We start from the raw sequence: 72089 nt of genomic DNA, 5'->3' as shown, positions 1-72089 counted from the left end.
TGTACCTACACTGGGCACATTTACCACACTTGAACATACCCTTCACAGCCAAATTTCCAGTGCGCATTTTCCTATGCCACTTCTCAATTTTTTTTTCAATTTGGTACCAGTTTTGTGAATAAATAATAGTCATTCACCAATAACAGATTCAATACCATGGGGTTCAATGATGTACTTCCAATTTTTCTCCAAAATAGCCTTGACATTCTTAGTCAGTCCTTTAAATTCACAGACTATACCTCCGAGGAACAAATCACTACTGTTCACACTTGACTGCCCCTGAATGATGTTACAAATTTTGGTGCTGACAGTCCCTTTGTAAAAACTTTCCTTAAGCACAAGTTCATAATGTGAAGCCCTATCTCTGATAACTTCCCCTTTAAATTGTTAATGATATCATTTGAGTAACCCCTGTTGAAAAAAATATTACTTAATATTTCAACTTCTCTATAAAAGACCTCCTTGTCAGTACAACATTTCTCTTTTGCCAGAGTGGATGTTGACTATTAAAATGCAATAAACAGTTTGTATATGTAGCCTTACTGAAAAGGGTGGCGGAAAAACAAAAAGCCTCAGTATTTTTACTAATCATGACATCCAAAAAATTAATTTCATTGTGATTATACTGGCCCTTAAAACATAGAAAAGAAGTAGCACTATTGATGTCATTCAAAAACTCATCAATCTCCTTACCTTCCACTGACTATAAAATAAAAATGTCATCCAAAAATTGCATATATGACTTAATATGACTGGCAAACAGTGCTGAAAAAATACACAGTCTTCCTACCTCCATAACACTACATTTGTAAAACACAGAGCTGCCAAAGCTGCCATGGCCACTACTGAAATTTGTTTAAGAAAATCATATTCAAAAAAGAAAAAAATTGTTGGTCAAGACAATTTCCATACTTTGCACCAATGGATTAATGGGTCTATATTATAATAGCAAAAATCCCTTTAAGCCAACACAAAAACACCAACACGTATTGCGAACCATGAATATGCCAAATGTACTAAACCGCGAAATAGAAAAAGTCGAATCCCCATAGTCGGCCAACTCCATCTCCCACTGCATACTGCCTACCTAAACAAAATAAATAAACCTAAATAAACATACATACACTAACCAAAACCCTACTTCTAACCCTAAAGTAAAGCACCAAAACCCTACTTCTAACCTACACTAAACCTTACATACATTACTATCTATGCACTTATCTTAACCCGCACCCTAACCCTAAGGTCAGTAACTATCGCACACTTACCCTACAGTGATATACCAAAACAAATAATCCACACACATACAATTAACAAGACCCTAATTCTAACCCTACACTAAACCTTGCATACATTACCTATCTATGCACTTACCTTAACCAGCACCCTAACCCTAAGGTCCGTAACTATCGCACACTTACCCTACAGTGATATACCAAAACAAAACAAATCATCCACACACATACATTTAACAAAACCCTAATTCTAACCCTACACTAAACCTTACATACATTACCTATCTATGCACTTACCTTAACCCGCACCCTAACCCTAAGGTCCATAACTATCGCACACTTACCTTACGGAGCTGTACTGCAGACGGGCCAACCATGACACTTTGACTTTTTGGATTTCGTGGTTTAGTATGTTCGAAATAATCACATTTCGCACAATACGTGTCAGTGTTTTCGCGTTCGCTTAAAAGGATTTTTGGTATTATAATATAGACCCTGGATTAATTACATTCTAAGTTAAAGTAGAATCCTGTATTAGGGCTTCACTAAACCATTGCATTCCCACAGAGTGAGGGATGACCAAAATAAATGTTTAACATCAATAACCATTTAACACTTATCATCCACCTGGGCAAAAGACAAATGTTGTCAAGAGGCAATTCATTAGGATCTTATGTCTTATTACTGATGATGAGGTTTTTAAAAAGGAGTTGAAATATTAACCAACATGTTTTTCAATAAGGGTCACCCGAATGATACGGCTAACAATTTAAAGGAGGAAGTTATTAGACACAGGCCTTCATGTTATCAACCAGTGCTTAATGAGGGTTTTTACAAATGGTCCCTCCTCAGTCAACTGTGAACAATAGTGATTTGTTCCTCAGAAGTATGGTCTATGACTGTAAAGGACTGACAAAGAATGTCAAGGATATTTTGGAGAAAAATTGGACTTTTTTAAGAAGAGGCATAGGAAAATGCACAGTGGAAATTTTGCTGTAAAGGGTATGTTCAAGTGTGGTAATTGAGCCCAGTGTAGGTACATTTATGAAGGAGTTAATTTACCATTAGAGACTCCCCTAAAACAATTTATCCTAAAAACAATTTATCCTAATGGTTAATGGTACATTTAGCACAATGTTCCTCCTGTCCATCTTTTTATGTTGACAAGATAGAAAAAGCTTTGAAAAGGAGAATGTATCAACACATTTATGCATCAAACAGGGTGACAACAGGAGTGCTTTATTTAAACATTTGGAGAAATGCCAAGATTTAAAAAAAATATTTTTTATTTTAGAGAAAGTATCTTTTTTGATAGATGGGGTAACTGGTCTGCATTTTTAGAAAAGCATGAATTATATTGGTCATTGTTAGATGCCACTAGGTTTCCGGGTATAAATGATAAAGTATCTATTAAGTGTATTATTGTTAAGAAGGACCCAAATATGAGTTAAGATTTTATTTTTATAAATATTTCACATTTTATATGCATTTGGTGTAATTGGATTGATTGTTCAATAGATGATGCTATTTCCTAGCTTATAATATGCATTTTGGAGGGACCGTTCTTATCTGAAGTTCACATTACTTGTGTATGTGAAAGTGCTTATGCGTTTTAATTAAAATGTGTGGACTGTTCTCCTGTGTCTTCATTTTTGTTTTGGTTTACTTATAAGTTGTGCAATGTAGAATGATTTCCTCACCACAGTATTCATGTGGTGATCAAAGGTTAGGTTACCATCAACATGTGTTCCCAGTTCCCTGACCACTGTGTCTACTTTTATGGGTGTATTATCAATGTGATAATTACCAGGGGTGTCTGTCTGTACAAAAATAATATGTATACTATGGAGCTACTGAAGTTAATCAAAAGTTCAGTAGGTAGAAATCCAAAACATAAGCAAAAAAGATGAAAAAATTTCAACAAAATAGTGGGCATACTCCAAGACAATCTCAAGGGAATTAAAATTAAAGCCAACGTTGTTTTTTGCTGGACTCAAGCAACCCATCCACACTATTACTTAAATACACCAGCTCTGAGACCACACAATACCAGGGAAGTGGTATATTCAGTAACACTGGTATCACACACACACACACACACACACACACACACACACACACACACACACACACACACACACACACACACACAAGTACCCGTGCACATAAACGCACATAGACATATATCTGAATTTGTTTATATGCATGTTTATATTATACATATTTATTTATATATAAGACAGATGCTCACACATGCCTTCTCAGTTTCAGATGTGCTTTAAAACATTAACAATAGATGTTTGTTATTTGTTATCTCCTGTGTTAACTCACTTCAGCACTTTCAGCTACATAACCCTGTTAAGAAATGCTTTACAACTGCACTACATGCATTTCAACTTGTCACTGCAACTACTTTCCTTCAAGCAGTAAAGATCAGTGAATAAAAAGATTACAGCTAAGGGATGTTAATGAACTAGCTTTGATCTATACTCCTGGGTTTGATTCCTTCATTATCAGTTTGTCTGCTTAATCACTGCTAGTGAGAAAGCAAGAAAATGCAAACCAGTCCTGACAGCTGTCCAGAGAAGGGGCAAAATGCAAACCACTCCTGATGGCTGTCTAGAGAAGGGGCAAAATGAAAACCACTCCTGATGGCTGTCTAGAGGATGGGAGAAATGCAAACCACTCCCGATGGCTGTAAAGAGGAAGGGCAAAATGCAAACCACTCCTGCTGGCTGTCTAGAGGATGGGTCCCCCTAGTCAACCCTCACCTAGATTATATGGAAATAATAGATTCAAGGGCCGATAGGGAACTGACAGTGGACAGACAGCTACAGCAAAGTGCAGGGTAAATACAAACTCTTATTCCCCAACCAGCTCTAATGTAAATTTTGACAGGCAAAGGTAGGAAAAAGGGGTCCCTCTAATTCCAGTGATTACATTTGAACTCTGGATACTCAGATTCATATATGGTTGTTGTATGGTTACTTGTTAACCATGCTGGATATGATTCCTCTCCAATACACTAGCATTTACACAAACACATCCTTAACTATCTCATCTCAGACATCAATCCAGGTCAAGTCATAGCAGTGTGTAACACTGTTTTCCATATAAGAACTTTATTTATGTCAGCCTGATGAGATGATTCTAAAAGAAATGGTGCAAGTTTGTTCCAGTGCAAAATTAAGATCCCAAGGAAGAGTTGCCAGTTTTCTAGGTGGACAAATGTACAAAATACCCTTCAAAAATGGTTTTACCTGAGATAAGAAAGAAAGAGGGATCCGAAGGCAGAAATATAAATCGTAACAGATGAGTAAGAAAGGCCAGTTTTAAGCAAGTCCCATAGGTATTGATAAACCAAAGGAGCATCTGCCTTAAAAAGGGTATAGACTCTTCTTTATTGCACCAGTCAGAAAGCCACTTCCATTTGGACAAATAAAATATTCTTGTAGTATGTTTCTTAGCCTCCTTTAATACCTCCTACACATCCTCTGAAAATAGGTGTCTGAGAGGGATTCATATTTTATTATCCAGGCTGTTAGATGAAGGATTTACAAGTTTGGGTGAATTATGGATCCTTTGTCCTGTGTGAGGAAGTCCATCATGTGGGGAAGCTTGTGGTAACTGACCTTGGTCATTTTCAAGAGAAGGAATGACCACTGTTGCCTGGGCCAATAGGGAGTTAACAAAGTAATTATTGGAGAGTTCTTTTGGATCTTTAAAATATCTCTTGGTTATCTGTTGAAAGGGAGACACATAAAATAACATTGCCATCCATGTGAATGTAAAGGCATCTCTCCTCCAGGCCTTTCATCCAGAAGTCCTTGAGCAGAATTTTTTAAAACTTTCTGTTGTGAATAGAGATAAACGGACCTACTTGTCTGTCTTGCTCATGCTTATCATATTTGCATAGTACTGTAGCCTGAAGGGACAGATTGCACTAATTTGCCATTTCCCATGGTACCATGGCTAGTCTGCATAGAGAGTTTGACTTGATCCCTCCCCCTACTTATTTATGTACCACATGACCACAGCACTGTCTGTGATTACCAGAAGAGGTCCTGCAGTCCATAGATGATTTAAGGCTATCAGATCATTCACTAATGCCATCACCTTTTTGATGTTCATGTGCTTCCTTTTGAAACTGTGATCACACAGACCCTGCACCCTGAATACAGCCCCCAAGCAAAGTCTGAGGCATCCATAGTTATAGATGGGCTAGGGGCTAGAAGATACATTGAAAGATCAAGATTCAGAGTCATTTGGTCTATCTACCAGTGAAGTTCCTTCTTGACAAAGTTGAGAAAAGGTAATTCAAAAGACAGAGGGTACTGGTGCTGAGTCCAAGGTGATATGAGAAACCACTGCATTTTCTCATGTGCAGTCTGGCCTCAGGGACCATCAAAATTGTGGAAGCCATGTAATTTAAAATTCTAAAGAAGTCCCTTGTTTTTGGCAGTGGTTGTAGAGAAAGATGAAGAATTTTGTTGTTTTGTTTTGTTTCCTTGAATGGTTACTTTTCTATTGGAAGAAATGCCAATTATTAAGATATGTCTATCAGACATCCTAGATATTTATTTATTTTAACATTTTTATCGGATGAAGCCAATTTTCAGTGGAGGCCTGGAAAGAAATGCTCCAGATGCATGTCTTTCTAATGATTACATTATATCAGATATCAGAAGATATATTATTTTGTGAGAAATATTTCCAAATTGACCTGTAAACCTAGATTCAGAAACAGCTTTTTGAGAAAGAAGAAAGATGTTTAGCTATTATAAACAGAGTCATCAAAAATAAGGAAATCATCCAATTAAAGAACAATTTGGACATCTTGTAACCTAGAGAAGGAAACCACTGTTGATAGACACTTTTCAAAGATCCCGGACCAGTACTGAAAATATGAACCAGAAACAGAAATTCTTAAAAAGTGTCTGAAGTTTCTGTGAATGGGTACATCGTTTTTTTTTTTTTTTCTATAAACATCTTTATTAAATTATCACGTATGACACAGGCAATCTTACATTTATATAAATGAAAAACAATCAACATCGACACCACTTCAGTTGCAAACATTATACATCACACACACCATGGAAATAACTGTAGTTGCAAACATTATACATCACTTATATCTATCCAGTTATTGTCAGTTAAGCAGTAATCCTTAAGATCCAAAGTCACTAAGAAACTGACAGGCTGGAACAAGAGAAAGAGACTGCAGAATAAGTTTTTTCAATTTTGGAAGCCAGACATGGAGATTTAGATGTGACAGGTCCAAAAACTGGTCTCCAGGTTCCCTCCTTTTTGAGTACCAGAAATAGTCTAAAATATTTCTACATTTTGATTTTCTAGTACAAAAACTATAAATCCATGATAACGCATATGAGAAATTATTGGAGGAAGTGGGTGGGTTTGAATTTGAGAATGGCCAGGAATTCTTAGATTTAGGGAACTAGAATAAGAACACCATTTGTACCTGTTCTGAATAGTTTCTAGTACCCAAGAATATTTGTAGTAACATAATGCCAAAGAGGCAGACTTTCTGAAACATTCAGAAATCTGCCTGGATGAGGAGGGGACATGAAGTGAAAATTTTATTTATTGGTTATTTTTCTTTGACTGAGATTTAACTTGAGGAGCTCTTCCTCTTTTCTTGGAGATGCCCTGTCACTGTTTTTCAAAGGGTAGCGTTCCTGAATTTTGTTGTGTATCTTTACTTGTTTTCTATAGAAAGGTCTTGGACTGAAAGGAAAAAATTCTACTGTGCTTGGTTGACAGAAAAATCTACTTTATACCTTGAATTACCTACCCTCAAACCTCTTCAGAGCATCTGCAGATGAACAGTCCTGAGGAACATGAATGCACCCCAGATTTTACATATTCTGGCAAATTCCGGAAATCTGGAAATCTAACAAGGAAAACCTGTGCATGACTAATCTAGTAGCTTCAGCCCTAAATACTGCATCGGCAGCCTCATAAGAGCACTTCAAGGGGTGTTTAGTCACTTGAGTGACTGTGGAAAGCAAAGAAAGTTGGCAATATAGCCTCTGAATTACATAACTCAGCCGTAGCCCTTTTCATATCTACAAAGGATGTCAAAAAGAATTTAGACATATGATACTGACACTTGATAGTTCTGAAAGGTAGACAATGTGTAAGCTTTCCTCCTACATCTGTCAAAGGCTCTGCCATCCTTATCCAAGGGAAAAGTATTAGAAGCCACCAGGTGTTTTGAGTCAGTGTTCTTAGATAAAGGAATAACTGAGGGGGTCTGCTTTGGGGTTTTGGAAAAGGTACTTATATGAATGAGGAACCTTTTTTAATTTCTCCAAGTCTTTTGGGTTTCAAATACCATGATGGGAATGGACCCCATTCCTAAGTCAAAGTAGCATTAAAGTTCATGAAATTTGTATTGTTTCAATCTTTGATGTGAGCCAAAAGTGCTCCTTGCACCACCCACAATGTGTGCAGTACTGACCCCTTCTGCATTTCATATGGAGTTACATGTATCGGTAACATATCTAGGTACGATTGTAAATGCGTTTTATAAGACCCATTACTCCTACTACTATTGGAACTGTTTGGTTATTCTTCTTCCACATTCCGTCATTTTTGCCTGCAAATCCTGGTATTTTGTGACTTTGTGTCTCTCTACATATAAGACACTATAGTCACTGGCTATAGCAATTTCAGTGATCAATGCTACTTTTGTCTTCTTTTCATGGATTACTATATCTGGTTTTCTTGTATTTATTTTTGAAGTGTTGGTAATGGGTGATCCCAGGTGATATAAACTTCATCATTGTCTGTAATGCTTTGTGGCTCATGTTTCCAATTTTTTTTATCTACTTCAGTATTATAATGTTTGCACAATCTCCAATGCAACAGTCTTGCCACATTATTATGCCTTTCAGTATACAGTCCTTCTGCCATTACTGTATCACACCCAGCAGCAAGATGTGCGACTGTTTCCAATTTTGTTTTATAAAACCTACATTTGTCTGTTTCTCCCACATGTTCAGTAGACTTTGTAAACCAATGCATATGTAGTCCACTGTCTTGGGCTGCCAGTATTAACCTTTCACCTTTTGGTTTAAATTCACCTCTCCTTAACCATTCCTGTATTCAATCCTGATCAACATGAGGTTGTTCCAAGAGTTTCCTATACTTGCAACTATATTTATGCATCTTCCACATTTCTCGCCTTCTCATCTGATCCTTCACCTTAAATTCATTCTTTTATTTTTTGGCACATTCAGTCGCTGTCTGATTTTTATCTACTTCTGGTTTGGTTTCTATTCCTGCTTAACACAGATATGCTTCTGCTAAACTAACCAGGGAAGTCATCTTAGACTTATTCTCCTCATGTTTTAAAACACTCACTACATTTGGTCTTGCGAAAATCAACAGCTATGTATGCAGTCCCACAACTGCAGATCTATACATATAATCAATTTCGAAGAGGCCCATACCTCCTTCAGAATGGGGAATATACAGTCTTGGTATACACTGATTTTTATAAATCATTTGATAAGCATGAAGCATCCTTCTTGTTTTCCTGTCCAACTGATTCAATACCTTTTGGGGCCAGTCAATCACTCCAAAACTGTAAGTTAGGACAGGAAGATCAATTTGGTTAATAGCTTGGACTTTGTTCCTAGATGTCAGCACTGCTTTCAGTATTAATTTTATTCATCTAAAATATTCCTAAGTTTTATTCACAGTTGTTCATGTTTTATTGTTGATCCTTCATCAGTGTCCAAATATTTATACACTCCCTCTTGCTCATGTTCTTTTATATTACATTCCTGTCCTGGGCTGCTGTTTTCTTGGTGCTGCAGCATTCCTGCTTTAAAGGTTGCTTTTGCACATTTATCAAGACCAAATGACATTCTTATATAATCTGAAAAAGTTTTGACCACTTGCAGTTGTGCTTTCAGTTCCTCATCTGATGAACTATACAGTTTTAAATTATCCACAAAAAGATGTCTTTGCACTTTGTTGTTTTCTGAGAGCCAAATTGTAACCATGACCTAATCTGTTAAGTAGACAACTTAATAGGTTAAGTCCAAGACAAAAGAGCAGCGGTGACAAAGAGTCTCCCTGGAATATCCCCCTTTGAAGTTTTATCCCTGGAATAATAATTTGTCCTTTATCATGTGGTTTGCCACTGTTTTATGGTCACTGTAACGTAATCGATCAGTGTAGGGTGTATCTTATACATTGAATGGAAAAAGCATAGAATGGCATGTCTCATCAAGCATGCTGTTCATCGAGCCATTCGAGTAAGATCACATTACAGTAGGAATCAGGAAATTTGCCCTTTCCCCACTGTAGTGCAATCTCAGATTTGGTATATATAATTAGCAGGGGACGTGCGGGGCATAGCTTCCAACATGAGGAGTTTCACTGAATGGCATTTTCGATGTAATGCCATTCAGCAACTTTTCCGTTTGATGGCTGAAGATAGACCCTACACATTTTTAAGCACTCTTTTATCCACAAATGCGGGATATTGTCAAATGCTTTTTTGCAGTTTATCCATGCCATACTTAGATTCTTCCCCTTTTTACAGTTCTCCATTATGACTTTAACAACAAATGATCCATTGCTCCATATGACTTTCTTTTGTTACCCTTTTGTTCTATTGCCATGATTGAGTTTTCTTCTAAATGACTATAAGCCCTGTCGGCATCTGTTCCAATGTATAGTTTATACATCATTGGAAGGCAAGTTATTGGTCTATAGATTTTAGGATAGCTTGCAGGTTAACTCTTAAGTAGGAGTATTGTTTTTCCTGTTGATAACCAGACTGGTGTCTGTTTGTGGTGCACATGTAAATAGTTCTTACTCCTGGCTAAATCTTCATGTAAAGATGTTAATATTTTTAGACAGAAATTAGGTACTGCATTTGGGCCTGGGATTTTCCACTTGGGAGCTTTTGTTAACTTTATTTCAATCACTCTGGCTGTTACTTCATCCCATTTCATATCCTATACATTTGAACTTCTTATTCTTTCTTTTACTTCTTCTATCCATTTAGCATCTTTATTATGTTCCACAGGATCTTCATTGATATTTCTCAAAATGTATCTATTTCTTCTTTTTTGGTGGTGTTTCAGTTCCTTTTACCTTGTTTCCCAATTCTCTATAAAACCTTTTTGGGTCATCAATAAATTGCTTATGTTGTACTTTTCCTTTACATTTATTTGCATATCTTCTAAGTTTTTCTGCCTGTGCTGATATTTTCAGTTTATTATTTGCAATAGTGTATGGTAGATCCAGATCTGTTCTGATACTGCACATTGCTTTTATCATGTCTATCTTTCTGAGTATTTTTGTTGATCTGTTCTCTCTTCTATACCCTACTAACAATGACTTAACTAGCCTTAATTGCTTTATAGATTTCTCTAGTTGAAATTCCATGATGACTTTTGATTTCTCCACTTCCTTTCCCTTACTATCCTGTGTTTTTGTTGGAAGACTTTATCTGTTATTAATTTAGCTGCATAATAATAAATTATATTTACTTCTGTTACATCACATGGATTTCTATGAATAGTCCTAATTACTGTGTTCATTTGCTTTATCAAACTTCTTTTTGTTGTTTACTGAATTTCTGCAGTCTCTTTCTTTCATTGATCTTTATATGTCTGTCCATCTCTATTAAATCAAGCAACTCTTCTCTTAGATCATTTTCTTCAAAACTGAGGGCACATTCTTGGTTCTCCATTTGCTATAGGCATTCTACAGAAAGTTCCAGTGCATCTTCCTGGGCCACATTCTGTACAGTTTCATCCTGTGTCATCCATTGCTCTTTCATATGAGAACTTACTGGCCTGTCACTCCACAATATTGACTGTGTCAGAGTTGCCACAGTTTCCTGTGCAACCCCATCTGAACTTTTTTACTTGCTTCTTATGGAAAGCTCCAAAGTATCTTCATATGACAACTGATTACATATTTCCCATTCCATTGGTTTCTCCTTAATTTGGGGACACATTACCCTGTCCTGCTGTGATGTTATCAGAGTTAGATTTTCTGCACTAAATTCTTCACTTCACAGGTAATCTATAACCTCAGTTTCTATTTCTTTAACTTCCCCATTACTAATCCTCTTTTCTACTCTTCCTCTTTGTTTTCTTATTTTTGTATTGTAAATTTTTTTCATATCCGAATCCTTTGCCTGTATTTCTCCTCAAATATCATTTGTGCTGCTCTTTTTGTATTGATTAGTTTTGCTTTCTCCTTTGCATAAATATTGCACTATATTAAATCTTTTTCTTTCCCATGTCCATATTTCTTCTTCAGAGGTCTCATGCTCCTCCTGTTTCTCCTTACTTGGGGGACTTACTGTTCCATCATGCTGTGATATAACCTGTGTTATAGTTTCTAGACTAAATCATTCACTTTACAGGTATTCCATAACTTCAGCTTCTACTTTTTTTAACTTTTACTTTTCTGATCTTCTGTTCTACATTCCCACTTTGTGATCTTATTTTTTGTATTATGAAATTTTCCATATCTGGAAACCTTTGCCTGTTTTTCTCTTCGAATATCTTTAGGGCTGCTTTTTTTGTAATAGTTTCATAGTTTCATAGTTAAGTACTAGGCTATCTGCCCTGGGGCATTTGTAAGCCTAGCCATAGTGATATGGCATTCGCCACCCCATGTAGTGGTACCGAATAGAATTAGAATACTGTGCCTCTGTCTAGTAGTGACACAGTGAAAATCCCCTTACATAAATAAATTAGTTTACTGTGCCCCTGTCTAGTAGTGACACAGAGGTGACCCCCAGGGTAAACCTACGATCTCCCATCCACTCATCAAGGTTTCTCTTGAAGAGTGTCAGTGAGGGGCTCTGCCTAACATGAACTGGGATTCTGTTCCAGAGCATGGGAAGCCTCTGGGTTATGAATCTATCCCTCCAGCATGTTCTATTCATACTTGTGCCGAGGTTTAAGTCTTTGGCTCTTGTGGTTCTGATGGATTTGGATCTTTTGAGGTGGAGCATGTCCATTAGATCCTGATTGGACATTGCCTTGTACATCAGGCACAGATCACCTCTGAGCAGGCGGTATGCTACTGAATAGAGCTGGAGTTTCTTTAGTCTGGCAGAATAAGACATATGTTGGAGATGCTTGATCCTCTTGGTGAGGTACTTTTGTGGTCTCTCCAGCTGCTGCAGGTGCCGGGTGAGGTACATACCAAATGGGGCATTGTACTCAATTATGGGTCTGATAAGGGAGGAGTATAGGGGTACCATGACCTCCTTTGATCTGGATGTGAATCCCTTCATGATAAGGTGGGCAAGGTAGAATGTCTTTCTAACCACTTTGGCAACGTGGGTGTCAAATGAGAGGTCGCTGTCGACTTGAGTCCCCAGGTCTCTGATTACTTTTTCCGTACTCAGTGGGTTACTGTCTATGTGATAATTTGTGGGTACCTTGTTTTTCCCAAAGGGGATGACTATACATTTTTTGGCATTTAGTTTAAGGCCATGATTCCGGCACCAGTTGTCCGTTTCTGTGAGGCCATTCTGTAGGATGTATGTGTCAGCTGGTGTATTGACTATGGCGCATAGTTTGCAGTCATCTGCGAACTTCATCAGCCACAACCCTCCCATGTTTGCTTTAACATCTGAGAAATAAATGCCGAACAAGAGGGGTCCAGGACAGAGCCCTGTGGGACACCACTTGTGACTGGCTTTGAGTCTGACAAGGCTCCAGCGATTTTGACTTTATGGGTTCTGTCCTTTAGCCAGTTTGCAACCCATCTAGTGACATATGGGTTTACATTTAAGCTGCTGAGCTTATCTATGATGCCTGAGTGGGGTATTGTGTCAAAGGCCTTAGCTAAGTCCAGGTAGGCTGTATGGACTGCTTTGCCCTCATCAGTGGCTCTAGTGACTGTTTTGAAAAAATCAACCAGGTTCAAAAGGCAGGATCTGCCCTTTACAAAGCTGAACTGGGTGGGATCAAGTGTCTGTAGGTCCCCAATGTCTCTGTTTATGAGTTCCATAATGATTCTTTCCATAGCTTTGCAGACCAGGCTGGTTAAGCTTATGGGGCGGTAGTTTCCAGGGTCTGTAGAGATGCCTCCTTTGTTGAGTGGGACCACTGTTGCTGTACGCCAGTGTTCAGGTACATATCCTGTGGTAAGGTTAAGGTTAAATAGCATTTTTATGTGTGGGTTAAGCTCCTCTTGGAGTTCACGTAGCACGCAACCTGGGATGCCGTCAGGTCCCATTGATGCTATGTTTTTAGCTTTGCTGAGGGCTGCTCTCACCTGGACATCTGAGATGACAGGGAGATTACATTCAGCTGGGATAAGTATTTCATCTTTTGGGGGTGAGGGAGGGGAGAAATTTGCACTGAACCTGTCAGCCAGAATGTTGGCAATATCTGTGGGTTCAGGCCTTGCTGTATTTTGGGCTGTGGTGTAGTTCCTGTGTTGTCCATTACCTTACTTGGATAGAAGGAAGTTTCTTTGCTCACCAGTGGGAGTGGGGAGCCTTGAGCAGCCTACCTGTCCTTGAGGGAAGTGATTAATTTGGCTTTCTCCTTTACATAAATATTGCACCATATCAGATCTGTCTTTCTTTCCATGTCTGTATTTCTTTTTTATACCTTTAAAAATCTCTAGATTTTGCTTTTTATATTTTCACACTTCTTCAGTCACTTCTTTTTCCAAACAGCCCAAGGTTTCTTGGTCTATATAATGTTTTTCATAAATGTATTGTATTACTGAACACGCTTTTTTATTTGAAGCTTTTGACAGTTTTTCTTGTGGAAGTATTTTTCTTTCCTCTAATTTCTCTTTTAATCTTTTTGTATATCTTCTGTCTGCAAATTCTAGGCTTCTTGTGTAATAGTAACAATACATAATTTCTTTCTTATCCTCAATATTCCACTCCATAATCTCTAAGGCTTTTTTTGACCTATCATTTTTTTGTAATTTTTGTGGACTGCTACTTCCTACTGCAACAGGGATACCATCCTCCCTCTGAACCTGGCCTAGTCCCATTGTAGAAATGTTTCCATGTCTTGAGGATTCTACACTGTCATTTTTTTCCAGTCCTGGCACCAGTGCACCTACCATGATTGGGCATTTTTTTATACTGGGTCTTGTGCACCCAGCTATATTTTTTATTTTTTAACCTACTTCTGTCCATGATATATGCTATATAAAATACAGTCTATATATTATTGTTGTCTTGGTGAGATTTTGTGAAAAACAGTGTCCACCTAGTGAAGGTACTCAGCAAGATTTGAGGATGAATTCAATTCCAGCAATACTACTCTCCTTTGCTTGCTGATTTATCACTGATTTATCATCTCTCCATTCAGACCCCTGTCATCTCTCCATTTAACACCTATCATCTCTCCATTTGGATCTTGTATCATCTCTCCATTTGGACCCCTATCATCTCTCCTTTTGGACCCCTAGCACCTCTCCATTCAGACCCATATCATCTCTCCATTTGGACACCTATAATCTCTCCATTTGAACCCCATCATCTCTCCATTCAGACGTGCATCTGTAAAAGGCTCTGCCATCCTTATCCATGGGAATAGTATTAGAAACAGTGAGGTGTTTTGAGTCATTGTTCTTAGGTAAAGAAATAACTGAGGGGGTCAGCTCTGGGGTTTTGGAAAAGGTAATTCTATGACTGTTAAACCCTTTACAGTTTGTCTGATTTCCTTGGAGCAAGAAGTTCCTATCAGGGAAGTATTGGATATATTGAAGGTATTGTAAAAAGCTGCAATAATGGGGGATAGCCACTGGTTTGGGATGTTACACTACAACAGGTCATAGTACTGCTGTTGACATTTAGAGCTCTATTTATGCTTCCATTTAAGCAAGTCCTTTATTCTTCCACTGATGTCTGGGAAGGACAATTATACAAGAAGAAAATCTGAAGAAATATTTTCTCAGCCTCTGACTCCTGGGTTTCTGGGAAATAGATCTGAGAAGCACAGCCTAAGCTAACCTCCTCTAATTCAGAATCTGATTCTGAGTTTGAAGGATAAGGAGTTCTCTTTCTTTTTGAATGTGTCTGAAATCTCTTTGTTTCCTTGGAAGTTGGAGTGGAGGGAATTTAAAGGTGTTTTGACTTCTGAGATTTCTTTTGTTTTATGAGTCTCAGAAGAAGAGGCAGTAGTCTGACCTAATGCCATGACCTTTCCTGGGTGCTAGGCACTACACAGTATGAAAAATCTGGAGGCCATCTGTATCATGCTCTGAATTGCCCAAGCACATTTCTCCCTTGTTCTTCCTACATGTAATTCTGACCCTTAAGAACATGCTAGTCTGCCAACCCCACTGCATATACATGTGGCCCTTCAGAACATGCTAGTCTCTCAACCCTTACAGCTTCAGGAAAAGCTACAACAAAAGGGTCAGAAGCAGATGACAAATGTTCCAAGGGCTTAGATAAGGGCCACAGTGGCATCAACTGTTGAGAGATGGGGAATACAGGATTTCACAAGAAGCTCAAAATAACCCTAACTACTTTCTGTTTCTTGACAACCAGAAGGCAAGCTCCTAAATACCATCATCTTCCAGAATACATGACTTAAGAGCTTTAACTACTGGTTCTCGACTAACAGCTTAAGGAAGTGAAGGTGATTTCTAAGAGTCTTTGGTTTGAGAGACAAACAAATGGAGCATGAACAGGCATAGTCCTCCTCATCCTAATAGAAAAAGCAGGCTGTGTGGGAATCTCTGCAAGGCACTTGATGATAATACAAGCGCTTCCCTTTATCGCAGACATAATCCAGAAACACAAATATTTTTCACAGAAAAATAGCAAGGAAGTCCTTGACAATCTACTTATCTGTCCAATTTCTCAATATTTAGCTGACTGAACTGCTTGAACATGTAAGGAAAAGTGAGTTTTACAGGTACCTCAAGACCAAGAACGTACTGAATTTTAATTCCTCTGCTACTTTTACACCGACATGCTGTTGTGCCTCTTGGGATACAGGGTGTGAGGAAGGCATCTTCAAGCTTTGGATACAGGTCGGACATTCAGTCCTTGCCAGGATTCATCCCATATAACTTAGGTGACTGCAGGGGTGATCTACTGATAAACATCTGTTTTAGCAATGTATAAAACATTACTACACTGAAGCTCTTAAATAATAATCTTACCCAAAACAACAAAACCACTACATCAAGAAACGATCAACAGAACATTATGTCATCATTTCATGTCTTTAACACATTCTGAAATGCAAAGTCCAGATATCTCAGTGAAGTACCTAAGTCCAAACTAGTCGAATAATTAATGTACAATATTTGCTCTAAGATACAAATCATCATTTGACAGCCCTATAACACACTTTTCCAAGCACCACACACTTAATATTATAGGGATGCCATTTATATCATAAAATATATGCTCAAGGCATTCCCATAAAAAACAGCAAGCAGCTACAGCTTAATGAAAAGACAAAACTTTTGTTTCATAGGTTTGTAGGTACTTACTAGGTTATTAATCTTTGGAAATATTAAGAAGCCTAGCCTTACATTTCCATAATAGTTTTCCGTCTCTTATATTTTGCATATGAATAACCCAGAGATTAGGCTGAACAAAGATATGTTGGAACATTTGCATGTTTCCCTTATCCATGAGTGATAGGGATGCTGAACAGAGATTAATTCATGGTTACCCTTCCATTCATCCAAATTATGTTTGAATACAGTAAGAGTATTTTAATGTGGAGTGAAGTATGTTTCATAGAAGTGGTATTCTCTGTGATACAAACCTAGCCCTCCAACAGGTTTGATTGATTTTACAAAAGAGATTGAGGTCCCTTAAGTGGGATTTATGATACCAATGGACTTGCAAATCTGTATTAGGGCTGACAGAATAGGGTCTGTTGAAGCTCTATGTGTGAGACAGATGTCATCTCTCATTAGCATGAAGTAGCACGTATGAAGAGATACATGGCTATGAGACGGTCTACATAGTATTTATGATTTAAGCCCTTAACTGTTTTTTTCTTTTAGTGAGAAAGCATTGTAGTCTTTCCAGCTGTGACAAGTGTTTGGAGAGGTACATACTAAAAGGGGCATTATACTCAAGGAGTGGCCTAATGAGTGAGTGCCAAGTACAGTAGAATGATTTCACCCCTGGATCTGGATGCAATACCCATAGATATAAGCTGAGCAATGAACAATAACTTCCTTACAACTGTGGATAAGTAGTGATTAAAGGGTACAGGTTCACAGATCACTAACTAAATGATCAGTTTTGAGGGGTGTGTTGTCATTGTGATAGTTACAAGGAGAGTCATGCTTGCCAGAGGATAAGATTATACCCTTCCAGGCATTTTCTTTTAGTCTATGATTTTGACACCAGCTGTTTGTATATGACAGGCCTCTTGGAGGAACGTGGTGTCTTCTAATGAGTTTATGATGGCACCAAGTTTACAGTCATCTGCAAAACTTGGTTATCCATAAACCTTTACCATTAGCTTTGACCTCTGAGAAGCAAATGCTAAAGAGGAGTGGCCCAAGAGCTGAATCCTGGGTACAGTGCTAGTAACAGGTCTTTTTAAGGAAGCAGAGCCACCCACTCTAACTTACTGGATACTATTTGTGAGCCAATTTGCTATATAATGAGCCACGCAGGGATTAACATTTAGCTGGGAGGGTTTATCTATGATAACTGAGTGTTGGATGGTGTCACATGCTTTTGCAAGGTCTAGATATGTGATGTGGACTGTTCTGCCCTCATCCATTGCTTCAGTAACCTTGTTGAAGAAGCCGACCAGATTAAGTAGGCATAACCTGCTCTTAACAAATCTGAACTGGTTTGGATCAAGACTCCATGGATTACCCATACACTTACTTATTAATTCGATAGTGATCCTTTCCATAGTCTTATAGATATGACTAGTCAAGCTTTTGTGTCTATAATTACCTGAGTCCATTAAAGTGCCACTTTTATGTAATGGAATGACTGTTGCTATCCTCCATTCATCAGGCAAGAAACTTGTTTTGAGGCTTTTATTGAAACTAAAAGGCAGCCAGGTATATTATTTAACCCAATAGATGTACTGTTCTTGGCCTTAGATATCATATTGTGTACTTAATCTTAGTAGATTTAAGGGGGATATAGCTGTGGGTATGGGATCTGAGGATATTGAAAGGGAGATGGGGGGTGAAGTCTGTGCTAACTTTGTCCACTTTCAGTTCACTTGTAGTCCTTGTTGTTTCTGCACACCTGCAACACTAAACACACCAGCATATCACCTGTCTTTTGTAACATTCAGCTGACCATGTGCAGTATCTTCATTAGTGATGTCTGCAGCAGACTCTGAAGCTGCATGCTTGATGCACTCACAGAAAGACAAACTTAATATTTATTGTATCAAGCCCTTTACCATCTTCTCCATAACAGAGGTTTCCAATTCTAGTTCTACACATGCCATGATATCAAAATTACAGTCCTTAGAATTTCAAAAGGCATCCAAAGCATCCTTTCTCACTCAATCCCACAAGCACTTGGGTGGGAAAGATAAAGGGTGATTCACCTATTGCAACAGATGCTAATACGGCCAATTATAAATGCTCACAGCATTACTGTCACTACTTGTTAAAACTAAGATACTACAAAAACTGTGCAACATGTGTACATGTGCGTGCTCTTGCGTCTGAGGTATGCTGGTACTGTTTTTTATCTAGAGCTGGGCCTTTGCTGCAATGCCTGCCAAATATACTACAGGCTTTTTAACAACTGTTACACAAATCTGGAGCTCTTCCTGTTAAGACTGCATGTAATTCCTCTCTCATTAACATCACAGCTTCCAACACTTCTGTTATGCACCACCAAGTGCTGTACATATTGTCAAAACAAGCACAACATTTTGGCCACAGCCGTTTGTGAGCAAATCAGTTCCTGATGTCTTCAGTGGGCTCCACTCAGAGTTAACATCCCTAACCATCATTAGCTATAGACAGAAGTTTCTTGTGGAGGTGAGAACTGAACTTGAACTGTATAGAAGCATCAGCTAGCAGGTCCCAAGACAATCTCCTTACATGTTTGGGTTTCCAAGGTCTGTCAACTCACTAACCTGGCCATCTAGTTGACTAATGACAGATAATTGTGCATCTCATTTTGTCATGTGACCTGAATGTCAAGAACAGATGATCTTAAGTCTGATGACAACACCAAAGATTCAGTTATCCTTTGTCAAAAGAGGACTGGTAGCAGATATACATCTGAGCTTCAACTGTTGTTGTTATAGTGTTTGCCATGGATAAAGAACAGCTACCACAAAAGCCCAGAAGCAAATTAAAACATGAGTAAAGGTCGGACAAGATAATCTTCAAAATCATATCCATGTGGTTAATTAACTTCACTCCTCACTTTAGTGATAAGGTCTCCCTTTAGAGCTACAGAATCACTATCAAACTATACAAACACATCATATCCAATGAGACTGAATACTGACAATAGCCCTTAGGTACATATGCACAAAACCACAGAGTTTCCTGTTTTATTTATTTATTTATTTTTTTCATTTTGTAGCTGCAGTGAGGTGGCCCTCTTGTTTACCGGCACATTCAAGTTTGAGAGGCCCTCATGTTTGTGACATCTGCTTCCAAAATTACTTGTTTCAGAAAAGGTTAAGTCAACAAAATCCCCCTGGTATTTTCCAATGTCTGACACAAGCTCTGGTCACCCTCCCACTAGTGAGGTGATGGTCCATGTCTCCAAAGTCAGTTTCCATTGCTATTTCCTGTTCTGACTTAATCTTTCCTACTCATGTCATCCCCTAGTGTCTTACTTTAACCCACCCCTTAAGTAGTGAGCCCACAGAGCTTTGAAAACTGAGCCTAAGAAGGCAACAGAGCACCTGGACACCAGTGAAGAATGCCAACCTGGCAATGTTGTATCTGCCCACCTTAAGTTTTGCTTCTTAATTAGAGTAAGAGTTGTTTGCATAGCCTAAATAGAAATATCAGTGCATGTCTCAAAAACTCCAGGAATACCACTCTGACATAAAAAAATTCTCACTGTCCCACAATTCATAGTATGTTGCTTCATACAAAGCCCCCCCACCAGCAAAAAATAATAATAATATCCCTGTTGTGCCCTTCCTGGCAAAAAAAATCTGCATAAACATATAAATGTTTTCAAAACAAGTTGCCCTAAACTCAAGATTGAGGTAACTAACTAAATAATCTTCAATTTTAGACAAAACCTCCAAAAGTTAAATTTAACACAGCAGTTAACGTTCTTGTATGTACACTTCAAATCATATGTACTTCTCCGCTATTAAATTGGTTGCAGGAAGTGAGACGCTTGTTAAAAGTGTATCATGGCTGAAAACAATGTGAAATCACCTGGTGTATAGCTGGATGGCTCACAGGCAGGACCCAGAAAGTTAGAACTGTGGAGTCCATGTCTACAAATAGGCCAGCCAACAGTCCCTCAGGGATCGGTCCTCGGACCACTCCTTTTTGACAGCTACTTCTCTGAAGTCAAAGCCAACATCAAGGGCCTCTGGCTGACCAAATTTGCATATGACTGCAAATTAGGAGCAGTCATAGAACCCCCCACTGAAACTAATGTTCTCCAAGAAGGGCTGACACAGACAAAGAAATGGTATCAGAGCCATGGACTAAAATTAAATGCCAAGAAACGCATAACTGTATCCTTTGGAAAGTCAAGCACCCCTATTAACTACTATATTAACAACACACCCCTAAGTGTTGACCCAGTAATCATGGACTTGGGGACACACTTAGACAGTAATCTACCCTTTTACCATCATGTGTCTATAGTAGTGAAGAAACCATTCTATGTTGTGCAACTTATAAACAAAGGTATGGCATCTGGCTCCAAGGAGATCATTGTTCCACTGTATTCGGCACTCATCATACCTGTTATTGAGTACAATGGCCCCTTTGGTATGTACCTAACCAAGCACATCCATCATCATCATCTTCTTTCAGCTGTTCCCGCTACGGGTCAACACAGCAGATCACCTGTTTCCATTTCTTCCTGTCCTCTGCATCTTGCTCTGTCACACCAACCACCTGCATGTCCTCTCTCACCACATCCATAAACCTTATCTTAGGCCTTCCTCTTTTCCTGTTACCTGGTAGCTTCATCCTTAGCATCTTTTTCCCAATATACTCAGCATCCCTCCTCAGCACATGTCCAAACCAACATAATTGTGCCTCTCTGGCTTTGTCTCCAAACCTTCCAACCTGGGCTGACCCTCTAATATACTTATTCCTAATCCTGTCCACCCTTGTCACACCCAGTGCAAATCTTAACATCTTTAATTCTGCCACATCCAGCTCAAACTCCTGCCTTTTTGTCAGAGCCACTGTCTCCAACCCATATAACATAGCTGGTCTCACTATCCTCTTGTAGACCTTCCCTTTCACTCTTACAGGTACTCGTCTGTCACAAATCACTCTTGACACTCTTCTCCACCCACTCCATCCTACCTGTACTCTCTTCTTCACCTCTCTTCCACACTCACCTAACCAAGCACATCCAATAAGTTAAAATTCCATAGGAGGTCTTCATTAAAAGTGAACAGGGAATAAGTAACATATCCTGTCCAAATCACCTAAAGCCCAATCCCTGTAGTCTGCCTCCTGCAGGCTGTTGACTGGGGATCTATAGCTATCATACAATGAATCCTCAGACCCAACTCTAAAGGACCTCCAGTATATCTGTGAAACAAACAGCACCAGAAATACCCATTCTAATGACTTAAACCTAACCTGTGATATAAGCAGGACCTGCTGGAAATAGGTATTTTTCCCAGAAACTAACTTTTATGTGGAAAAAGCTCCTCACTCATGTGAAGCAGAGTTCTGCCCTAAACCAATTCAAGTGTAACTTAGACAGTTGTATTGGGAAATGGAAATTCACCCCTGGTTTGATACCTATGTCTCTAATGGACAATGGCAACCTGTAAATGATTCCTCTCCTTGGCCCCTGCTTGTAAATGTTTCATCTCCCAAGCCCCTGCTTACACTTAACAAGGGTACCAGAACTTGTCAGAGATTTGGATGCATGGCTAGACCTAAAATGTCCCATTAGTTATTAGCCTAGTACACACCGATGAACCTATTCTAGCAGACAGTGTTTATGTATCCTCTCATTTTTACACAGTAAATTATCTTCATACATTTTAGGACACATATTCTTTTGGCTGACTGCCCATTTTGAAAGTTATAACAATTTAATCTGTGGTCCTTGATCTGGGCATGGATGTACTTTAACAATGAAAGTCTTCGAAAAAAGAACTGCGATAAAGACACGTTCATCAGAGTTTTCATATAAAACAAAGGCCTTTCACAAAGAAGTAAGTTTCATTTTGTTTGTATGTGGGCATGGTAGTCCTCTTAACCACTACCCTCTTCCACCTTTAAATGTAATTGAGGGAAGGGAGGTTAAAGGGTGCTTTAGCCTCCTTGCAAATAGAATCTTCTGTGTAAGAAGCAACATTTTTAATACTGAAAATTTGTTGAATGTCTCATTGCAGTTCTTATTTTACGTTGGGAATTCATTAAAATGAAATGAGTGTGTCCCCAAGTCCATAAAAGTTGCAACTGAGAAACTCTCAAACAGCTTCCTCTTGATGAAGCAGTTAATCCCTTCAACTCCACCTTCTTAAATATCCTCAACCAACATGCCCTACCAAGAACTATTAGTATTAAGTCTAACTACGCTCCCTGGCTTAATAAAGAATGTAGATCTCTTCTTAGGACACGGGATAAGGCCTGGGTTCAAGTTCATAAAAATAAATGCCATGTAACAAAGCAAACATACCTAGAATTGCGTAACAAAGCCAAAAAACTAGTTCAAAATGATAAAACCAGTTACTACCACAATATTCAAATAAAACACAAAAACAATCCACTAAAGTTCTGGGCAGCAGTCAATACCATATTATACCCTGGTAAATCAGCTACTCCCACTCCATCAACATCTAATAACTCAGAAAACATAACAACTCAGTTTAACACCTACTTCACTGACTCAATCCAAACCCTTGCAAACTCTCAGCCCTCCCATAACAGGTCTATATTATCTAGTCGACTGTTTAACTTGTCCATTATCAGGAATTTGTCCTTTCCCTAATGTAGAGTGGTCTCAGAGTTGGTATATTTAGTTAGGGGAGGTGTGGCTTGGAAGTTTATGTTAGTGTGGCATGGCCAAGCAAATTCTTTACTGATGAAAGAATTTGCTTACCTGGCCGTTCGAGATTGTAAGTTTTTTACCCTTAGCTGTCAATGTTTAGGCGTTCGACAACCTAAGTGGTCGATTAGATAATATAGACCCCCCCCATTAACGTCCCTACTCCTGCCACAATCCAAAATAGGCAAACCTCTACTAACCCATTCTCATTCCACCCAATCTCTATATACACAACCAAAAAACTAGTCAAAAAACTCAAACCAACCTCCCGAGCAGCCAACAACCTTCCTGCAAAATTCCTTCAAATTACTGCAGAAGAAATTGCCTACCTGGTAACCATTATCATAAATAGATCTATCACTGAGAACATGGTCCCCACTATCTGGAAAATTTCCCACATCCATACCCTTACACAAAGGAGGCAACTCCACTGAGCTAACTAACTACCACCCTATTGCTATCCTATCCCCCCTGTCTAAAATTTTGGAACGAGTCATCCGCACCCAACTCACAGAATACCTTCAAAGAGAAAAACTGCTAACAGATACACAACATGGCTTCTGCCACTCTCACAGCAGTACCACAGCCCTGCTGTCCTTTACCAACACAGTCAACCATCACCGCAATAACGGACTATATGTATCTGTAATTTAGCTTGACCTGTCCAAGGCCTTCAATGTGGTTAACCACCCTAAATTAATCAACATCCTGTCCTCCCTCAGTCTCTCTACCTCTTCCATCTCCTGGTTCCATATTACATTACAGAATGTCAACAAGCCACCCTCTGGCAGCAACAACTATCTCCCCTCCATCCAGTACATATAGGAGTTCCCCAAGGTTCCATACTGGGGCCCCTACTTTTCTCTCTCTTCATCAATCATCTCTATACCTCTACACCCCATGCCACCATAGTTCAATATGCTGATGACTCAACCCTCATTTGCTAATCCTCTTCCCTACAAACTCTCCACAAATACACCCTGGAATCTTTCCTATTGGCTGAAAATTGGCTGACAAACTCCCTCCTCATCCTTAACCCAAATAAAACAAAACTCCTCCTTTTCTATCCAGGCAAAACTCCCTCCTCCCTAGAAAATACCCCCTCCCCACCCTTTAGTATTTTATCCAAAAACAATACCATCATTACCCCTTCCCCACACATAAAACTGCTAGGTGTAGAAATAGACAACAATCTGAAATTTGATATACATATTGCCGAAAACATTAAAAAGGTCCACAAGAAACTCGGTCTCCTGTATAGGAATAACAGATTCCTTACAAAGCAGACTAAATCCACTATTACCCAGACTCACCTCCTTTCTACTCTCTTATATGCCTCTCCAGTACTAACTAACCTCCACAAATCAGACCTTGCCAAACTGGAATCATGCTATAATAAGATAGCCAGATTTGCAACAGGTGCCTCTTACAGATCCCATCACTGCACATCCCTTAGACAACTAAACTGGCTGGAGCTTCCTCAATTAATACACTTTAATCAACTTACCTTTGCTCACAAAATGCTCTGTCACCCAAATAAAATTCCTGCCCTCCATAACCTCCTACAACCATACAACTCCTCGAGACTTCTCCGCTTTTCTAATAAATCCCTCCTACAGGTCTCCAAAGCAAATAACACTGCCGGTGAATCGCTATTCTCAAACTATATTTCCAAGTTATGGAATAAACTCCCAACCTCTCTGACTACCAGCTGCTCCATCAGTGAATTAAAAAAAAACTTCTCAAAACACACCTTTTTAATTCCTGGCTCTGTCCCTGTAACCCTACATGATATCCAATAGTCCCTTCCTTAGTAGCTAAAATCCACTTTTGTATATCCTCCTGACATCTCCCTAAGTCTTGAAATCTGCACTAGCCACTGTATTATATCCAATATCTTCTACCTCTCCAGCATTCTATTCTTTACTATATTCTTTCCTTAAATTTCTTGTTATTCTTGCTATTTATGACATAATAATTAGATATATATCTTTTCATGTAACAAGAGTCTTATTCTCATTGTATAGCACAACCTCTAACATGTTATCTGAACTACCTACTAATGTTGTATCTGTACTACCTACCAATGTTGTAGTGCAGATTTATTCCTTGTATCAAATGTATATATTATTACTGTTAGCATGTACTACTCTATGATTTTTTCCCCTTTTTATATAATGTACAGCTCAATGATTTTATGTCTTTATGATGATGCACTGTTCTATGTAAACAAGATTTTTTTCTGCCCAGGCCTCCGCTGAAAAAGGACCTGTGTCCAGTCAGACTTTCCCAGTAAACAAATGTAAAATAAAATAAATAAATAAAAAAATGGCGAAAAACCCCATATCCCACGATGTGCCCATTTGTGATTCAGAGACATGTAAGTCATGAGAAGATAAGACCTCATTATCAGCTAATTTGCATGTCGATGAATAACATTTTATATTACAACATTATGATAGTAAAAAGCTGCTTATGTAGGCAGTGGCATCCCTCCATTCTGTCTCCCACACATACAAGCATACACAACCATAGCTCTCAACCTCTTAGTACAACAAATCTTGACAAAGGCAAAAATAATTGGGGGACAAAGCCCAGAAAATAGGGATACATTTTAAATACTGCTCTTAGAAACTTAGAAAGTTTGTAGAATAAAAGGTCTTGTGTTATCTTGTATTTTCTGAAGGACATGAAGTCTGAAACTCAAATGCCTGTCTTTATTTAGTGAATTCAATCCTTACTGATTTGTCACAAATATCCAAAAAAAACACACATTTTATGAGGAATAGACTAAAAATATGAGACAAAAATCTGGACATTGAGATGTATGTTCAAAACATGAATGACACACACACACACACACACACACACACACACACACACACACACACACACACACACACACACACACACACACCAGTCCCTAACCTGTCTGCCTTCCCATTTTCCCCCACCCCTCTAATATCTGAAGTGCCATTACGGCACTTATCTATAATGCACTGCTGATTTAGTGGACCCCTCACTTCTGAATCCCTGCACTGCCATTGGTGTTTCTCATCACTTAAAAGTAATTCTTGGTTGTCAAGTACATCCCCCACCCCTGATCCCCATTGTACTGTTGGTGCCATCATGGCTGTATTCAGTATGGTAATGTGTCTAATTAGCATATGCCTACCCTCCAGAATGCCTCATTAGTATTCAGCATGGCTGTAGGGCTGGCCCTTCATGGTGCTGTGAGTCTTTATGCTAGAGAACTGTGCAGCATCATGTAGGGGCAGAACCTGAAATAGAGAAAAGCAGTGCAGAGGAGTACATATCTCTATACCTTATTGAATCCCCCCCATGTCTTTCTCACTTGTTTTTAATTTAGTGCTGGAATGGCAAAGCTGACATCACTAACAAAAATATCCAAAATCTTACATAATTTGCTAATAGGGCATTGGTCAAGTAAAACAATGATGTCAAACTAAGAGTGGTACCCACTATCTGTTTTCAAAAGTACAATTTCTCCTATATACATTGTAAAAGTTCACAGCAGGCACAGACTTATTGGTTGATTATTCAGTTCCCTGTCGTAAGTACGATGCCCAAACTTGCAGGTCCCATTAGCAGTAGAAATGAACTACAATTAATTTAAAAACAGTGAATTTCAAAACTCACTGTCACATAATTAAAGCGTTTATAGATACAAGTGTATACTAACCCCATGCAATTATTATACATCTTTAAAGAGTTTTAGCAATGTCCCATACAAGATTCAAAAACCTTACACTTTGAAAAGAAACACAAAGAACAAAGGTGTTGCAGAGGTGGGCAACAAAATGGTATATGTTCATAAAAACAAATAGAGGTACAATAACAACTTAATAGGTGTAGCATTATAGAAACGTTCGGTGTACATATACTCATATCTAAATACATTAATAAGCAATGTTACCCTTTAAATAACATACTATGTCATATAATTTCCTTTGCTATTTGTAATCCACTTCAAATCTTTTACTGTTATATTCTTTTCTTCATTCACAAATACTTTCATTGTGTTCTGTGTAAATTTACACCTGAGCTGAATTTGAAAAGGATCTCTCTAGATCAGTCTTCTACCCCAGTTATCAATAACGTGTGAACAAATGAATGATTAAATAACAGGAGGCAGTGATACAAATATCTAAGTGTGTGCATTAATGACTAAAATAACAGGAGGCAGTTATACAAATATATAAGTGTGTACTAATGACTAAAATAACAGGAGGCAGTGATATAAATAGATGTGTGTATTCAGAGAATCCGGAGTCTCAAGTAGGTACCACCTTTAAACGAAGACAAATACAGACAGAGGTCCAACAACAAGGTGTCTAGATATGAAGATATATGTCTCAGGAAATTATTTTACAGAAGTAGTGGAGGAAATGTTTTTGTCTTTTTGCTCCTCAAATTAAATTTGAGAGAATTATAGCTATATCAAGAACCTCCACGGCAATACCCAGATTTGCTCTGAGTTACAGCACAATGGTACCTCTTATACTGAGCTAACAGATATTGCCAATATCCTGGCTGATAGATTCAGTGCCAATTTTACCCATTTTTCCCCACCTAAAGGACCAATCACAATACCGTAAGAATGCCAGGCACTCAGCGTTACTGCAGCACAGGTTAAAGCTGCATTGTCTAAGGCCATGAATACAGCTTCCATGGGACCCAATAATATCTCTGGCTGTGTTCTACATGAACTACAAAGTGAACTGGCACTACATCTGTGTGCCCTGTTCAGTCACAGCCTCACCTCAGGCTTTGTCCCCACTGAATGGTGCACTGCTGCAGTCATCCCTCTCCATAAAGGGGGAGCAACTACAGATCCTGGGAATTATCACCCCATTAGCCTGACAAGTCTGATATGTAAAACTATGGAGCACATCATCATGGACCTGATTAACAAAGATTTAGGAAATCTCCAAACTCTAGATCCCATGCAGTTTGGCTTTGTGAAAGGGAGATCATGCCTGCTCAACCTGGTTGACTTCTTTGAATCAGTCACCAGGGCTGTAGATGAAGGTAAGGCAGTGCATACAGTCTAGCTCGATCTGGCCAAGGCCTTTGATACCATTCCTCACTCAGAAATTATTGATAAACTCACCAAACTAGGCATCAACCCCTATATCACTAGGTGGGTTGCAAACTGGCTCACAGATAGAACACACAGTGTAAAAGTAGTGGACTCTAAGTCAGACTGCCAACCAGTCATGAGTGGAGTCCCACAGGGATCAGTCCTGGGTCCTCTCCTGTTCGGCATCTACTTCTCAGAAGTCCAGGCCAACACAAAGGGACTCTGGCTAACCAGGTTCACAGACGACTGCAAGCTGGGAGCCATTATTAACTCCCCAAGTGATGCAGACATCCTACAGAAAGGCCTCACTGAGACCAATGACTGGTGTCAAAACCATGGCCTAAAGCTTAACGCCAAAAAAATGCGTCGTTACCTCCTTTGGTAAAAACTCAGTTCCCACTAATTACCACATCGATGGGAGCCCACTGAACACTGAAGGCATTATAAGAGATCTGGGGACACAGGTTGACAGCAACCTCTCCTTCGACCACCACATTCCCACTGTGGTCAGAAAGTCCTTCTATGTGGCACATCTCATTACCAAGGGTTTGCATCCAGGAAGAAAGAGGTCATTGTCTCTCTCTACTCTTCCCTCATTAGACCAATCATAGAGTATAATGTCCCATTTGGCATGTACTTCACTAGACACCTGCAACAGCTGGAGAGGCCATAGAAGTGCCTCATGAAGAGAATCCTAGGCATTAAACACATGTCCTACCAGGACAGACTCAAAAGACTCCAGCTATTCTCTGTCTCATATCGCCTACCTAGAGGTGATCTCTGCTTGACTTACAAATCCATGTCTAACCCAGCTCTGTTAGAAATGCTATATCTAAAGAAATCCCAATCCCTCCACACCACACGCTCCAGAGACCTTAACCTCATTACTATAATCAACAGAACATGCTGAAGGGACAGGTTCCTCACCCAGAGACAGCCCATGCTCTAGAGTAGACTTCCCATACATGTCAGGCAGAACACCTGACTGTCCCTCTTCAAGAGAAATCTTGATAAGTGAATGGGTAATAGAAAGTTCACCCCGAGGATCACTCCAATGGCTCTACTTGATAGAGGCACTAGGAACTAATGTCAGGCAGCACAATGCCAGTGCACGTCTATGGGCTAGGCTTGTAAAGGCTCCAGGACCATTAGCCTAGTACACACCTATAAACCTATGAACCTATGAACCAGATTAGGGAATAGTACAGGGTACCACAATACCTATCGTTGGTTATGGAATTCAGTTATACTCAGGAGAAACATGATATGATTTTGTAACACCTATCCCAGATGTGAAAAGTTAGATTGTTTTAAATAGGGAGAAAGATTAAGGGAAGAAATCTCCCATTGTAAATGCATTAACACAAAACAGGGTATGCCTCGTACCAACTATGTTCAGACCACCGATATGTGTCCTGAAGCACAACCTACTCATTAAAAAACATGTAATTGAGGGAACATTAAAATTCTGAAAACAACTGTGATGGGTGATATGTACTGCAAACTTATGACAGAAATTCTTACACAACATGGAAAAAATAGGATGCTGCTACTCAAGTGTAACATGCAGCAGATTGGATTTATAGGATACACTTACACTAAAATGTAGCATGCTGGGAAACAAAATGCAGACCTTGGTTTATCTGAATGCCAGCAGCTAAAGGAAACAGTAACAACAGCACTAGAATTCAACTATATATATGAAAGAAGATGTGCTTTATGTGGGCAAAGCAATATAGTTAAAGGAATTAGCCATAATAGTAAATTAATAAATGCAATAAGAAAAATGAAGATTAAATTATTAGCATGACAGCTGTAATTGCTGTGGTGGTTTTATGTGAGATAATGGAAAATGACATAAAAGGGGAAAAAATAATGCAAAATGAATGATAAAAGTCTTGACACATAAACTATACATTACTAATAAAACACCAGAATAAAAAGCTCAAAAATCTCTATGTAATGTCCAGTCATTCATATAATTATATACTAAAATGCAGCAACAAATGAAATGGCAAAGAATAAACTGATTAGGCTATCACTGTATTATATAAAAGTAAGTAAAATAATTATATGCATCTTAAATGCCACGTTCAAAAATGTGTGTGATGTCACATAGTAAAAAGGTATTTCCATTAAAGTGCTATTTTCAGAATCATCTGTGATGTCATAGTTTCCATGGTTACAGAACCACACTAAATTCAAAATTCAAACTTCAAATTCTGTCACTTGGTAACAAGTAACTGTTCTTGTTAGTAACTGTTTCAAATAGAAAGAAAGAAGTTTTTTGAAGTCTCTACTGAATTTTAAACAAGTCTGAATATTTACAAGCCAGTTCACATCACCTACAACTAGTTCAATCTCTGAGACAAACAACGCACTTCAGTGGATCTCAGTTATATCTGAATTCCAAAATTCACCAGATCTGCAGTGTGCATTACTGAGATGGAGGGTCAGTGGGAATATGAGACATTTTAAAGTTAAAACATGTTAGACTATGAACTATTATTTCAAAAGATGTACTTAACTTTGTGAAAAATCTTTTACTTAGTGGTTTTATTTATTCACTTATAAAGGTATGAAACAGTGTGATGGTGAAATGTCTGGTTTATATAAAGCTTAATTATTAGTCTTTGTGTGTGTGTGTGTGTGTGTGTGTGTGTGTGTGTGTGTGTGTGTGTGTGTGTGTGTGTGTGTGTGTGTGTGTGTGTGTGTGTGTGTGCGCTTGGGAATATGAGATATTTTAAAGTTAAGACTATGAACTATTATTTCAAAAGATGTAAACTTTGTGAAAAATCTTTTACTTTGTGGTTTTATTTATTCCATTATAAAGGTATGAAACAGTGTGATGGTGAAATGTCTGGTTTATATAAAGCTTAATTATTAGTCTTTGTGTGTGTGTGTGTGTGTGTGTGTGTGTGTGTGTGTGTGTGTGTGTGTGTGTGTGTGTGTGTGTGTGCTTCTTTGTGAGTCTGATTTTGTGTGTGTGTGTGTGTGTGTGTGTGTGTGTGTGTGTGTGTGTGTGTGTGTGTGTGTGTGTGTGTGTGTGTCTGTGTGTGACTGTAAAGGAAAAGATATCGATTTTGCAAATATCTGCATGGGAGTTCTTCAATCTGATCATGTATTAAAAGGATTAAGAGGTCACTAGATTGTTGTTCACAGGGAAAAGTTTTGTGAAATGCAGCCCTGGAGAAACAGTTGTGTTATTCAATATGTGTGAAGCTTAGACACATTCTGAATTTAGTGCCACGATCTAACTGACCAGTTCTTAAAATCTACTTAATACACAGCATTAAACATATATAGTAATATGTATTATGGGTGTCTGCTTTTTTTCTTTCATAAATTATTTTCCATTCATACATGCCATGTAGAATGGGTTAGGTGACACTCCAGCTCTGTTCAGGCATTATGGATGTGATTTAGTGCCATTGGTAGTACCAGCATAGGCACAGTTAGCTATGATGTGGTCTTGGGGAGATTACACTACACAATGACCTAAAGTTTAGGGAATTTGGTATCAAATACGTTAGGGTGCTCAAATGCTGCTAATGTTTGACATAAAAGATGTGCCGAATCTGTAAGTAAAGGTTTTGATGTCCTTCTGCTATATCACTTGGAATAAAAACTTTCTGTAGGAGACTCAAAGCTGCTCTGTAGTCCTCATTCCTTTCACACTTCAGGTGCCAAGGCCAGTATACGTTAGTATGAAGAAACCTCCTTAATGCTTCCTTGTCACATCAGTCAGGAGAGGGGCGAAGTCATCAAAAGGTATTTCTATGTAGTTCTGCATTAACTTGCTCCGAGAACCACATAGAAACTTTAGTATAAAAGCAGAGAAGCTTCCTGATAGTATGCAAACCTGGGAAATCTGGAGTGACAATGCAGTACTAAATCCGGCATGTAGTACACTTTGTACCATAGTTAGGAGATATGAAAATGGCATCTCATGATTCCCCAACATCTTTCTTTAATTTATTTTAACTTCCTTTTTAACTACTTCTCATTATTGGGCTTGATACTAAAAGCACTCCATGTGCTGCACTCTTAAAGTTTGATTAGATCAGTGTTCGATTCCAATAATCAGAATGCAAATAAGAAATGTAAATAAGTTATCAACTGGGAGTTGTTCTGTTTGGAAAGATTACATTTCTGCCAATAGTATACAAGAATTAACAAATGCAGGTGTCCCTAATATTTTGCCATGCGCTTTTTAAAATGCCTAAGGATTACATTGTTTAGAAAATGAAAATGAACCGTAAGTGAATTACTGTGTTATTTAAAAATAATCAGTGATTGTCTGCATTTATTCAAACACCACCGCAGGAAAGATGTCACCTCATACGCTGTAAAAGTCAACAGTACAGTCAGCACTAAAAGAAACATACAAAGTATAGAGCAGTGTCCCTGTCAGCACTGACTGTAACTGCTTACAAAAATATTATAATTGCATTTATATTCCCAGAATATTAATGATCTAAACTTTTTGTTTGATGCTGAACTGTAAGATTTCTGCTGTCCTTATTTCTCCTCTCCTCTCTCCATAAATGTTCTTACATCCAACTAGCTAAATGAAGATACTCTTTTTCTCTTCTTCAGTCATATAAGACATCTTCCCCTCTCACTTTTCACCTGCTTCTTCTTACACATACCCTGACAGTAGTCTGTCAAGCTGTTTTACTACAATATTTGCTAGAGTCATTTCATCATTGTTTACTAATCATATGGGTTTTAAAGCCCCTACAACAGTCACGGTTCTATCATATTAGTGACCATGCCCTCTACTCTTTCTCCTGCCACAACCTTGCAGAAAACATCTAGGCTTCCCATCTTATTATGGCTGTTTTTCCCCCTTTAGACCATTTGGTGATAATGGAGAACACTGGAAAGCACGTAAGTGCAAATCCAGAATACAGACTGGCATGGTCACACAAAGTCCAGTGTTCTCCGTTATCACCTGAAACTGTCGCTGCCACTAAATATGAATAAATGTAAAAAGGTTTTCGTTATTGCTGAGTGTATCTGTCATCTGTCCCTGACATTAATTAGTTACATTCTTAACACTGAATATGTAACATGCCCTTCAAATGTGGAACAGTGACAAACATGGATTTTTAAGACTCAGAATGAGAAGCATGCCTCATAATGAGGTCACTTGATCATAGGATCATAGGATCATAGGAAGTTACTAAGCTATTGGCCCTGAGGTCCTTACAAGCCTAGCCAAGAATTTATCCCATGTTCCAACAAGTCAGCATCCTATGTCACTATCAAGCAGGGACATACATGGAATCCCAGGGGTGTATTTTCTGTTCCCTATTCAGTTATCCAGGTTGTGCTTAAAAAGGTTTAATGAGGTACTCTGCTTTACGTGGACAGGGAGTCTATTCCACAAAATGGGCAGTCTCTGGGACATAAATCTGTCCCACCAACAAGTCCTATTGATGTTACAGACCAGGTTGAGGTCACGCATGTGGGTTACTCGAGTGGAGCTTGACTTGTGGATATTCAGCAGTCACATCAGGGCGGGGTCTGAGATTGCTTTGCATGCCAGACAGAGGTCATATCTAAGGAGTCTGTAAGAGACTGAGTAGAGGGACAGGGCTTTTAGCCTATCTGTGTAGGGTAGATGTCTGAGGCCCTGGATTCTCCGGGTGAGGAACCTCTGCGGTCTCTCCAGCTGCTGCATGTACTTTGTGAGGTACATGACGAAAGGGACATTGTACTCAGTAATGGGTCTTGTGAGGGAAGAATACAGGGATGTTATGACCACCTTGTCCCGGGATGAGATACCCTTACTAATGAGGTGGGCCATGTAGAAAGCATTCCATACAATGGAAGCAATATGGTGGTCAAAAGTCAGTTTGCTATCAACCTGGATGGCCAAGTCCCTCACGACTGATTGCATGCTTAGTGCCTTATTATCAATGTGATAATTTGTGGGAATGTCATACTCCCCAAAAGGGATGATGATGCATTTTTTGGCATTCAGTTTGAGGCCATGTTTCTGGCACCAGTCATTTGTTTGGGTGAGACCCTCTTGGAGGATGTCCACATCATTAGGGGAATTGATGACAGCACCCAGCTTGCAGTCATCTGCAAACTTGGTCAGCCATAGCCCACTAGATTTGGCCTGCACCTCTGAGAAGTATATCCCAAACAGAAGAGGCCCTAAGATCAATCTCTGGGGTACACCACTTGTTACAGGTCTACTACTTGAGATGGCTTCCCCTATTTTGACTAGGTGAGTTCTATCAGTGAGCCAGTTTGCTACCCATCTGGTAACATATGGATTGATGCCTAGTTGAGAGAGTTTATCTATTACACCTGAGTGGGGAATAGTATTGAAAGCCTTGGCCAGATCAAGGTAGGTGGTGTGCACTGTCTTCCCCTCATCTATAGACTTGGTGACTGTCTAAAAGAAGTCGACCAAATTTAACAGGCATGACCTCCCCTTGACAAAACCAAACTGTGTGGGATCCAGTGTCTGGAGATTGCCAGTGTCCATGTTAATGAGGTCCATGATAATCCACTCCATGGTCTTCCAGATCAGGCTAGTTAGGCTAATGGGTCTATAATTTCCTGGCTCGGTGGATCCTCCACCTTGGTACAAAGGGATGACAGTAGCTATCCTCCACTCGGCTGAGATGAAGCTGGAACTCAGGCTTTAGTTGAATAGGGTGCCTAATGGTGCTGCAAGTTCCTGCCTGAGTTCATGTAGGATGCAGCCTGGGATGTTATCAGGTCCCATGGAGGCTGTATTTTTTGCCTTTGAGAGGGCAGTGATGACTTGCTCCCTAGAGATAAGAGGAGGCGGGCAGATACTGGGGATGTCCTGTTTTACTGATGGGGGGACAGAGGAGTGAAGTTTTCACTGAAACTGTCTGCCAGCAGGTTGGCTATATCTACAGGGTTTGTGAATGTGGTGTCCTTGACCACCAGTTCTGAGCAGATCTGGGTGCTTCCCTTGAGATTGCACACAGATATGAAGAAAGCCTTATGATTGTCTTTAGTAGATGTGCCCAGTTTGGACTCGAAGTTTGCTTTGGAGGATTTCACTAGTGCTCTTATTTGCTTGTTTAGGCTAAGGAGAGATTGCTTCCAATTAGACACCTACTCCTTCTTGGTCCTGGACAGCAATTTTTTTTGTTTTGTTTTATTATAGACTTTATTTTTTTGTAGATGTCCACCAGACAGGTTTACTCTTCCTTGAGGAGGAGGATTTCTTCCTGTCTGGTATTCCTGATTCCATGCAGCTATATAAATGCTCATATAGTACTTTGGTGTAGGTTTGGACATATGTGCCAGTTCCTGTGGAGGAGGAGGGGGCTGTGAAGCTGTGTATACCTTCCCTCAAGAGGTTGCAATCAGCTTTGGAGAAGTTTTTTTGTTTGACCCTAGCTGGGGGGGGGGGGGTCAGGGGAGATGGTGACTTTGAAAGTGACTGCTTTGTGGTTGGATCTTACAAAGGATGATGACACTGTAGGGATGCTGCAGTGGTTACTCATGTTGGTTAATACCAAGTCCAAGATATTTTCACCTCTTGTGGGGGTGTCAACCAACTGGTCCAAGGCATTTCCATTAACGAAATCAAGGAATCAATGGGGATTTCTGTTTTGGCAAGAGTATTTCTTCCAGTCTATGGTTGGATAGTTAAAGTCACCTAGGATCAGGGTAAAGGGTTGAATCTTGATAGATTCAAAGAGGTACAGATAGGTGGAGTGGGCATCTTGAGTCAGAGTTGGAGGCCTGCAGCTAGCTATGATTTGAATAGGGGTCTTGTCAATTGTTGACTGCACCTGGAGTATTTCCTGTGCATTATACTGTTTGATCAGCCTAGAGATGTGTATGTCATATATATCTATATATATATATATATATATATATATATATATATATATATATATATATATATATATATATATATATATATATATATATATATATATTGCAACTCCACCTCCTTTTGTTTTGCTGTCCACGGTTTGGGATCTGAATGAATGATCGGATGAGTAATCTAATATGGCTGGGGTGCTTTCCACAGCTTTGAACCAGGTTTCTGTGACTGCACAAATGTCAGCTTCTTCCAGGATTAAGAATGCTTGCAATGAGTGCAGTTTCATGATGAGATGTATGGGTAACTACAACAGGTTTTCTACCCATTATTTTCCGTTTATGGAGCATAAGAAGTTGAGACCTGTGGCTGAGATGACAGAAGTTATGCAACTGTTATAACATTCTGAGAGTTCTGCCAAGACATTGGTACAGTTCACTGTTCTCCACTGTTGCTGACCTTTTATGGTTTCCAAACTAACTCTTATAATGTGGATTGTCAGGCATCTTTGGCAATAATGGAGAATGCTGCATTGTGTTTAAGTCACATTCAAGAATGATGATGCCAGTATCACTTGCATCACTACAAAAACTGGTACAACATTTTTGCTAAGATTTTTTTTTTTGGTATTGTTTTTAATCCACTTAAAATGTTAATAGAGCAATGGGTGTTGCATCAACATGCAGTCTATAGTGCCTGTCATCACTGACTGACTGTAATAGGTTCATAAGATTCACAGGACAGTATTAGACTAGCTGTCCTTGGAGGCCATTTTAATCCTAGCTAGTTTTCCCTTCTTGTGCTCAAATTAAACTATCTAATTTGGTTCTATACTGGCCTTACCCATCCCATGGTTGATAATTATATATTCCTCCTAATAAGAACAAGTGGAATCATACCAAAGATAATCCGAGAGGTTTTGTTGTCTGATGAAGTTTGCTATTTAAGACAAATGGTAAGCCCTTAACAGTAAATAAAGAAGCCATTCTATATCCATCACCATTATTTATTTGATTTTAGTTATAATCCGAAGGGACCAATGCATGGAAATAAAGCATTTAGGAGATTCCTCTGTCCATTAGTAGTACAAGGGAAAGGGTAAATGGTCCATTTATCACACATAGATCCAAGTTGTTCTTGAATATGGACAGAGGTGAACTTTGTTTTATGTGGCTGGGAAGTCTATTCCAGAGCAGCAATATCCTCTGCAAGATATACCTGTTGCAACAAACTGTTCTGTTGATGTTGCAGAGGAAGTTTAGATCCATAGACTATTTCTGATGCCATTTAACTTGTTGATATGCAGTAAATGAATCAGTATTGGGTCAGATGATTCCTTGCATGCCAGACACAGGTCACCTGTTAGCAGTCTGTATAGTATAGTGTATAGTGACAAGGCTTTGAATCATTTCATGTAGGGCATGCTGCTTAGGCTTTGTAACATTTTAATAAGGTATCTGTGGGCATTCCAGTTACTGCATGTGTCTGCACAGATACTGCCCTGATGAGGGCCAAGTAAAGAGAGACAATGGCATCCCTAAATCTAGACACAATTCCTTTGTTTTTGATCTGTGCAATACAGAAAGGCTTTCTTACAGCAATGGGCACATGTTGTTCAAAGGTTAAGTCACTTTCCATTGGATAAGACAGCAATTCAGGTCAAAGCCTGCTATAGGTCCCCAACAATGTCCCAAGACTCACACTGCATGTTCCTAAGAACATTGGAGAATATTAGGGTCCAGCCTAACACTCTCATACTGGGTGACTTCAACTACCCCGTCATTAACTGGGCAAACTACTCATGTACCAATACACTTGCCCAACGTTTCCTGGAATTCATTAATTCAAATGCTCTGGACCAGCTCATTTTTACCCCCACTAGAGGTAGCAACATCCTTGACCTGGTTATTACTAACATGGGCGACTGTTGCTCTACACCAATAGTTAACTCCTCCCTGGTTAGATCCGACCACAAACTAATCACCCTGGAAATCCACATCCCTCCCACCCCCAGCCCCCGTAAAGGTAACCACTGTGAAAAACTTCTCCAGAGCTAACTTTGGGCTCCTAAAAACAGAGGTGGCTAACTACATGGCACCCAGGCAAATGGAGAATAGTTGCATGACCACCAAATCATACAACAATGCACTATACAAACGTGTACACAAATGCATGGATCTCACCATATTCAATAGAATCAAGACGCTCTCCTCCAAAAAAAGGAAGCCGATCTGGTGGTCCCCTGCCATAAACAAACTCTACAACAGAAGGAGGAAACTGATGCGGAATAAGGTGAAGTTCCAAGACTGGAAAAACTCCCTTATCAGCCTCAACAAAAAGTTGAGATCCCTCATCAAATCCTCTAAAGCTAGCTATGAAAACAGAATTGCAGCAAATAGTAAAGACAACCACAAGGCCTTCTATAGTTATGTAAAGAATCTCCATGGCAATACACAGATTTGCTCTGAGCTACTGCACAATGGTAACTCCTATACTGAGCCAACAGATATTGCCAATATACTAGCCGACAGATTCAGTGCCAACTTTACCCCACTCCCCCCAAAGGACCAATCACAATACCAGTAGATTGCCAGGCATCCAGTATTACTGCTGCACAGATTAAAATGCCACTGTCCAAGGCCAAGAATACAGCTTCCATGGGACCTGACAATATCCCTGGCTGTGTTCTACATGAACTACAAACTAATCACCCTGGAAATCCACATCCCTCCCACCCCCAGCCCCCGTAAAGGTAACCACTGTGAAAAACTTCTCCAGAGCTAACTTTGGGCTCCTAAAAACAGAGGTGGCTAACTACATGGCACCCAGGCAAATGGAGAATAGTTGCATGACCACCAAATCATACAACAATGCACTATACAAACGTGTACACAAATGCATGGATCTCACCATATTCAATAGAATCAAGACGCTCTCCTCCAAAAAAAGGAAGCCGATCTGGTGGTCCCCTGCCATAAACAAACTCTACAACAGAAGGAGGAAACTGATGCGGAATAAGGTGAAGTTCCAAGACTGGAAAAACTCCCTTATCAGCCTCAACAAAAAGTTGAGATCCCTCATCAAATCCTCTAAAGCTAGCTATGAAAACAGAATTGCAGCAAATAGTAAAGACAACCACAAGGCCTTCTATAGTTATGTAAAGAATCTCCATGGCAATACACAGATTTGCTCTGAGCTACTGCACAATGGTAACTCCTATACTGAGCCAACAGATATTGCCAATATACTAGCCGACAGATTCAGTGCCAACTTTACCCCACTCCCCCCAAAGGACCAATCACAATACCAGTAGATTGCCAGGCATCCAGTATTACTGCTGCACAGATTAAAATGCCACTGTCCAAGGCCAAGAATACAGCTTCCATGGGACCTGACAATATCCCTGGCTGTGTTCTACATGAACTACAGAGTGAGCTGGCACCTCACCTGTGTGCCTTGTTCAATCACAGTCTCACCTCAGGCTTTGTCCCTACTGAATAGCGCACTGCTACAGACATCCCTCTCCACAAAGGAGGAGTGACTACAGACCCTGGGAACTATCTGCCCATTAGCCTGATGAGTCTGATATGCAAAGCTATGGAACGCATCATCATAGACCTAATAAACAAGGATATAGGGAATCTCCAGACTCTGGATCCCGCACAGTTTGGTTTTGTGAAGGGTAGATCATGCCTGCTCAACTTGGTCGACTTCTTTGAGTCAGTCACCAGAGCTGTGGATGAAGGCAAGGTGGTTCATACAGCCTACCTTGATCTGGCCAAGGCATTTGATACAATTCCCCATTCAGGAATCATAGAAAAACATACTAAGCTAGGCATCAGTCCCAGTATCACTAGGTGGGTTGCAAACTGGCTCACAGATAGAACCCACAGTGTGAAAGTAGCGGACTCCAAGTCAGGCTGTTGACCAGTCACAAGTGGAGTCCCACGGGGTTCAGTCCTGGGTCCTCTCCTGTTTGGTATCTACTTCTCTGAAGTCCAGGCCAACACAAAGAGTCTCTGGCTGGCAAAGTTCGCAGACGATTGCAAGTTGGGAGCTATTATTAACTCCCCAAGTGATGCTGACATCCTACAGAAAGACCTCACTGAGACCAACGACTGGTGTCAGAACCATGGCCTTAAGCTCAATCCCAAAAAATGTGTCATCATCCCCTTTGGGAAAAACCCGGTTCCCATGATTTACCACATCAGTGGTAGTCCACTGAACACAGAAGGTGTTAAGATATCTGGGAACACAGGCTGACAGCAGCCTTTCTTTTGACCACCACATTGCCACTGTGGTCAGAAAGTCCTTCTATGTGGCACATCTCATTACTAAGGGTATTGCATCCAGGAAGAAAGATGTCATTGTCTCCCTCTACTCTTCCCTCATTAGGCCAATCATCGAGTACAATGCCCCATTTGGCATGTACCTCACTAGACACCTGCAACAACTGGAGAGGCCATAAAAGTACCTAACAAAGAGGATCCTCGGCCTTAAACACTTGTCCTATATGGACAGACTTAAAAACCCCCAACTATTCTTTGTCTCATATTGCCTACTATGAGGCGATCTCTGCTTGACATACAAAGCCATGTCTGATCCAGCTCTGTTAGAAATGCTACATCTAAAGAAATCCCAATCCCTCCGCACCACATGCTCCAGTGAACTCAACCTCATTACCACAATCAACAGAACGTGCTAGAGGGACAGGTTCATAACCCAGAGACTGCCCTAGCTATGGAATAGATTTTCCATACATGTCAAACAGAGCACCTCACTGGCCATCTTCAAGAGAAACCTTGATGAGTGGATGGGAAATAGAAAATTCACCCCAGGGATCACTCCAGTGTCTCCACTCGAAAGAGGCACTGAAAACTAAGGTCGGGTGGCACGATGTCAGGGTAATCCTATGGGCTAGGTTTGTAAAGGCTACAGGGTCATTAGCCTAGTACACAACTATGAACCTATGAACCTATATAAGTTCCCAAATCCCAAACAACTGGGTCAACTCATAGGGGTGTATTGTTGATGCAGTAGTTCCCCCAAGGTAAACCACAAAAGCAGAAATGATAGTTGCAATAAACAACCAATAAACAAAACTTGCAGTAATTCCAATAAACTAGGCTCTGATAAAATTAAATACATTATTTTCCTGTTAAATTCTGACAAAGATCAGTTAAGAGATTTCATCATTAATAGAAGGACTTTTTCAGAACTGACCAAAAAATGCTTATCAAAGAATTTAAATAGTATCATCAATACCAATTACACATAATCAAGAAGTTAATGTATTAAAAAAACAGACATCCAATAAATCACCAACCACATAACTTCTTCTTCTTTCGGCTTTTTCCCAGTTAGGGGTCACCACAGCGGATCACCTGTCCACTCATGATCGGCAGTGGAGTTTTGCAGTATCGAGTTGCCAGCCTGGCTTCCAACCTTCCACAGAAGGCACACACATGCACGCGCTCACACCTAGGGCCAATTTAGAGTGTCCAATCCACCTACAGCATGTCTTTGGGATGTGGGAGGAAACCAGAGCACCTGGAGGAAACCCATGCAACCAGAGGGAGGACATGCAGATTCCACACAGAAGGCACCCCAGCCGAGGATCAAACTGGAGAACCTCTTGCTGTGAGGTGGCAACGCTAATCGCTGCACCACTGTGGCCACTCTAACAAACCACATAAAGTATTAAAATATGTAAAACTTGTTAATTTATTACTATATACATAATAAACATCATGATATGTTAAAATTAAGTAAGTTAATTGAATATTGTATCACAGGACTATTTACATAACCCCTTGTGGTAAATGAGAGCAGCTAAACTTTGAAAAGTATTCAATCAATTTTAGTCAATAGTGATTTCTATAGTATGTTACTTAGTAGTGGCTGTGGTGGTTAGCATTGTCGCCTCACAGCAAGAGGCTCTCTGGTTCTATTCTCTGCTGGAGTGCCTTCTGTGGGGAGTCTGCATGTCCTCACCATGGTCAAGTGAACTTTAAATTCATGCAAGTAGGTGCGTGTGTGAGTGGTTGTGCTTTCTTTGAAGGTTGGGCACTGGGCTGACAACCTGACACCGTAAAAATCCATTGCCAATTATAAACAGACCAGTGATCCACTGTGGCAACCCCTAACCAGCAAAACCCGAAAGACATTACTATAGTATATTACTTAGTAAGGCTTGTGGGCTTGGTTTTCGTACAGACACTTTGTTTAATTGGTTTATGTTTTGTTCTGTACTGTGTAGTTGGCCTTTTTGAATTTAAGAACATCACTTTATTGATACTTTATCCCATCTCACCTCTGGGCCTTCATCTCTGCCTTACCCTTTGGATTTTCACTAACTATTCATCTTCTCACCTTTTCCTCTTACTTCCCTTGTTTCCATCTGTTCTTCCTTTCAATTTATCTCATTTCATCCCTCTTCACTTCTCTTGTATTGATCATTCTTATTTACCCAGCTCTAACACAATCTTTATACTCTACGAAATCATAAATCAATCCAATGTATTCCCCCAATTCATCTCCCTCCCTATGAATGCAAGCCTCTTCTCTTCATTGATTTGTCTCCAGATACAGTCCATTCTTTGTTTTCCACCATTCTTCTAAGGTATCTCTATTTCCTGCAGTTACTTTCTTTATTCCTTTCCTTTACAATAATCTGCTGACATCCATGCAGTGTAATCCACCATGCCCTCTAGTCTATTTCCCTTTATATTTCCCACATACTTTGAAGTATATTTCCTCTTCTGCAGTTCTCCCATTCTATCCATTATTCTCAAATCACCACATTCCTTCTTCTGTTTCATTTTCCCTGTCTTCTTCTACAGTCGGCTTCAGAAGAGAATGGTGACCCTTCTCCTGATTCCATCTCTGGGGTAGTCAGTGAATATGAATTTATTCTGCTCCCTTATCTTCAAGTTTATCTTCAGAAGTCGGAATGTACTAACTCCCTTTCTTACAGATTCCTTACATTTCTACTTCTTTTTAATGAAAAACTACACAACAGACCCAACAATGCTAAAATCTTCACTGTGTAATACCATAAACCTCTTGCAGTGTGGCCTTTTGGCTATACAAACGACCCCTTAAGGACACAACAGTTTTTCAGCTAGTAGGCTTCTGAATACCTCCAACTTCCTACGTTTACTTTTTCTTAAAGTCTTTACTGGTGAATTCAGGCCAATAAAGCCAAACCCAGTAGCTGAAGACATGCAATGTTTTGCTCTTTTTGTGAGCTTGTCAGTACAGCATAAGTTGATTGTTAGACCAGACTTTAAAAACTCACAGTTTAAAGTCTGTTTTTATGTTATACCTCATGTCCTTTCCCATCTCCTTACTTGTGTTCTTATTTTCACTGTCCGTTTCTTACTTCTGCTTCCCCCCCATGCTGACACACTGTTGAATGTTTTTCTTTGTCTTCAGTACACCTGCCTCCTTTTCCTCCTCTTCTCCCTTCAATAACTCTCTTACTCATCTGTCATGTTTTTATCTGCTGCCGTTGCTGCAGTGGTCAGACCTCCATATACGTGTATCTGTCCTGCAAGCAGTAATCTTTTGTAGTTGCAGTTCATATCTGATTTCTTGACTTGTGGTATTGCTTAGTTACAGCACACGTGTCTATTCCCTCTAATTAATCAGTATGAGACCTTTCTTTGATTCCCCTATTTCCCTTAGTCAATATGCCTGTCTCCTCCCTATACCTCACATTCTGCTGCAGTTGATGCTAGCAAGGACTGTTAGATGCTTTCTAAGAACAATTTCTTTTTAAACAAATGCTGCTTATTTGTGTGTTCCTAGCAGGATTTCGTAAGGCTGCTGCTTTAATATCTTCTTTGCTTCTTTGCATTGACATTTGTTGCACAGACCTTAAAGACCAGTTTAATGTCCACGCCACAATGCCTCCTATTATTACACTTTGTCTGTACTAGTCTAACCTTTAAGTGATTAGTCTTCAGTGGGATTTGGGCTCTAGCTTTATCTATTTTCCACATTTGCAATTTCCACATACTTTACTATTGATGAATTAAATCTGCCTGATAATCAAGAGTCGATATACTTTATTACTGCTGCTTTCAGTATGCCTGATCAATCCAGACAATAAAGCTGTCTTTGCTGTCTCTAAAATCCTCTGCCCTTCTTTCATTGTTGTTCTCCACTCATATTGTTGAGTTATGTGTCCTTTCCGCCCTCTCTGACTGACCTTGCCCTAACCACATTACCTGCTCGCATTTGTTTCCCAGGTACTCAGAGCTTTTATGTGCAACTACATCCACACTAGGTTTTCCCATCCTTTTTTAGGTTTCTCCATCCTTTTTCCATTGTGTGTTTCTATGTGGTCAGAGTGAGTTAATTAAATGTTAACTTACAAGCTACTTTATTTAAACACACTCAGAGTAAATTAAATTAAGTTAATTCAGAAAAGTTGTAACACAATTACCTCCTGCAGGAGGAACTCCTATCCCCCACACAACATGGCTTCTGTCCTTCCCATTGTATCAAACACTGCACTTCTATCCTATATAGCTACTGTCAATAAAGCTACAGAAAACGACAAACTGGTCTCCTCCTTATTTATAGAATTGTCTAAAGTCTTTGTCACAGCAAACTTCTACTTCAAATGTCCTCATTAGGTCTCGCTCAACCTACCCTTCTATAGTTCAAAAGCTACCTATCCAGTAAGTATCAGTCACTCCACCCTCACGCCATACAACACAGCCACCATCTGTGTACCACAAGGCTCTATCGTTGGTTCCCCTCCTCTTTAACATTCTCAGCAACACCCTCCACACATCCACACAGCAGCCCTCCCTAATATGCAGATGACTCCACACTCATTTGTACATTTGACAATGTGGCACACCTCAAAAAATTACTCAGGAAGCTTTAACAGCAAGTAAAACATAACTTTGTAACTCACAATTCTTTCTCAACCCTAAAAACAAAAAATCTGCAACTTTTTTCCCCTAAATCCATCTCCCATGAAAAAAGCAAAGTTTTTACTTCTCAAAGTAAATTATTAGGAATGACAGTGGATAACAATCTTAAATCCAACCTTCCTATAAAAAATTGTATAAGAAACACTCATCAAAAACTTGGGATGCTTTATAAAGCCCAAAACTTCTGCCTAATGCAAGTGCAGCTACACTTGCCACTACTTATCTCGTCCAAACAGTTTTTTTATGGTACTCCCATCCTTACTAACCTTCAGACATCACAAAAATCAAAACCTGAACAATGCTATAACAAAGTTGTTAAACTTGCAACAAATACCCCATTCAGAACACACCACTGTATAGCACTAAAAAGCCTAAATTGGTTAGAACTACCCCATCAATTAACATATACACATGTTACCACCTATTAAATTATTTAGAATCCATCTACTTGCCCAGCACTTAATAACACTCTACACAACTATGTTCCCAGTCAGTTATTACGACCCAATGACCAAACGCTCCTGTCCATAAACCTGTCATATCTGATGAGCATTGTCTGTACTCATACCATGTTGCTAAGACCTGGAGTTCCTTATCTCTATCCATCAGGTCAATACCCTCTCTCCTATCCTTCAGAACCATTCAGAAAGACTTCCTAGCCAAAAGCTGGCTCTGTTGTTGCTCATCACCAGGATAAACTATATCCATAAATGTGAACAAATATCTGTTTATACTTTATATCTCCTTACTCTCCCTTCTTCACACATTTCCTTACTAATATAAATTTCTGTCCCCTGGCTTCTCCCTAAATATACTATAAGCCTGCTTTTCTCTCACTTTGTATTGCAATTCCTGTTTGCATTATACTAACTTATCTTTAATTTCTCTATGAACTGACTAAAATTTACCTAACTATTACATCATTGTCATATAACTTGTAGATGTTCCTAACCAATGTTTTCATTTTATATCTAATTGGGTCCCTATTAGTTCATTGAAAATTCAGTTCAGCGAACAACATTTTTGGTGCACTTACATCAAACAATTCATTCGTCGAACTGTTCATACTGAGACTGCAGTACAGTGAAGATAGGAAAATTTGCCCTTTGCTCACTGTAGTGCGATCTCAGAGTTGGTAAATATAATTAGTGGGACATGTGGGGGACACAGCCCCCACAACAGCAGAATTTGATGAACAACATTTCCAATGAAATGCTGTTCGTTGAAGTGAGTTTTCACTGATTTAATATAGACCCATCTAATCTGGTATAATTGTTTAAACTTTTTGTATTATTTTTAAAGACTGTAACATTATTGTTCTTAAAATGTTTTGTAATACTTTGGAGATCTTCTCCCCAGGCCTCCTCTGAAAATGGGTTCCTACCCAACTGGACTTTCCTGGTAATTAAATGTCAATAAATAAATAAATAAACAAAATAATAAACAGCAGTATAACCACCCCCCTCAAAATGCATGTTCACAAGATTCATGAGATGCTCAAGGCGCTGTTCCCAAATCTCACCAATACCCCATTTCATGGCTAAAGCTTCTTGACCTACTGAGATTAGACTAGGGAGTAGGTCACTGCTCCTCCTGAGTGGCAAAATGATTTTTGAGGATGTCTTTGAGGCGGATTCACTTTACAATTTTGAAATACTGAAATACCAAATTTCAGTATTTCGAAATCATAAAGTTGAACATCCATAATCCCAAAAGCACACAATCACGAACACATACACACCATTCACCACACAACACATACATGGTCCAACCCACACTACAACAAACAAAACACGCACAAACACAAAAACACAAACAAACAAACCTACACTACTGCTGCACCCCCCCACACCCCCTACTTATATATACTAACTCCGAGATCGCACAGACACAAAAAGGAAACACACACCCACACATTTTGCAGTTCCTCACACACACACAAACATCACACATATACATACATCAACACATCCAACACTTACACACATTCAGACACACTCAAACTCCCACACAAAACCCTTACAAAACACTCACTTGCCTTCAATTGCACCTACATCCATACACAACACGAACCACGATACACTCCCAACACCGCACGTCACGTACCATAAGCCATAACCGTGAATTTGATATATTCGAATTTGCAATTATGCACCTTCGTGATTTTGAGTCTTCGATTTCAAAATACTGAAATTCGGTATTTCAGTATTTCGAAATTATAAAATGAACCCCTTTGAGGTACGGGTGTACCTGGGAATTTACAATTTGTCCTCATAGTAGTCAAACCACACCTTTGATTGCCTGTATCCTACACTACTGTTCCCCGTATTACCATTACAATTAACACTAACACTACTTACCTACACTTTAGAGTAAAGTGGATATAAGTCTTGTATCTCTTCATCCAAAATGCATTTTGTGTATTGGAATTCAATGTGTCAGGTCTGTGCGTAAAGTTACATTACATCTGCTTACAATGCAGCACTGTGGCAAGCTTGTGTATCATGGCACAATATTCTTTTCCAAATAGGACTGTCCACACCAGTGATAACATTAATTTTCTGTACATATACAAAATGAAACATCATTTTATCCTCATCAGCTTCCGGTTACCATAATCAGTATAAGTAAGACAATAGAAGGTTGCACATTATACAACTACCTGACAGAACTAGATGGAAACTTCATAGTGATGTTGAAGTTTAAAGTGACTTCTTAAATCATGCTAAACAAACATACCCTAATTACTTTTTTTGAGCTATGTAACAGTTAATTTGTGCAGTGACAATTCAGAAAATTTGAATCAGAACAGTTTCCAGTTTTATATCACCAGTGGTAGAGTCATAATGAAGGCAAACGTTTTTTTTTTCCTCGTCTTCTTTTCACTTGTGTATGCTGGGAAATACATATGAAATAAAATTTTGAAATGTTCAAGTTTTCTTGTAATAAAGAATGTGAAAGTATCTGGACTTTGTATGTATTTGTTTTTTTTTTGTTGTTGCTATACTGTTACGTTATTGTTTTATAAAATGAATAAAACATTTTGGGAAAGAATATGAAAGTGTCTGTGTAGTGTGCTTTTTATCACATTCCATAAGGTTATTTATGCAAACTTCCTCAATGAATTTAATATATCAAATATGAGTAATCCTACTGGAAGTTAACATTATCTGGCAAAGTGTATAATAATGCATAAGGAACCCTTATCATTTATTTTCCAAAAATATAACATTAATTATTCCGGATCAAGACAAGTAATAATGTAATAATTAACTTTATAGGCTTCAACAGCTAAATCTTATGAGCCAGTAAACATAGAAAGGGAGAAAGCAGTTCAAATAACAAGGATACCTCTGTTACTATAAGCTGCAGGTATTTTTCTTCTTGCTATCTTACATTTCCCTTAAAAAATTCTTATGGCTGTCTGATGCAAGTAAAGAGGTCAATAAGTGAGAGCCCCAAAACTATGAAAAAAGCCAAAAAAAAAAAAAAACTACAGGGAACAATGAATCACTGTTTTCTTTTAATGGCTTTTCCAAGGGGCAAGCCATCCAGTACCCAACAATGTGGGGGCTGCATGCCCACACAACTGCTACTCAAGTATAAATTACCTTACCTCAGAGAAAGGGAATACTATGAGACATTGCAATATTCTACTTAATATATGTACCCCATTTCTTCATAGTCAGGCTCACCATTCCAGGGCTGTCACTTGTGTAGCTTGGACTGTTATCCTTATGGCTTCAACTGAAGAGTGACATTCAAAAATACAAAGACCAAGAAAAGGTTAATGAAAACTAACTGTTCCAAAACAGTCTTCATGTGTGTGGGTGGGGGTATCTTTATTTAGATCTATAGCTATACAGCTGACCAGATTAATGAAGAATATTGTAGAATAGCAGAGGGACAAAAAGAAAAAGCAGTATGCAACAGTACACTATAATAATATATATATCCGACTGATCACTGTTGCAGTTTTACTAACCATTGGGATATCCATCCGAGGGATAGCCATATGTCCAGCCAGGATAACAAAGCCCATGCATCTTCCTCTCATGCTGTATATATGACCATAGCATGCCAAAGCTACATGGTACACATGGCCGCTAATCACCTCAGGACTTTCTTGCTACAGAACCAAAAACCATGAAGGCAACAAAGTCTGCAGGTCATGAAAAAATGTGTCACCCAAATGAAGGGGAGAAGAGCAGAATACCACCTCAGCCAAAGCAACATAGAAACCAGGAGAAAATGGGGAGGGGGGAGGGAAGGAAGGATGTAATCCTTCTTCTTTATTGTAATCCACAGGTAGAGAACTCTATAATAATAAATAATAAATATAATAAAGAAGAAGTTCTTTCACTGTGGTTTCCACTCCATTGATGTTTTTCTGGTTACAAGTTCAGTTGTTTGTATTTTATATAAGGATTAATCCTATAACACTAATCAATCGGACATCTACTGTTATGGTAAGTTTTTATACAGCATTAATATGCCCTTTCTATGATCACTGTTACAATTCTACAAACCACTGGGAAGAGCCCCAAACTTTTTAAGAGTCCAGGGAAAAAGACTGAGGAATAGAGCTGGAACCTAAGATTCCTTGCAAGATAGAGCTAACAAATCCAGCTCCACCTCTAGAAATGGCATCAACCTTATAATGCTTATGAAAATGATGTACAGAGGGCTAAGTAACACCTTCCAAAATAGATCTGGAATCGCAATCCTTCAGAAAAGCACCAGAAGAATCATCTCTGAGTTATATATTACTTGACCAAAGTCAGAAGCTCCTCGCCATGAAAAGAATAGCAAAAGGAAATGGCAGAAGAGATCCATTTGGAAACAGTTCACGTAGAAACAGGAAGACCCAATTTCTTATCTTAAAGAAAATGAAAAGCTGCTCTGACTTTCTGATAGACTTGCCTATGTCAGGGTAAAACCTCAGTTGTCAAAGAGTGCAGAATTCTTTCTCCCTAGTTTTAAGGGGTTTGAGAAGAAGGTAGGGAGATTAATAGTTTGGTTCAAAGATAGCTCATTGACTGCCTTAGATATAAAAGAATGGATAGACCTGAATGTAAACCTATCTTTATAGAAATCCAAAAAAAAAAAATAAGAGGAGAGGCCATAACAGCTTGTATTTCAGAAGCCCTTTGGGCAGAAGTAAGGGCCATTAATAGAACTGTTTTCCCAAGAAGAAAACTTTAGAGAAACAGTTGAATCAAGCTCAAAGGGTGGGAGATACAACTTTCCAAAACATAATTCAGGTTCCAAGGAGGAGGGATGGATTTTCCAGGGGGTCTGAGGTAAATGACACCTTTTAAAACTGTTTGACCTCAAAACATTGCAGAAAAAGGTGGATCAAAAGGAAGGAACACAGAAATGGCATACATATTTATCTGTTTTTATGAAAGAATACGCTGGCCCTGAATTTATCAGCTCAGACAACTAAGAGATTCAGAGGGTTACCCCCTTAATAAGGGGTCTGGTTCTTTTTGTGGCACCATATGAAAAATCTATTCCATTTAGAAACACAAGATTTTCTAGTAGTAGACTTCCTAGCCTCCTCTAATACCTGTAGCATGTCATCTTAAAATTGGTGCCAAATAGGAATTAGAATCCAATCAACTAGAGGGTTAGATTCAAAGTATGGAGATTTGAATAAATCAGAGAAGCCTTTTGCTGTGTGAGCAAGTCCATCCTGTGTGGTCATTTGTACTGAATGAGAAAGGGACACCAATGCTGACTAGGATAGAAGGGAGTCACCAGCAATATTTTCAGCATGTTCTTTTTTGATTCTCAGGAGAATCGTGTGAATCAGAGGAAGGGGAGGAAAGGCATAAAGGTATAACTCTTTCTATGAAAATAGACAAGCTGCTCATTCTTCAAGTTTCTGGGCAAATGCTTGAACAAACCAGCTTCAGCTGTCTGTTTTGACTGGAGGCAAAAAGATCTAGCAAATACCCCACTGATGCACAACCCATAGGATGACCTGTCTGTTCAACATTCATTAATAAGGGCCTGAATGGCATGTGCTCAAGTAATCTTTTTTCTCTGAGGGAATGTAAATTGCTTAAGGAAACAGATTGTGCTATATAGCCATGTCCCAAGTAGTCACTGTCATCCTGGAAAGGTAGTATGATCTTGTTATACCTTACTTATTTATATATCACATACCTTGTCTGTAAATATCTGAAGAGTGTCCAGAGACCAGTGGTGATGCAGGCATTGCAAAGTTAGAATCACTGCTTTCATTTCCCTGATATTTATGTGATCTGTGGATCTTTACATTTATGGAACATGCACCCAATCTAGGACTAAAGCAGCTGTTGACACAGAACTTGGCAAGGGAGAGGAACTATAAAAGGCACCCCTTGGGATGACAGAAATCTGAGTGATACATCAATGATGCTCCCCTTTTGATGAATGGCAAGAGAGGAACTGGGAAGTCCAGAGGGTGACAATGCTATATCCAAAATGATCTGAAACACAAAACTAACTTCACCGAGACTAAAAGTTTACAAGGCCTAAATAACGGGTCATACATGGACCGACTCAAAGCCCTGTCACTAGACTCAGTATTTTATAAACTACTAAGAAGTGTCCTGTATCTGTCATGTAAGGTATCCTCTAACCCTATATAGATGGATTTACTACACATCAGCAAACCAAATGGCATCAGAAATACTCAGTATAAGTATCTATACCTGTTCTGCAACATCGACAGAAGAGTTTGCATGGACAAGTATATGTCACAGAGGATACTGCTGCTGTGTCAATTCAAGCACAACTTAGATCTATGAATAGGAATCAGAAAACTTAACTCAGGACTGCCCTGTGTGCTACTAATGGACAGAGGCAGCTCCTAAATGCTTTATCCCATGCTTCGGATGCTTAACATATGGAAGAGATGTCACATAGTATTTATTTATTTATGTGACATTTGTTGACCAGGTTAGTCTGACTGGGCAGATGCCCCTTTTCAACAGACATCCCAGGAGTAAAGCTCCAAAAGGTATACACTTAATATAAAATGTCACAATACATTAAGTTTAATGGTAATAACATGCAGTATAACAGTAATCATAGTAGTTTTTCATCCTATACATAGTCACAGTAACAGTAATAACATACAGTATAACAGTAATCACATGCAGTTTCATCCTATAAACAGTCACAGTAACAGTAATAACATACAGTATAACAGTAATCACATACAGTTTCATCCTATAAACAGTCACAGTAACAGTAATAACATACAGTATAACAGTAATCACAGTAGTGTTTCATCCTATACATAGTCACAGTAACAGTAATAACATACAGTATAACAGTAATCACATACAGTTTCATCCTATAAATAGCCACAGTAACAGTAATAACATACAGTATAACAGTAATCACAGTAGTGTTTCATCCTATACATAGTCACAGTAACAGTAATAACATACAGTATAACAGTAATCACATACAGTTTCATCCTATAAACAGTCACAGTAACAGTAATAACATACAGTATAACAGTAATCACCTACAGTTTCATCCTATAAACAGTCACAGTAACAGTAATAACATACAGTATAACAGTAATCACAGTACAGTTTCATCCTATACATAGTCACAGTAACAGTAATAACATACAGTATAACAGTAATCACATACAGTTTCATCCTATACATAGTCACAGTAACAGTAATAACATACAGTATAACAGTAATCACCTACAGTTTCATCCTATAAACAGTCACAGTAACAGTAATAACATACAGTATAACAGTAATCACATACAGTTTCATCCTATACACAGTCACAGTAACAGTAATAACATACAGTATAACAGTAATCACTTACAGTTTCATCCTATAAACAGTCACAGTAACAGTAATAACATACAGTATAACAGTAATCACATACAGTTTCATCCTATAAATAGCCACAGTAACAGTAATAACATACAGTATAACAGTAATCACATACAGTTTCATCCTATACATAGCCACAGTAACAGTAATAACATACAGTATAACAGTAATCATACAGTTTCATCCTATACATAGTCACAGTAACAGTAATAACATACAGTATAACAGTAATCACTTACAGTTTCATCCTATAAACAGTCACAGTAACAATAATAACATACAGTATAACAGTAATCACATACAGTTTCATCCGATAAATAGCCACAGTAACAGTAATAACATACAGTATAACAGTAATCACAGTAGTGTTTCATCCTATACATAGTCACAGTAACAGTAATAACATACAGTATAACAGTAATCACCTACGGTTTCATCCTATAAACAGTCACAGTAACACTAATAACATACAGTATAACAGTAATCACCTACAGTTTCATCCTATAAACAGTCACAGTAACAGTAATAACATACAGAATAACAGTAATCACATACAGTTTCATCCTATAAATAGCCACAGTAACAGTAATAACATACAGTATAACAGTAATCACATACAGTTTCATCCTATACATAGTCACAGTAACAGTAATAACATACAGTATAACAGTAATTACATACAGTTTCATCCTATAAATAGCCACAGTAACAGTAATAACATACAGTATAACAGTAATCACAGTAGTGTTTCATCCTATACATAGTCACAGTAACAGTAATAACATACAGTATAACAGTAATCACCTACAGTTTCATCCTATAAACAGTCACAGTAACAGTAATAACATACAGTATAACAGTAATCACAGTACAGTTTCATCCTATACACAGTCACAGTAACAGTAATAACATACAGTATAGCAGTAGTCACAGTACAATTTCATCCTATACATAGTCACAGTACAATTTCTTACAGATGTAAGGCATGAGGTAGGTTCAGGAATAAAACACAACAATACTTCAGGACCAGAGAGTCTGTACTATCGCTAATTTTAAGAAACAAGTGCAGGATAAGAGAAGGAGTGGAACAGATTAATAGGAAGGAAGAATTTGTTGAAGCAGAGGGGAGAGGTACCTTAAGTTGGGTCAGTGCAACAGCAAGTCCAAGAGTTTAATAGATTTTCTTTTAATGTTTTTTTAAACCATTTGTGTTAGAAATTGATCTTAAATATAGGGACAGTTTATTCCATGCATTGGCGACTGAGTGGTTATAGAAAACTTTGCCAATGGTTTTATTGGATCTGCAAGAGGTGTTGGTCTGAGCTGCAGAGTGTATGGCTAGGAATGTAGGGAGTGATGAAAGTTGAGAGAGCAGGACAGGAGTGACATTGGTTTAGGATGGAGTGACTCACGTGTAATTGAAGAAGGAGTTGATGGCACAATTCTAGCCACTGTATGTTTTTTAGAGATAGGCAATTGTGTGAGCGATAGGGTTGATTAGTGGCAAATCTTACAATTTTATTATATGTGAGTTCTAGTTTAGTCAAAAGATTTGTTTGAAGGTTAGTAAGGATTGAGGTAGCATATAATAGGGTGAGTATTAGATAGGTTTTTGCTAGAGAGAGTTTAGATTAATTTGTGAGGAATTTATTGTTTCTATAGAGTAGGCCAAGTTTTTGGTGAGTCTTTTGAATGCAGTTTTGGATGTGAACATTGAATTTTAGTTGATCATCAATAATGACCCCTAACAGTTTAGTGTGGGGTTTAACCTTGATAGTTGTATTGCTTAGGGAAGAGACAGTGAAGGTAGATTTAAGACATTGGAGAGGTTTAGGAGGAAGAGGAGGACTTTAGATTTATTTGGGATGAGAAGGAATTGGACTGAGAGGAAAGGGGATGATTCAAAGAGACAGCTTGCAGACGACTGAAGTCTGTTGGAGAGGTAGCTAGAGAACCAGCAAAGAGCAGAGTTGTAGAGTTTACAGCAAGAGAGTTTGGACAGAAGTAGGTTGTGGGAGACAGTGACAAAAGCAATGAGAGGTCAAGGAACAGACAAGTGACTAATTTATTGTTGTCTCAAGACCTAGAGATAGTCTGTGTAAAAGATATTAGTGCAGTGAATGTTAGGGCAAAAGCCATGTTGAGTATGGGTGAGAAGATTTTCTTCTAGTAGATGAGCAAGGAGCTGTTTCTGAATGCATTTTTCAGGAGTCTTTGATAGGGGAGATATAATAACAATAGGTCTGAAATTAGTGGGGTCAGTGGAACTTCCCCCTTTATGAAGGGGAATAACATAGAATTTCTTCCAGATATCAGGAACTATGTTTTATTGGATTTATCTATTGATTAGTATGGATACTGGACATGAACGGTTTTTGCTGATAGTTTAAGAAAAAGAGGAGGTATATTATCAGCTGAAGGGGAACATGTTTTGAGTCTACTGAGAAGTGATCTGATATAAGCAGTGGGGACAGGCTTAAAAGAGAAGGAGGTTTTGTGGGTGGATGGGGGGAGAAGTAGTGGGGTAGGTATTTATGTCTTTTTTAGTTAATTTCTGAATGCAGTCAATGAAGAAGGAGTTAAGAAGTGTAGCAATGTCTAAGGCAGAACTATTAGGAGAGGGATTTGGTGCAGAGGACTTGCCTGGGTGGAGCAGTTTATTGACAGTATTCCAGAATTTTTTGGTGTTAGAGTGTGGGGCTTTTTGCGGTTTTAGATAAAAGTTTTTTTTTGTCAAGGTTGACTTGTTTTTTAGTTAAATTATGTAGTTCTCTGTAGCACAGAAAATTGGAAGGGTATTTTATTTTTTGCCAGTTTTTCCAGGCATTATCCCTTTTATGCATGAGGAAGTGAGTGTCTTGAGTTATCAAAGGAGTAAAGTTAGATGTAATTCTAATTTTCCTGAAGGAGCCAGGGAGTTTAGAGTGTTAAGAGAGATGCTATTGAATTTTAGAACAGCCTCTTCTAGGGAGAGGTCATGGAGGAAGGGCCAGTTAATAGAGGAGAGTATATGATTAAAGGTGTCAGGGTTGAAGTTTGAAAGTTTGTGGCAGTCTTTGTATTGATGGGATTTCAACAATTGGGGAGAGTGTCTCTGGATAGAAGTAGGGAAGTAGTCACTTAGGGAATCAGGGAGTGTAGCGGGGTTGTGGTAGAGGTGGCGGTTGGAGGTGTGGATCCAGTCAAGCATAGTGCCAGTATTAGAGTGTTTATTTAGGCGAATGGGGGTAGTGATTAGCTGGAAGAAGCCATAAAGGTTAATGCTGGCACTTGGAGAGTCAGATGATAGAGAATTCCAATCAATGTTAACATCGCCCAATATGACAGTTTCATAGGAGATAGTTTGAGAGGTCTAGCAGAGAAAGTGTTCAAGGGTAGGAATGTTGTTTCCTGGAGGTATACAGATGGTGGCAATGGCTATCTTTTTGTGACTGTTCAATTTGCAGTTTACTATGAGAACTTCTGTTGGGTGGAAATTAGGTGATGAGAAGGATAGAGAGTAAACAGTAGAGCTACACCACCCCCTTTTTTCTTGAGTCTATCCTGGCAAATTATATTATAGCCAGGGGGTAAGATAATGTATGGGGTTTTAGCCAGGTTTCAGAGATGTTGAGAAAGTCGGGGACATATAGAGATATCCAGAAGTGAAGTTCAGTGACTTTGTTTAGAATACTTTGAATGTTGAGATATAATATAAGTAAGTTTCTGGTAGATGTGGAGGTATAAGTCTGAGAGGAGAAAAATGGAGGGGAGAGGGAGGGGGATGTTGGATGGGCAAGGAGGGAGGAGTTGGAGGCAGGTCCTGGATTAAGGTGTATATCTCTTGAGAGTAGTAAGTTTACTATAGGGAGTTTGGGACTTAAATAGTTTAGGTTAAGAAGGATATATTTTGGCTTTATTTTGGGAGATAGTGAGGGTTGAGGGAATTGTTTTATTTTAAGTAGGTGGGTGTCAGAGCAGAGGCAATAAGGAATGTATGAGCTGTTGAGAGATGAGTTTGTGGGTAGGTAAGTATAGGGGCAGGTTTTAAGTATGTTAGGGTACAATGGTATGAGGTAGCGATAGAGTGAAGAAGAAGAAGTAGAGTTGTTGTGAAGAGAAGATGTATCATGTTGTATAACAGGATAAAGGGGATGGTGATTTTGTTTGTTAAGTAGTACAAAATGTATTGGCCTTGTTAATAATGTGGAGAAAAAAACTAATAGCGTAGAGAGTAGGGAGGTAGGATTAGGTGAATCAATAGGAGGTGTTTTTATATCAACAGGAAGAGAGAGCTGATAGAAGGGTAGGGAAATAATGTAATGATATAATGTAAGGAATATAAAGGTACCTGATCAGTGATGGGGTGAGTGGGGGATTAGGTGATGTATCCAGAGGAAAAGCATTTTCAAACTGACTTAGACTTGAGATGATCTTTAGGTTGGGCCCAAAATGATGGGTATGAGGTGAATATAACAAAAGAACAATGATGATCCAGAGGGAAGCAAAAGGTAAGTAAATACTACTGTTGTTGGTAAGTCATGATGCAGAGAAAGCATTTAACACAGTAAGCTAGGATTTTATGAGTAGGGCAATGAAAGTTTTTGCATTACTTGATACAATACTAAAGTTAACTTGGGGGATATATGAAGGTCTGGAGTCAAGATTCAAAGTGGGTGAGTTCCTCTACAGCAGGTTGTGTTTGAAGTACCAGTCAAGGGTGTCCTCGTTCCCTTTTGTTATCTGCTTTATATTTAGAGCCATTGGCAAAGAAAATAAGGGACTCAGAAATTCAAGGATATAATTGGTATGGTAATCAAACAAAATATGGCTTTATTTGTAGAGATGATATTATTTTATAACTGACAAATCCAGAAAAGGGCATATCAGTGTTTTGTTACATTTTGAGACAGTTTCAACTTTTTGGGGCTATAATAATAAACATAAAATAAAGGCTATAACTGCAAATTATGTACGTACAGATGAATTGATTCAACAATACACATATCTAAGGGGATATGATAAGAGGAAGTATTTAGGTGCATGGATTAGAAGGCTTCTGTTATGGTAGCTAAGGATAAGTGGGAAAATAATTAAATAAGATAATACAAAAACTGAGAAACTGAAGGCTTTGTTTATGTATATGGATAGTATGATACAAGCAGTGAAAATGTTTTTAGTTCCTTTATTTTTATTTTTAGGTCAGGCATATTTTTATCAACTAGAGGAGATGTTGTGGGCAATAATAAATAAAGAGTTGAAGGAATTTATCTGGGCAAGAGTTCAGTGGTATAAGTTGATCCCCCAATAGAAGAAGGTCATTTAGGATTATCTGAGTTGAAAGGATATTTTAGAGCTACACAGTTAAGGCTAATATACATAACACAAACAGAAGTTTATAATTCAAAGTGGAAAGAGATAATGAAATGGGGGAGAGTACAAGAAATAACGAGAGAGTGGCATTTTGGATGCAGAAAAATAACAATTATACAGAATATTATATCCACAAAGTTGCAGAAAGTATTCTAAGAACTAAGCCAACACAGGAATACAAAAATTAGATGTTTCCAGTAAGGATGACTGCAAATAGGGGTACAGAAAATAGGCAAGAGGAGTGTGACACCCGTGCCCTGGCCCAGCAATCAAGGAGCCTCAATCCTCACCACTAACACCAGAGAGGGTTTGTCTCATATATGAGGAAAGGATAACAAATACACACAATAAAGTTCAATTTCCCTTAAGAGCACACAGAGATTGCAGTCAGTCCAGGACTGGTCGCTCCCTTGCTCTCCAGGTCCCCAATAAGACTCCCCACTGGCACAGCTATAGGGTCCAGATCTCAGCCTAGTGGGCAAGCTAAAACCTCCAACATCCTCTCTTTCCAAACAGTGCTTTGTGTCCCTGCCCAAGTAGCTGACATACACACACATACACACACACACACACACACACACACACACACACACACACACACACACACACACACACACACACACACACACACACACTCTTTGAGAAGAGTTTATACAACCACACAGACACTCTTGGGGAAGGCTGGCACAGGTTCTCCAGAGTGTGCCCCTTTTTCCCAGATTATAGGGTAGTATCAGCTGCCACCACCCACTAATATTTATCAGCTACTCAAAGGCCCTTAAAAGGGTGTCCAATTATTACTGTGCAATATTATTATTCAATTGGTAGTATAGCCCAGGGCTAAAGCTATTAGAGTAGCTTTGTACAATTTTACCAAAGGCATGCAAGTACTCTAAAGAGCATAAATTATCTCTACAAAAAACAGCCACAGTTAAAAGTTTTTAAAATATTTAATAATAAATAATTAAAACCACAAGACAATACTTTCTACTACACAGTGCTAGTCAAGAGTTCAGAGATCACACAGAAATACTTAAAATAATTCAGTAGTACAGTTCTGACATCACAGGAAAACACTTTGTCTAATCTTTCTAGTTCCTAGCTATTTCTAAAAGAAAACACAAGTTTAAGATAACTTACATATGAACAAGACAGTGCTGTGGGTTGGATGATCAAGACAAAAATGCTTAATACTCTCTGGTTCTCTGTTTAAATTGAAATTGCAGTTCTGATAAACATTACATCATTCTTCACAACTTCCTGGGGTTTCCAGGCCAACAGAAACTGCATCTATATTCTTTTACACCTAGGCAGAAACCAGAGCAATAAAAATGCATTTGCATGTTTAAATTTAGTAATCTAACTCTTGGTTAAAACAACAGAAAGAATGTGCTAGCCCAGACGGAATGATTCTGAATCTTTAACTTCAAAGGACAGGCATGAAGTAATTGTAACTTCAAAGGACAGACATGAAATGCTTGTCTTAGCTTTCTTTGCAGCAGAGGGCAATGTTGTTACATTTTTTTGAAGTTCAACATTTCACAGCATATTTTTTCATTTAAGAAAACAAGTCTGTAGTTCAACATTCATATTTACAAATGACAGAATTATGTATAAAATCCTATCTGGCTAGGCTGGCAGCCTTCACAAAGAGGATGGAACATACAGTAGAAAACTGGTAAATGAACCAAGATATTGGGAATAAAAAACTAGTAAGTGAAATGTAACAGAGTAGGATAAGGCCAGGAAGTTTGGACTGCAGATTAGAGATTCCTTCTCCACCAGGGTTGCTATCTGTGCATAGACAAAGAGAAAGGGATAGAGGAGCCCTAATTGAAAGACCTACTCTGGTAGACTTAGTCAAATCTAGAACAGAAACTGCTGTAAAAAAGGGATAATTAGCAGGGCATATAAAATATTGCATGATAACTATATGAATCAATCAGATGAGATTAGAAAACACTGGGAAGAGAGACTGGAAAAAAATTTACAAGGGAACAAAGGGAGGACATATGTATGGCTCCCAAGTATGCAGCAAAGTCCAGAAGGTTTAGGGTTTTTGTTTTCAAGTGTTTGCATAACACTGCAGGTTTCAAAGAATTTTTCCCTGGATAGACAGCAAATGTTGTAGGCAATGGGGAAAAAAGATAACTGAGAGCATGTTTTTGGAAGTGAAATGAGTTGGCAGATTTAAAAAAAATCCCTGCAGAGTATACTATCAGAAATAGTTGGGGGAGCAAATGACTGTAAAGGAAATGATTCTTTTGCACTGGGACATAGTATCTGAATTGCCTAGACATAGTAAGGCTTTATTAAGTTTAATTCTTCTGACTGACAAAAAATACTAGAAAATAGAAATAAAAATCTAAACCAACTTTATTTGAAGTATAGACTTTTGCAAAACACTGGAAAAGGATTTTTAGAACAGGGAATGAGCACATTACATAAAATAAGTGGAATTTGTGGGAACAATGTTCAGGTAGAGTGAGGTTTAATGAAAGGCAGGAATTGTGAAAAATGTATATAATGTTTGACTTAAAGTTAGTTACTATACGGAAAGAAAATATATGTAATGCATAATGTTTGTAAATGAAAATATATCAGCATGGTTTGTTTTCTTTTCTATTAATATATCTGTGCCTTTGTCTTATGTGAGAATTTAATAAAAGTGTTTAAATTAAAAAAAAGCTCTCATACTGAGTTCACATTTAACAAAAGAAGAGACTGAAAGTATTCATTTAGGCAAGCCATCTTTTCCTGAGGAAGACTGGCCATCGTTGACAAAGAACTGAGCCTGTAACCCAGAAACGCCTGATACTGGGAGGAAATCAAAATGGATTTTTTTTTATGTTTAAGATTAATCCCAAAGATAGAAGGGAATTCATTGTAAAGTTTAGCTCTAGAAGAAGCGTCATGCTTGTAGGAACAAAATTGTCCAAATAAGAGAACATTTGAGTTTGTTGAAGTCTGCAGAAAACAGTAAAAAAAGTTAGGCACTTTGTGAAAACTCTTGATGCCATAGAAAGCCTGAAAGGCTAACTTGGCTGGCGGTCTTGTTGCGGGGTTCATTGAACCTGTAATGAAGGTATGCTCTAAATCCTCATGTACCGGAGGAATGGCAGAGGGTTTAGTGATCCCAGTGAACATTAAGTCATAGCACCTTTTCTGGATAACTTATACTGCTTACCTTCCCATTGAAAAAGCTGCATCATCTTAAACTCTGTATCCCTAAAGGAAATGTCTTCCCGAGGGGAATCCTAGGACACAGTAATGTCTTCCTCAGATTCTTATCCAACAGGAGAGTGAACTTTGGAAGAGTAAGCCAAAGAATCTCCATATGAAGCTGAGACCTGTGGAGGCTTCAATGAGACTAAACTCATATACAGTCCTTTGGAGAATTCATACCCCTCCTCCCAAGGATCTTTGGTGGCAGTGGCAGAAGGGGAGGCTGTTTCATCTTCTCCTTTTCTTAGCAGGAAGAAGAGCTTGAGCATAATGAGGAGGCTCAGACCCCTGATGTACCTCAATGACGGAATCCAGTATTTCCTCTAGTACAAGTATCTGAGGAATGCTGTCGGGTACCTCTGAAATAACCAGCTTTGGTTCACTTTTCATGGCTGAGGCAGCCACCTGATTAGTCAGTAGGGACATGCTAAGGGGCCACACAGTTTTGGCCATAGGCAAACAGGAAGCAGCCTAAGCTTCTGGCGCAGGACAAACAGCTCATAAGACTCTTACATACAAAAGATTAGCAAAAAGATTGATTTCTGTAGTTGTGGCACATGAGGAAAATATCTATGCTTTGGCTTGACATACAACTATTAGTGGTGGGATATACCACTGGATAGTAATACTACAACAGAAATCCAAGGAAGAATATCTAAGCTTACTCAAACCCACCTCACAATTTGACCAGATCAATGACCAACAGAAACACTATATTTTGCTTTGTACTATTTTTATTTATTTGGTTAACAGGTGAGTTGGCTGGCCCAGTAGTCCTTTTCAGCCATAACCTGGGTTCAGAGAGCAACAGCATCAAATATCACAAAGAGATAAAGATATACATATTACTACTACAATACACTATTTAAAATACATCTAGTTATACAAATGCAAACATCTGACAACAAACAAACAAATATTTAATGATGCTTTGTCACAAAAATATTGCACTGAAAGATTTAATCTGAAATTCTTTCAAATAGAATTTCTAAAGCATTTAAGCTTATTTTCAGCAAAGAAAAGTTGAACATAAAGTGCTGTGTTCTTCAGCAAAGATTGATACTGTATATCAGCTGCTGCATTTTAATAAAAAGTCTAACACTGTCTTCAAGAACAGGTATCTCTAAATAAAAGGAAAATGTTAGCTTTTCAAGTTCCTACTAACTCTATTTGTAGGAGTCTATATGAGCTTTAAGAAAGTTATTTAGAAATCACGTGTGTAACAGGTACAAAAGGGAGACAGTTCCTCTGCATAAACAATGTCTTAACAATGTTTTATGCTGTAGTATTTTATACTCTCTTTACTGTCTCTAAGATTCAGAAAGAGGCTTATCACTTATAGATTTGCCTAGTGCAGGTAGGTCAAGTACCACAATGTGAGCACATGTGTTTCAGAGACAGCTATGGTCACAATGAGAATGACCTCTTTATTGGCTCATTAGCATATCTGTGAATCATACTGCAGCTAACACCAGCACTGTCAGACCAGACAGTGGTAGAGTTCCCCTAGCGGCCCATAAATTGTGTTGGCAAAGCCAATCTCTCAAGACACCCATGTATGTGGGCACACACACACAAACACACATCATCTCAATTAATAAACAAGCCTCCCTACATTCAGTTAGAGTCATGGAAACACCCCAATCATTCACACGCATGTTTCAACATACACTTACAGGCATACAGACTCTCTACCTAATCCCTTACTGTGTAAACCCAGACAGCGACACATACACACACACACACACACACACACACACACACACACACACACACACACACACACACACACACACACACACACACACACACACACACACACACACACAGAAATCCAGACATATAAACACGCCCATGCCAATGTCTTTGCTGAACGTAAGTACACTGCAACTGCTTCCATGGGAGTGCTGTGTTTTTCATGGCATTCACCTTTTCCTTGAAGTATGAAATTCTATCACTCAGGATCATAAACTGGGAGTTACTGACATTTCTGGTGGAGAGAAGACAGCTAAGCATTAACCACTCCCCAGACTGGCACATTAGCATACAGCTGTAACAGTGACACTGCTCGAGTATTGTGGCCCTCATTAGTAGAAAACCCCAGTGGTAGAGTGTGCTATGAAATGAAAATGTTTACTGCTTTTGGGGGTAGGTCCATATTAAGGCTTCCCCATGAGCGAAAACATGCTGGATTCCAGGCAGTGTCTCTTGGCTGTCTGATTTCCAGTCTCTTGTGTCACAGTGAAGCATTCATTATGTATCCTGATAGAATACAGACGTTTTCTGCCCTTGCTTCAAAAATCAGGAACATTTTTTTTTCAAAGATGACTTATAAGTGTTCTAAGTTTTAAGACTTGCCATCTTGTGGAACTGCAGCTTTCAGACTCCATGTTACAATTACCAGCTTGTGGGACTGTAGCTTTCCTACCCCAAGTTACAATTACTAAATTGTGGGACTGTAGCTTTCCTACTTCATGCTACAATTACCAGATTGTGGTACTGTAGCTTCTAGATTGTGGGACTGTAGCTTTCCTAATCCATGTTACAATTACTGGATTGTGGGACTATAGCTTCTAGATTGTGGGACTGTAGCTTTCCTAATCCATGTTACAATTACCAGATTGTGGTACTGTAGCTTCTAGATTGCGGGACTGTAGCTTTCCTAATCCATGTTACAATTACTGGATTGTGGGACTATAGCTTCTAGATTGCGGGACTGTAGCTTTCCTAATCCATGTTACAATTACTGGATTGTGGGACTATAGCTTCTAGATTGCGGGACTGTAGCTTTCCTAATCCATGTTACAATTACTGGATTGTGGGACTATAGCTTCTAGATTGTGGGACTGTAGCTTTCCTAATCCATGTTACAATTACAGGATTGTGGGACTATAGCTTTCCTACTCCATGTTACAATTACCAGATTGTGGGACTGTAGCTTCTAGATTGCGGGACTGCAGCTTTCCTAATCCATGTTACAATTACTGGATTGTGGGACTATAGCTTCTAGATTGCGGGACTGTAGCTTTCCTAATCCATGTTACAATTACTGGATTGTGGGACTATAGCTTCTAGATTGTGGGACTGTAGCTTTCCTAATCCATGTTACAGTTACTAGATTGTGGGACTGTAGCTTTCCTAATCCATGTTACAGTTACTAGATTGTGGGACTGTAGCTTTCCTAATCCATGTTACAATTACTGGATTGTGGGACTATAGCTTCTAGATTGTGGGACTGTAGCTTTCCTAATCCATGTTACAATTACTGGATTGTGGGACTATAGCTTCTAGATTGTGGGACTGTAGCTTTCCTAATCCATGTTACAATTACTGGATTGTGGGACTATAGCTTCTAGATTGTGGGACTGTAGCTTTCCTAATCCATGTTACAATTACTGGATTGTGGGACTATAGCTTCTAGATTGTGGGACTGTAGCTTTCCTAATCCATGTTACAATTACTAGATTGTGGGACTGTAGCTTTCCTAATCCATGTTACAATTACTGGATTGTGGGACTATAGCTTCTAGATTGTGGGACTGTAGCTTTCCTAATCCATGTTACAATTACTGGATTGTGGGACTATAGCTTCTAGATTGTGGGACTGCAGCTTTCCTAATCCATGTTACAATTACTGGATTGTGGGACTGTAGCTTCTAGATTGTGGGACTGTAGCTTTCCTAATCCATGTTACAATTACTAGATTGTGGGACTATAGCTTTCCTACTCCATGTTACTTGTCCTGCCACAACTGCAGGCACTAAGTTTATAAAGTTCTCTGAAGGGTCTACTGATTACAAGGATATAACCCTCATTTTCTAGGCTTCACACATTGCACTTGTTGAAAGGTCAAGGCATAACCTGTAATTAAAGAGGAAGGGTCAGTGTACTTACACTACAGTACACAGGAATGCAGTAAATGGTTCCTAAATCCACCCCACTCAAAAAAACTAGAGGTATGCAGACTTGAGTTTATTTGATGTAGCAGAAGTGCAATAAATCTACTTTTCATAAATAAAGTTATCTGCCCCAAGTGCCATCTGTACCCAAAGGTTTTTATTCCAACTTCATGTTTGAATTAAAACTCCACCCATCCAACATCAATCTGTAACCTTTTGAATTATCCAGAGGAAAAAAAAAAAACAAGGACTAAACCTGTGAAAAAAAAAGAGCACAAAACTTCAATCTCTGATATTAATAGGTTAGCATACTTTTACATTTTAACAAAGTTCTGCAATCAAAAAGATATATAGGGCAAGACATTTGTGGATGTGTGCAGGACAATTAAAAAATAGAAAAATATCCTATGTTGGAATTATAAAATTAGTAAGTTATGTGACAGAAAAGAAAGAGATGGCATTTAACTTTCATAAGTTGTCATAGTCATAAAATCAAGTTGATAAAATAAAGCAGAGAAATGGGTAATTTATCTTGCCTAATCTTCCACCTTGGGTCCAAAACACTGAATGCAATAATAAGTTATTGTTTAGCTGTACATGAAAAGTGAAGGGAAAAAAATCACAATTGTAGCATTAGCAGTTAAAAAAGACAACACAGATGCAGATAAATGAAAACACACCAGCAGAACAAAATGTTGCAAATTAAAGACATATGTCAGAGTGCTGCAGCCATGCAGGGAGAGAGAAATTATACAGTTATATATATATATATATATATATATATATATATATATATATATATATATATATATATATTAACTGCTGAGAAACATCATATTAAATGCTCCTCCCGCACGGGATACAATAATCTCAAGTAATTTCTTCTGCAGAATAGAAAACTTAAACATATGGGGAAATAAGAGAGAAAAGCCTATGCAAATCAACATGAGACCCTCTTTGTTCAGATATAGAGCAATACGGGCTTGTCACAGGTATAGCCTATTTCCTAAATCTCATGGAAATCTTTGAATAGGTCACAGAAGGACTTGATGAAGGACTGACATTGCTTGCTGCTAATCCTGCACTTTATGTACAGAAGTGATAAATGACAAATTAAATGCTTTAAGACCTGAAACTATACATATGTACATGTGCACAACACTGGTTAAGAAAAAAGATGCAGCAAAGCCAGGATAGGCACAGAAGTTTAACCATCTCATTCACAGGTATCATTGGTATCAACAGCGCATCCCAAGATAAGTGCCCTGAAATACTGTTATCCTCAAGCATGAAAACACACAAATAAAATACTTTTTTTCCAATTAGAAATCCAACTAATAATAATAGTAATAGTAGTAACACTACATTATGTTACTTGGGAAAGATACATCAATATTGTCACTACTTATATGTACTAGTTGCATTTACTTAGTTTTTTATTTGTTTTACAGTAATTTGTTTTCATCTGACTACTGCATATGTAATTTTTATTTATGTTGTATTGCTGCACTGTTTTTCTTGGGTTTTGTATACTGCCTGATAAGTTATCTTTTTGTGTTTGTAATTCTGGAGCTTTTCTCCTCAGGTCTCCACTGAAAACAGGTCAGCGGCTCAGACAGACTAACCCAGTTAACAAATGTCAAATAAATAAATAATAAATAATAAGCTCACTTGGAAAACCAACAAGTCAGACACCCCATAACGCATAACCATTGGTATCCACCAACATTCTTTACAAGCTAAACTCGATTTCAGACTTTTGTACTTGGATACAAAGATGAGAAATGAGTCTTGGATACCAAATATGCTGGTGACTGTAAACTAGGCATCATAGCTGGCTTCCCAGTTAGAGTTCAAAGAGAAAATGTGTACTCTTCAGAACTTCTAAAATTTGAATGGGGCTAGGAGGATTATACAAAGTTCAAAACTGTTGCACCTCAGATAGCTCCCTCTTGTCTGAAGTACAGCAATCATGGAGTTGGGATATAAATGCAGAGGAAATGTGAAAGTTGTCTGCCCCATGCCCACACACATACCAAACATTGGAGGTTACTTCAAATGTATTAAAACGAGTCTTGCAATTTGCTTCTTTCATAGTAGAGCAGTATTTAACCCCTTAACTGCTGAGCATTTCCATTGGGTTTGTTCCCTCAGTACTGCTTGTTTATGCTATTTTTGCTCTTTGCTTTACAAAGTTTATATCTCCAAAACACTTCACCATTTATAAATGAAATGTTCAGGGATTATTCTTAACATAATTATCTATAAAAATGTAGACTGGGCTCATACCCTCAATGACAAAGGAATTTTAAAGACAATGAAATCAACATCTGAATGTCATATAATATGCTTTGACATATACAAAGAGTGAAGACACTTTTATACAAAAATATATACTTCATTTAACCCTGCAATCACACCAGCATTGTATATTTATGATTTTTATTGCCTTTATGTATTTTATCCTCAACAGAACTGAAAGCTGCACATTTTTCCAGCTGTTTTACAAAAGTTGCAATCTGTCAATTTGCATATGCTATTCTGGTCTGAATTCCACCCTAACTTCAAATGGCAATATCTATCTATTTATCTATCTATCTATCTATCTATCTATCTATCTATCTATCTATCTATCTATCGCCTCAAGATAATCTGAAAACGTGTAACAAGACAAGACCCCTTGATAAACCACTTTCATTTTGTTTTACACAGGGTACTAACTTTTATGGAAAGCAGACAACAGAATATCAAATGCATGCATACTTATCAGAGCACAAAAAATGTATATTTTTGTAGCATACAAATGAGAGAAAAATATTACTTCTTCCTATGTCAGTGATGCAATGAATAGTATATTTACCTTTGGTGCAGAAGGCTGTGGGTTCTATTCCCACACTAGATAGATCGATTCCTGACACTGCAGTGTAGCATAAGTGGGGTTCTGCACTATTAATTCTGATGTACTTTAGAGGAGATGCTAAACTGAGGCCCCATCTGCATGAGTTGGTAGTAGCTCAGGTAGATGTAAAAGATCCCATGGCATCTATTGAAAAGAGTAGGTGTTGTTTATTAAAATTCACAAAATACATATAAATATATATATATATATATATATATATATATATATATATATATATATATACATTCTGTATACAAATTTTATAGCTCATTTACAATTATATACAAGTAATTCACACATTATCAAAATTTGCAGACTTTCAATTCACCCACTCCTTTTTCTACAACCATCTTATTTTTTTACAATATTTTTGACAATACTCATTTTCCATTATATTTTATCTCACTAATTGTTCATTCCAGATGATACGCATTATACAAAACAATGTTTCAACCAATTTATCTATATTATTTTGCTTCATATTTTCATAATATCCATATTCTATCATGTCCATATTTACAAATTTAACATTTTTCAATCTTTTTAAACATTCTTTTTCACATATTTTCTCCCATAATTGATATACCCTTTTGCATTTCAGAAGAACATGTTCAGTGTTCTCTAATTCCCCACAATATATACAGATTTTTGTTGTTTTGTATGGAATGTTTGCTTTTACTGGAAGACTATTTATACACAACCTCCACAAAAAATCTGTACATTCCACATATGTTCTCCATCTTTTCATTCTCGCTTTTCCTGCCTTTACTTTTTCCTCTCCTAACTGCTTCCAAGGGTAAATATAATACACATTTTCCATTATATTTTCGTACCATGTTTTCCTATTCTTTTTTATGTTCCCTAAATCAATATTCCATAGTAGTATTTTCTCTTGATATAGTTTCATTTCCATGCTGGTGATTCCCTTACTTCTTTTTAAAACTTTAAGCCTTTCCAAATTGATTTATATTTTTCCTCTATAAACCTTATTAAAATGTTTCCGTTATCCTGCATCCCTGTCAATACTTTATATAAGTTTAGTGAGGCTATATGTACAATTGGGTGTACTAAACCCAAACATCCTTCCTTACTGGTAAAAATAAAGAATTCTTCTTTTAATAAGGTTCAGTCTAGATCCCCATACAAGTATAAATATCACATTAAATAATTATTTTTCACATTATGATGGTATCATAAATATACTTGCTAGATGTGTCATTTTACCCAATATTACTGAATTAATTGAATGTGCTGTTTTCTCTATGTAGGTTTAAATATTCTCCAGAATATACAAGTACTCCTTATTCATTGTGTCACCCTCTGTTGTTATAAACCAAATTTTATTCCAAGCATTTCTATTTCTTCTTTGTTAAACTGAATACCTCTTATTTTTCCAGAGATCCCCAGTCCTTTACTCTTTTCCTCATTAATACTTAATCCTAACACCTTTAATATTTTGTTGAATGTTTTGACAGCTATATTCATCCAGTCTTTATTTTTAACAAATAATACTAAGTTGTCCGCATAAGAGAACATCACTGGAAGCTGAATTCCCTCTGGTGTACAATATTTAGCTTCCTCCAATGACAAATTTATCTTAGTAACTTCCACATTTATAATTAATGCAAATAGAATACTACTTTCTGGACATCCTTGCTTAATGGGACTCTTTTTTTCTATTACCTCACTTAATCAACCATTATCCACTAGTCTCACTTTATTTTTGTTATATACAGATTTCAAAATGTTGATCATATTATTAGTTATATTATATTCCTTCAAATCTCTCATAATACTTCATGTTGGATCTTTTCAAATGCTTTACTTACATCTCCTACCAGTATTTTTAATTATGTTCCCCTGTTTATTACATCATTAACCAACTCTCTTATTAACATCAGAAGTTCTTGACTGCCTTTCTCTTTTATTCCAAAAACTGTTTCAGTTAGCACCTTATTAACCTTACTTACAAGTCTTTTTTTCTACTATTTTCATAAAGATCTTATAATCAACATTATTCAATACTATGGTCTCCATTTTTTTATATCTGTTCTTTCTCTATTTTTCTATATAAATTTCATTGCACCCATACACATTTTTTCACCATTTACACCTTTCTCAAACCATTCACTTAACACCTCTAAGAAATAATATTTTTGCTAGTCTTGCATGTCCTTATACATCAGGTACTCCAGTCCATCTAAACCTGTAGCTGCTTCTACATTTACTGTTTTCAAAACATTTTTAAAATGTATTATTGTAATCTTTTCTTCCATTCTCTTGCTGTCTTCTTCGGTTATTTTTTTAAGTTTCATCTATTTTTTCTTATAGTGCCACATATAGAAAACATTTCCAAAATATATTTTTTACTGTCTTCATAATTTCTTTTTGTGTATTCATTATATGTGCGTCCTCATTCCTTAACTCCCTTATTATTCTTATTTTTTCTTTAACCATTTTACTTAAGATGGTGTTACTTCTTATTTTCTACCTTGTAAAATATGTTTGTTTGAATAACATTTGCTTAATTTTCTCTTGGTTCATTTCATATAACAGTCTTTCTTTTTCTATAAACTCTTCTGTGTTGCTATTATGTTTTTCTTGTCTTGGTTACTGATTTCCTTTATTTCCAACTATCTTGTATTCTTTTTGCCTTTTGCCATTCTAGTACTTCTTTTCTATATTTTCCTTTTAAACTAATCCACCAGCTTGTCCAATCTTTATAAAATCATCTCATGCTTATATGATCCAGCCATAGTTGATGTATTATATCCTTTACATACTCATTTAACTCTGATTTATTGATTATTTTTCTCCCTCTGCCTACTTTTATATAACATATTCTTTCTTGAATATCTATCATATTGCTACATGATCTGAAAATCCTGTAATTTTAACTCCATGATGTAATATATTTAGACTTTCTGAGATTACTTCTTTTGTATGTCCGGTGTTTGTTTTTCCATAAACACATTTTACCACTTTTGATCATATCTGAAATAGCTTTTACATCCACCCCTTCTTTTGCCTATGTTTTAAATCACAGTTGAAGTCTCCCACTGCTATCATTGCATATTTACATTCAATAATCAAGTATTTTCTTGAGCATAATCTGTTTCAGTAAAGTGTATGCATAGAGTGCAATCACCCTATATATTTATTATTTATTTATATTTATTTATTGACATTTGTTGACCAGGAAACTCCATTGGGTCAGTAACCCATTTTCAGTGGAGGCCAGGGGAGAAAAGCTCCACAAAGTATTACAGAGAATACAAACTTAACATAAATGATAATCGAGTTACATATATAAAAGCTGAGATATGTAATACAGTACAGTACAAGTATACGTTATTAAGGCTTGACATCGCAATACATACATAAAAAGCAAAGATATGTAGCAGTGCCATTCATAGTGTACTTTAGAGAAAACTGCACAACTGTATACAAGACAGAAGTTTTAAAACATGCTATTTGACATTTGACATCCAGAATTAATTAGGGGCAGTTTTAAGGTGGCTTGTTTGTTTTGCAGGGGCAAGA

This window comes from Protopterus annectens, chromosome 8.part0 (assembly GCF_019279795.1).
Source record: "Protopterus annectens isolate FY-2018-M chromosome 8.part0, PAN1.0, whole genome shotgun sequence".
NCBI lineage: Eukaryota > Metazoa > Chordata > Ceratodontiformes > Protopteridae > Protopterus > Protopterus annectens.
Note: the sequence above shows the minus strand (reverse complement) of the source record.